Source organism: Xenopus laevis, chromosome 5L, assembly GCF_017654675.1.
Source record: "Xenopus laevis strain J_2021 chromosome 5L, Xenopus_laevis_v10.1, whole genome shotgun sequence".
NCBI classification, from domain to species: domain Eukaryota; kingdom Metazoa; phylum Chordata; class Amphibia; order Anura; family Pipidae; genus Xenopus; species Xenopus laevis.
In genome coordinates, this window is record NC_054379.1 from 153,140,795 (window position 1) to 153,212,883 (window position 72,089).

The window sequence follows — 72,089 nt, forward strand, 5'->3', positions numbered from 1 at the left end:
TTTTGGGGCTCCAATTTTTTTTAACTTGTATGGGGGGGCCCTGGCGCCAATGTTGTTTTTAAAAAATTTTCTTTCGGCCCCCAATTTTTTTAACTTGTAAGGGGGGCCCTGGCGCCAATGTTGTTTTTAAAAAATATTCTTTGGGGCCCCAATTTTTTTTAACTTGTAAGCGGGGTCCTGGCACCAATGCTTTTTAAAAAAAAAACTTTATGGGGGGCCCTGGCGCCAATGTCTTTTTTTTCAACTTATAAGGGGGCCCTGACCATCAATAGCTTTTTATAACTTGTGTGTGTGTGTGTGTGGGGGGGTTATTTGTTTAACGCTGATGTCTGTGTGGTCTTTTAACTGTGATGTGGAGTGGGCGGGATATGGGGTGGGGCTTGGGCGCTAGTGTGGGCGGGGCAGTGGAAATTTTATTGTATGGGTTCCCGTGATTTCTAATGGGCCACATAGGGCCACCATCAGAAATGATGGGCCCTGTACTGCATAATTTTCTGGGCCCTTTTGTCCACCCACCCCAGCCCCCAAGGCCCTACCCAGAATCCGCCTACCCCACAGTAAAAAGTTAAAAAAAAAAAAAAAAAGTTATAGCACAAGTTATAAAAAGCCATTGGTGCTCAGGGCCATTTTATAGGTTAAAAAAAATTGGCAGCCAGGGTCCCACATAAAAGTTTTTCACATTAGCGGTCAGGGCCCCCTACAAGTTAAAAGAATAATTGGTGGTCATGGCCCCCTATAAATTAAAAAAAGGTCCCCCTTTAAGTGAAAAAAAAATTTGGTGGTCAGAGCCCCCCTATAAGTTAAAAAAAACATTGGTGGTCTGGGCCCCCCTATAAGTTAAAAAAAAACATTGGTGGTCAGGGCCCCCCTGTGAATAAAAAAAAAAACAATGGTGGTCAGGGCCCCACTATGAGTTAAAAAAAAACACTGGCGCCAGGGCCCCTAATAAAAGTTTTAAAAAAACATTGCTGACCAGGGGTTTAATAAAAAAAACACATTGGTGTTGAGTGGAACTTACCTTAGGTTCTTCTTCAGCTTCTTCTGCTCCTCTTGGGACTTTGGCGGCGCATCACTTCGGTGCTGTTAAGTGGGGCCTTATTTGAAAAGTGCAGCACAGTCTGACCCCCCTTTAGGCCCAGTGATGGCGGCCCTGTTTGTACTTAACACGCTGGGGCGCCAACAATCACCCAGTCATGCTGCAATCACCGCTCATCACCCCAATATTTGCACCCACACAAAATCACCACAGATAAAGGCAGAGTCTAGGGGTCTGTGTGTGATTTGAACCAACTGCTGGATTGGCTAGTGGCCTTATGGCACCACTGACTTTATCACCTGCCTCACACATGACAAATCTCCTGCGTTTTTTGGAAGTCACTGATTTGATTAGATCACCCCTCATCCAAAGCCAGTTATCCACTGTCAGTTTTTTGCAACCACATTTGAATTTACACCTGCCATTGAAATGCACTGAAAAGTCAACTGGACATTGGTGTAAATAGATATTACTGGGCCCCACAGCAAGTTATTTTTCAGGCCCCCAAAATATCTATAGGACGGTTGACCTGTTTTACCTATCTTCATTGAAATTGTATATGAATTAGGGACTCATGGGGCCCCTATACCTCCTGGGCCCCCCTGCAACCACAGGGTCTGCAGGGTCTACACCCCTGGACCTGCCCTGGGCAGATTGGGGCACAGCTCAGACAGATTAAAGCCATGATTGGAGTAAAGAGGGCGTCTGTTAGACACAAACAGATGTAAAGGGATTTGGGTTGGCAGGTCTGGACTGGGAGTCAAAATAGTCCCTGGTATTCCAAGTACTGAGGCCCCAATGCCCCCCATAGGCAGTCTGTCTATGGCATCTTACAGCAGCCCCTCTGGCACTTGCCAGAATCTACAGATCGCCAGTCTGGCCCTGAGGTGTCTCTGCCTATGATTTGGGTATAACATGCATAAGGCCGTAGACTGTGGGGTTGGTATATATATTTTAATCATGTTATAATAAAGATTTTTTTCTTCCATTTTTTGAATAAAAAAAAAAGCTTTTGGAGTGTGGAATTTTTGTAAATTTCTTTGGTATCTCCTTGATACTGGGGCTTTTTTTTCCAGCTTGAAGTGCATTTTCACCATAGCACATATTATACCTCAACTTGTTTGAAATGCTTATTGATTTTGGCGTCGGCAGGCAGTAACTACAGGGCTCCATTGCAGCCTGTGCATTTAAATGAATAACATCATGTGCCTCCCTCCAGTGAGGTCTCATGAATACAGTGCTAAAGGCAGAGCTGTTTTCGCGGGGCACACACAGGTCTCTGTGCTCTATTTCAGCAACTCAAAGAAGCGCAGGGCACACACATGCAAAAACACAGCGGTTGTAGGTGACCCCACATATCTCCCAACTGTCCCGTTTTCAGAGGGACAGTCCCTGTTTTGACAGCTCAACCCGCAGTCCCTTGTTTGTACTGGAAAGTCCCGTTTTTCTCTGCACTGAACAGCCAAAAAAAGAAACAAAGTTTCTAACTTAATTGGCTTTTGGCAGAGAGCCCAGAACAGCCACAGCAGCAGATAAGATACATTTGTAACAATTTCGAGATAAGCAAATAAGTAATTGTAACAATATAAGATAACAGGTCCCTTGGGAAAAGTTAAGGTGGCCATACACGGGCAGATTAAAGCTGTTGATATCGGTCCTTTAGACCGCTTCGGCAGTTTATCTGCCCATGTGTGGGGGCTCCTGACGGGACCTCCCGATCGATATCAGGCCAAAAATCGGCCAGGTATCAATTGGTCAAGTTTGATTTTTTTAAACGAAGCCTCTAGTGATGTACGGGTCAGGGTTTTCCTGACCCCCATCCGACCCTAACCCGCCCTGCTCCAGCCCGCACCCGCGCTTCCGGGGTCCTTTTATAGACCCGCCTCGCCAATGACGTCACAAAAGGGGCGGGGCAAGCAGACGCGAGACAATAAAACTGTAAGACGGAAGCCGGCATTTGAAGGTGGCCACCCGCGAGGAGCTGTGCAAGGTTGACCCGAACCCGCCCGACCCACGGGTATCGGGTCGGCCCACACATCACTAGAAGCCTCCTATAGAAGGCTTCTATAGGAGATAGCCAGGGAGGAGAAATCGAGCGCTGCACAATGGATCGTCGCCATGTTGCCTTTTCTGAAGAGGAGCGCAAGCGGAGTTTCGGTAAGTTATTTCTTAATAAAGACTTTGCGATTTTAAAGTTAAATATGTCTTGGTGTTTTTTTTAGCAAAACTGTAATTACTGGAAAAAAAAACAGAAATATGTTCAAACTTTCGTAACCTGCCAAATTTTGTAAAATGAACATGGTTATGTGCACCAACTTTTTTGTCCTTCTTTTTATTTCCAAAATCTTGGGAGGTATGCGGAATATTTCCCAATCCTAAATATTTAAACAAAATCCAAACTGAAAAAAAAAAGTGTATTCTGGAAGCAGAGAGGACAACAACCTTGGGCCCTGAGAATCAAAGGTGACCCTTAATTGAAGAAATAGTGTTTTCTGCACCCAGGCTTTTATTCTTCACTTCCCTCCCCTTCCCATATTACTCCATTCTTACAATCCAGCCATAAACATCCAACATTTTCAGAGAGTGATTCCAAGTGAAGAGGCCGTTTTTGGGCACGATCCTCTTTACTAAATGCATATCCAAACACTTCTTAACTTATGACTCAGTAGTAAACAATATACAAAGATCAGCAATGTAACACTAGGTGTCGCTGCTCGTACTTAAAAGTTAGCGCTGTAACAAATAGAGCGATTTCATATTAGAGCATGTGATACGGAAGTTTAATGACGTAACTTCCCGGAAGCTCGGATGACGAATCGCGAGCCTGACTTGAATTCAATCGAGTCTGGCGGGATCTGGATAGGGGAATCGGCAGGGATCAAATATTTGGTTTTGTGTTTCTCCTGTGGAAGCTGAATTGTATTGAATGTGACATGAGATCGAGTGTAATTCTGAAAGCACAACGATATTAAACAAAGGCAAACACGGGGACAAGGTGGGTTCTTGTATATAAATACACAGGGGTTACGTTCTTAAATGGTCACTATTGAAAGTGTGTTTACGGCATTATAGCCCTGAATGTAAATGTTATTAAAAGCAGGATCTTGCTGTTTATAGTCTTTATCGTTGCTGCTTCTGACTCCTGTAGTAAAAGCCAACTAATTAGCAGTCCTTGGGGGGAACTGGCTTCTGCTACATTGTTTCTACAGTCAGAACCAGACATTTCAACGTTACTTTGGAATATTTGCTGTCCCTGGTCTGATCTCTGATACTGGTAAGTATTCATAAGACTGTAAGCTCTTGTGCCAACTAGGGTTGCCACCTTTTCTGGAAAAAAATACCAGCCTTCCTATATAATTATCTTTTTTCCCTATTAATAACATTAGGATCAACCTTCGTTTTTACCGGCCAGGCCATTAAAATACCGGCCAGGTGGCAACCCTAGTGCCAACGCATGTGGCATATGCTTCAGTAGATGTCCACTGTATAGAGCACTGGTAAGGCCCCATCTAGAATATGCCGTACAGTTTTGGTCTCCATCACTCAAACAGGACATTATTGTATTAGAGAGGGTACAGAGAAGGGCAACTAAGCTGGTAAAAGGTATGGAAAATCTTAGCTATGAGGAAAGACTGGCCAAATTGGGGATGTTCACTCTGGAGAAGAGGCGCTTAAGGGGTGATATGATAACTATGTATAAATATATAAGGGGATCATATAATAATCTCTCTAATGCTTTATTTACCAGTAGGTCTTTCCAGCTGACACAAGGTCACCCATTCCGATTAGAAGAAAGGAGGTTCCACCTAAATAATCGGAAGGGGTTTGTTACAGTGAGAGCTGTGAAGATGTGGAATTGTCTCCCTGAATCAGTGGTACAGGCTGATACATTAGATAGCTTTAAAGGAAAACTATACCCCCAAAATGAATACTTAAGCAACAGATAGTTTATATCACATTTAATGACATATTAAAGAATCTTACCAAACTGGAATATATATTTACATAAATATTGCCCTTTTACATCTCTTGCCTTGAACCACCATTTCGTGACTCTATCTGTGCTGCCTCAGAGATCACCTGACCAGAAATACTACAACTCTAACTGTAACAGGAAGAAGTGAGGAAGCAAAAGGCAGAACTCTGTCTGTTAATTGGCTCATGTGACCTTACATGTGGTTTGTATGTGTGCACAGTGAATCGTACGATCTCAGGGGGAGGCCCTTATTTTTTAAAATGGCAATTTTCTATTTATGATTACCCAATGGCACATACTACTAAAAAAGTATATTATTATGATAATGGTTCATTTACATGAAGCAGGGTTTTACACATGAGCTGTTTTACTCAGTATCTTTTAATAGAGACCTACATTGTTTGGGGGGTATAGTTTTCCTTTAAGAAGGGGTTGGATGGTGTTTAGCAAGTGAGGGAATACAGGGTTATGGGAGATAGCTCATAGTACAAGTTGATCCAGGGACTGGTCCCATTGCCATTTTGGAGTCAGGATGGAATTTTTTCCTCCTCTGAGGCAAATTGGAGAGACTTCAGATGTTTTTTTTTGCCTTCCTCTGGATCAACTGGCAGTTAGGCAGGTTAAATATAGAGTTAAAAGGTTAAACTTGATGGACGTGTGTCTTTTTTTCAACCTAACGTACTATGTTACTATGTCACAGTATAAGGGATAATCCTTTGTGTTTCCAGCTGAGGCGCTGACACTGAAGCAGCAGGATGGGAGTTACCGATTTGTGGTCCATTCTGGGGCCGGTGAGAAAGCACGTGCCCTTGGAGAGCCTTGCTGGGAAAACGCTGGCTGTCGATCTGAGCATCTGGGTGTGTGAAGCACAAATGGTGAAGCAGATGATTGGAGTAGTCCACAAACCCCATCTCAGGTAGGTTTGATTGCTAACCATATACCGGAATGGCCTCTGGCAAAAATATACTCCATGCCACCTTAGAGGTGAGGATCTGCCCTTATTCAGTGTTGCCCAGAGTAGTCTGGGCTTCCAGCCTGGAGGCCAGTTAGGGTGAGATTTGGAATGAGGACTAATTTGCTTGGATTTGTGTTACTTACCACTACCAGTGTGGCATAACTTTAGGGGAATACAAAACAGACGCTGATGAATTTGTGTACATGTATGGAACCTGTTATCCAGAATTTTCAAGACCTGGGGTTTTTCTGATAACAGATCTTTCCGTAATTTGGATCTTCATACCTTAAATCTATGATAAAATCATGTGAACATTAAATAAACTCAATAGGCTGGGGGTTGCCTCCAATAAGGATTAATTATATGGCAGTTGGGATCAAGTACAAGCTACTGTTTTATTATTACAGAGAAAAAGGAAATAATTTTTAAAAAATTTGATTATTTGGATAAAATGGAGTCTATGGGAGACAGCCATTTCATAATTCTGAGTTTTCTGGATATCTGGTTTCCTGATAACGGATCCCACACCTATATTAAAACTCTTTAAAAAAATTAGCCCAAAAATGTAATACATGTCAATAGTATTTCTTGCTATTTACCTCCTCCCTCGTGGCTTCCCCTTTCCATTAACTCTTCCCCCATAACAGGTTGTTACTAAACAATCCCCTCAGTACAAATGTGCTAACTTGGAAAGCAGCATTTAATTAACACTTAATGAGCAATTTACATACAATTAGGGCTGATACCCGCACACAGTGTTTAATGTGGTTACACTGAATGCATTACAGGTATGGGACCTGTTATCCAGAATGCTTGGGACCTGGGGTTTTCTGGACAATGGATCTTTTCATAATTTGGATCTCCATACCTTTAGTCTACTAGAAAATCATATAAACATTAAACAAACCCGATAGGCTGGTTTTGCTTCCAATATAGATTAATTATATCTTATTTGGGATCAAGTATAAGATACTGTTTTATTATTACGGAGCAAAGGGAAACTTTTTTAAAAAAAATTTGGATTATTTGGATAATATGGAGTCTACGGTAGATGTTCTTTCTGTAATTCAGATTTTTCTGGATAATTTGTTTCCGGATAACTGATTCCATACCTGTATCTATTGTGCCAAACAGTAGAATTGAATGTGGGGCACACACAATATAAATCACTAGTGGCTACCAGGGTTTAGATGTCCCATACTGAGATACGAAGCAGATCCAATAAATACCCTTATTAATACAGTTTCTCTTGTAGGCATCTCACACCTTGTTCCTAATGAACCAGCCAAATTGCTCACCTTTGATCATCCAATTGACTTGTGATTATCCTGTTCCTTCTTGTGTCCTTTATATATGACTGCCTGCTATTATATCAAATGATCTCCAGTTCCAAGATAAACCTGCCTAAAGTAAAGTATTTTCAGTTACAATTATACAGGATATTTGTCCCCCCCAAAAATAGTCCTTATTGTCTCCTAAACACTGGCAATATTGGAGCATAGTGCAGCCTATACTGTGAATTCCCTAGATAACTGGGGAACCAACAGTCCATCCTATATTTTCCCTATATTTGCTTCATTATTTTCGTAAGGTTTAAGTGGGAGTTCTTCATTAATTGTACAGAGAATTCCCAGACATATGATTGGCCTGCACATTCCTTATTGCAACCCACAGTATGCTAGAATGGACATTTCACAATACACATATGGGACCTCTTATGCAGAATGCTCGGGACCTGGGGTTGTCCGGATAACAGATCTTTCTGTATTTTCGATCTTCATACCTTAAGTTTACTAGAAAATCATGTAAATATTAAATAAACCCAATAGGCTGGTTTTGCCTCCAATAAGGATTAATTATATCTTAGTTGGGATCAAGTACAAGGTACTGTTTTATTATTACAGAAAAAAAAGGTAATCATTTTTTAAAATCTGGATAATTTTATTATAATGGAGTCTATGGGAAACAGCCTTTCCATAATTCGGAGCTTTCGGGATAATGGGTTTCCGGATAACGGATCCCATACCTGTACAAACTTTTAATATTACAAAATAACTTCTAGTTAGAATTACAGCATATATTCCCACGCTACCCTCGTACATTTTGCCTTCTTGTGTTTTGAAGGAATCTGTTCTTCCGCATATCATCGCTGAGTCTGTTGGGGGTGAAGCTGGTCTTTGTTTCGGAGGGTGAAGCCCCAAAGCTTAAAGCTGAAACCATGAGCAAGAGGAATGAGATGCGCTACGGGCCTTCTGCCACTGCTGCTCCACCCAAAGCAGGAAGGTCCTATTTCAAGTCTGTTTTGAAGGAGGTAATTATCCAGGATCAACTACTATGAGAAAGCTCCTTGTCTTGCACTGGCCACAGGAAGAACGGAAACCTTATGCTTCTGTGAGAAAACATTGCAGTTGTCCTTTTTCAAATGAATGGCAACCAGTTAACCAGTCTGTCTCTCAGTCTATTTTCCATAAGACTGACCAGCAGCATTGGTTGGCACCTGTTTGGGTGACTTAAAGGGGTTGTTCACCTTTAAATTAACTTAGTATGATGTAGAGAGTGATATTCTGAGACAATTTGTAACTGGTTTTCATTTTTTATTATTTGTGGTTTTTGAGTTATTTAGCTTTTTATTCAGCAGCTCTCCAGTTTTAAATTTCAACAATCTGGTTGCTAGGGTTCAAGTTATCAGAATATGGGCAGAAGAGGACCTGAATAAATAGATGAGTAATAAAAAGTCACAATAACAATAACATTTGTCACCTTTCAGAGCATTTATTTATAGAATGGGTCAATGACACCCCCATTTGAAAGCTGGAAAGAGAAGAAAAAGGTGGCTGTGGGTGTTACATGTCCTTTAAAGGAGAACTAAAGCTTAACTAAAGAAGTAGCTAGAAATGTTGTACATTATGTTTTGTGCTTCTGTACCAGCCCAAGGCAACCACAGCCCTTTAGATCTGTATCTCCAAAGATGCCCCAGTAGCTCCCCATCTTCTTTTCTGCTGATTCACTGCACATGCTCTGTGCTGCTGTCACTTACTGAGCTTAGGGACCCACTCACAATAACAATAAGTAACGGGTTTGGTTCCAGCCAATGGGGTTTTCTCCCACACTCCGATAACATACAGGCAAGTTAATTGGCTCCTGATAAAACTGACCCTAGTGTGTTTAAATATGATAGGGACCTTAGACCGTTAAGGATAATCATAACATAATAATTCCACTTACAGAGGGAAATGACATTTGCATGTACAGGTATGGGAAGCATTATCCACAAACCCGTTATCTAGAAAGCTCCAAATTATGGAAGGGCTGTTTCCCATACACTCAATATTATTTAAATAATCCACATTTTTTTAAATGATTTCCTTTTTCTCTGTAATAATAAAACAGTGCCTTGTACTTGATCCCAACTAAGATATAATTAATCCTTATTGGAAGCAGAACCAGCCTATTGGGTTTATTTAATGTTTACATGATTTTTTTTAGTAGACTTAAGGTATGAAGATCCAAATTACAGAAAGATCCATTATCCAGAAAACCGCAGGTCCCGAGCATTCTTGATAATAGGTCCCATAGCTGTACTGAACACAGAACCCACAATAATACAACATTCAAAACAGTAGATGGCGCTCTTAGAAAGAAAAAAAAACATTGTCCAGTACAACGCTATATCTTAGAACAGGGGGAAAAAATAACATGTAGAAATTTTGCAGTGTTATTCATTATTAAATTTGGCCCTTTGAAATATAAATCTCCATGATTGCCCCCTTTCCCGGCTGTGTTTCCCTTCTCTGAGTTTAGTCTGTTCCTTTGCACAGTGTCTGCTGATGCTCGAGTGTTTGGGGATCCCGTGGGTTCAAGCAGCCGGTGAAGCAGAAGCGATGTGTGCCTACCTGAATGCCCACGGCTATGTGGACGGATGCATTACAAACGACGGCGATGTTTTCCTCTATGGGGCCCAGACGGTTTACCGGAATTTCACTATGAATGTGAAGGTAAGGCTCTCGTTTTTTTCAAGAGCAACATTAAAGTGGAACTATCGCGAAAATGAAAATTTAAAGGGAATAAAAAGGCAAAAAAAATGTAATCCCATTTTTTTTTACTTTCTTTAATGAAAAAGAAACCTATCTCCTACCCTTTTTAGAAGAAACCTGATTGTATGCTGTGAAATTCCCACTTTGTTATACATTCTCTGACTTCTATGTATAGGAAACTTGAGACAGTCCCTAAATGCTCTGCAGGGAAACAATCATACTTATGAACAGCAGGGGGAGCCCCCACCTTCCCAGCCATGCAGAACTCAAGCAGCTTTGTTTGTTTCCATGTAGAGCAGTCTGCTATTGTGTAGAGATTTGTATTGAATTTTATTTTTGCTTTTACATCCCCTTTACTGTTTCCAACTCCAGCTGCAGTGACAAAGATCATGGAGCCAGATTTAAACAGATAAAATAGGATTCTCATTGAAGGATTATTTTGCTGCAGCCACTGATTCTGCAGAGTTGGAGAAAGTTTGTATTAAACAATACAAAAACTATAAAATCCACATTAGATTACATGACAACACAGGACCCAGTGCAGTCTGTATATTCTGATTATTAATCAGTCTTGCTGTATCGGCTTTTGGCAGATATTATTTGACTTGTGCTGTTTTGATAATTTATGATGATCCCTAAGCAGCCCAGACCACACTGAGCATGTGCACAGTCTTGGTCTTGCAAAGTTGTTTAACAGTTACAAGATGATGACCCCCAGTGGCCAACTTTGAAAGCATGCGGATAATAATAAAAGTTATCTCAAAGGTTAACAACCCTTATAATGAGGATAAGACAACATATTTTATTCACACGTACATTCAAGAGCAACAATGCACTATTACTTCCAATATCTCTGTATTATCATTATTCTAATCTTTTATACTGCACAAATATATTCCTCAGTGCTTGATAAAGATTATACCTAGGACCACAGCGCTATATTTTTATTTATTGATGCTATTATCATTTTTCTGACTCACATGTATTAAAGGGGTGGTTCACCTTTAAATTAACTTTTAATATTTTATAGAATGGCCGATTCTAAGCAACGTTTCAGTTGGCCTTATTTTTTCTTTTTACAGTTTTTGAATTTATTTCGTTTTTTTTCTTCTCTTTCCAACTTTCAAAAGGGGGTCACTGACCCCATCTAAAAACAAATGCTCTGTAAGAGTACAAATGTATTGTTATTGCTTCTTTGTATCACTGATGTTTTTATTCCGGCCTCTTGTTCAAATCATGGTTGCCAGGGTAATTTGGACCCTTGCAACCAAATTGCTGAAATTGCAAACCGGAGAGCTGCTGAATAAAAAGCTAAATAACTCAAAAACCACAAATAATAAAAAATTAAAACCGATTGCAAATTGACCCAGAATCTCACTCTCTACATCATACTACAAGTTAATTTATAGGTTAAGAACCCCTATAATTATATTCTATTGCATTTAATGTGATCCGCTTCTAAATCTGCCTCCATAGCTATCCTTACACATGTAAGGCCCCATATCTGCCACTAGAGGCCAATATCAGGCTGAAAAATGTAATGGCATTTAGAAAATACGCCAGTAGCTTTCAGCAATACCACTTTCAAAAACCGATTTTAAAATCCGACCGCAAAGTTTAACAGCCAAAGAAAAAATAATCTTCCTTTTTCTTTTGATTAGTTACATAATGCACCTAAAATTGTTATATTCTGCACATCATAATATTCACAATCATTAATATGTCCTGCTCCCAACTCCCATCCCATCACAATACTGCAGTTATAGGTGCCCTTTGGGATTCTGGGTAGTAACATACAGTTCTCATCTTTCTGCAATTTACAGTTTAACATCGCACAAATAGGGAGAATTCATTGATACATTGTTATACAGCATCTTGTACAAACGCCTGAATTAGCAGATGTTTAAAGGGAAATTGACCTTAAAATTAAGTTCCTGCAATTTGTATGCAACTGTTGCAACTGCAGTTGCTGGTGTCTCTGACTTTTAAAGTTATGATGAAAGACTAGAAGACGGTGATGAGGACGTTAGGACAATCCACATTCACTAACCTTGACCCCCAATTCCCTCCAAATCTTATTACAGGTATGGAACCTGTTATCCTCAATGCTGGGGATCTGGTATTTTTCTGCATAAAGGGTCTTTCCGTAATTTGGATCTCCATACATTAATTGTACTTGAAATTAATTTGAACATTAAATAAACCCAATAGGATTGTTTTGCTTCCAATAAGGATTAATTATATCTTAGTTGGGATCAAGAACAAGCTACTGTTTTATTGTTACAGAGAAAAAGGAAATTGTTTTTTAAGAATTATTAATTATTTGATTATAATGGAGTGTGTGGGAGACAGCCTTTCCGTAATTTGGAGCTTTCTGGATAACGGGTTTCTGGATAACGGATCCCATACCTGTATTGCAAAAAAAAAACCAAACATGTTTTTCCCTTTAATGTTTAGACATAAGCTATGGGAAGTTATAAGAGGGTTTGGACTACTTATGCACTGAATCCAGGATTTGGTTCGGGATTCAGCCTTTTTCCGCCGAATTTGTAAATTAGGGGCAGAAAGGGAAATCATGTGACTTTTCGTCACAAACAAGGAAGTAAAAAAGTTTTATTCCACATTTTTGGCCCCTAATTTGCATAGGATTCCGTTCTGTATTCGGCCAAATCTTTCACCAAGTCTGGGATTTGGACAAATCCCAAATAGTAGATTCAGTGCATCCCTAGCTTGGACTTTGGCTCGCAGGGTTTTAGCTCTGGAAATGCACAATCCGGATTTATAATGGAACCATGTTCTGTGCATTGCTGTCGTCACGCCATTTACTTGCTATATCACTTCTGTCAAACATTATTATTGCATAACACAACTGTATTTATTCAGTATAATTGTGTCCGTTGAGGACATTACGTCCCTCTATTTCAAATAGAAATCAAATTAATTTCTGGCTTTGGCAATATAAATATATTCATGTCCTTCAGACGACTTGCGGGCGAGCATCCTGCTGCTTTGCTTGTTCCATCCTGCCCCTCCGTCCTTAGGCCAGGAAGCCCTGAATATTTAAGGAGAACTTGCTATCTTGGCTTGATGGCTTTTATTTTTTGTTGCTTGTTTTATTCCATCCCCTCCCCTGTGGCTGCTGCATCATTACATTTTGTAGCCGACATATTTCCTTTCATCTTTTTTTTCTTAGAAAGATTAATGCTTTAGGTTTGCTTTGTCCCTTACAAGAGCATAAGGGTTGCACAGAGACTGTGTCTTGTTAGTGATACAGGTATGGGACCTGTTATCCAGAATGCTCAGGAACTGGGGGGATTCTGGATAAAGGCTCTTTCCATAGTTTGGATCTTCCTAAGTCTATCAGAAAATCATGCTAACATTAAATAAACCCAATTGGCTGGTTTTGCTTCCAATAAGGATTAATTATATCTTAGTTGGGATCAAGTACAAGCTACTGTCTTATTACAGAGAAAAAGGAAATATTTTTTAAAAATATGGATTATTTGGATAAAATGATGTCTAAAGTTATGATGACAGACTAGAAGAAGGTGATAAGGGCTTTAGGACAATCCACATCCATTAACCCTGACCCCCCCCCCCAAGGACAATCCACATCCATTAACCCTGACCCCCCCCCCCCAATTATTACAGGTATGAGACCTGTTATCCTGAATTCCTGGGACCTGTTAAGGGGTCTTTCCATAATTTAGATCTCTATACATTATACTACATTCCTCTTGAAATTAATTTAAACATTAAATAAATAAACTCCAATAAGGATTAATTATATCTTAGTTGGGATCAAGTACAAGCTACTGTTTTATTATTACTGAGAAAAAGAGATTTTTAAAAATATGGATTATTTGGATAAAATGGTGTCTATGCGAGACAACCTTTCTGTAATTTGTAGATATCTGGATAATGGGTAGAAATCCGGATAACTGATCTCATACCTGTACTGTACGGCATCATTATTTGCTAAATCCTTTTCTGGTTTTGAGCAGCAATTGCCAAATAAACACTCTACTTAGGAGCTAATTGGCAACCTCCTACGGATAGCACAGCATAGATATACCTGTCCTCCAGAAAGCTCTCAGTTACAGGCTATCTCAGATAGCTCTATTATTTAAAACTCATGTCCTTTAACTCTGTTATAGTAAGACAGTACCTTGTACTTGATCCCAACTAAGAAATAATTAATCTTTGTTGGAAGCAAAACCAGCCAATTGGGTTTATTAAATTTTTAAATTATTTTTAGTATGAAGACCCCAGGTCCTGGTAGAAAAAAAAAACGGTTACCAACGTGCCTTGTTCCATTCATCCCCAAAAGCACCGAAGTAACCATTTATTTACTGCCCAGTGTGTCAGATGAAAGGCAGATATGACTTCAATAGCATGAGGCACAGACATTATCAGGCTTTTCCCTTTAGGAAGGGAAGTTTGGGGAATCATTTATTAGTCTTTGAGCCATTCTTTTTCATTGCTTCCCACTACAATTTGCCTTGATTGCATGTTTTAGCTCTGTGCAAATTCATCATATAGTCTTGTGTGAAATTCTGTTTTCTAGGTTCAGATTTATTTATTTTTTTCTTAAAGGTAACTTTTTTTATTGATATTTAATAACATACATTTACCCAAGACCATTACAGGTCAGGAACTATATAGTAAGTGGAAGCAAACAGTAATATATGCATCAGCAACAAACAGACATTATTTAAGTACATTATGGAGCCATTGACAGAGCTTAAGGTAAAGCTTTAGTTTAGATCCACCTCACACCATGGGGTCCAACTTTTTTCGTATTTGGTCTGCGTCCCTCTAACTTTATAGGTCAATTTTATTGGGGGATAGCCTTGTGTACCAATTGATTCCATGTCTTAAAGGAAAGGGAAAGCTCCAAGACAGTTTATTGCCAACAGATAAGCCACAATAATGCAAGCTAGAACGCTATATTTATTCTGCAAAATTCTTTACCATACCTAAGTTAACCGCTCTAGATACTGTCTCTGTTTGTTTAGGATAGAAGCTGCCATATAAGCTTGGTGTGACATCACTTCCTGCCTGAGTGTCTCCCTGCTCACTTACAGCTCTGAGCTCAGATTACAGCAGGGATGGGAGGAGGGAGGGGGAGAGGAGCAAACTGAGCATGCTCAAGCCCTGCCCTGGAAATTTATACTGAAAACAGGAAGTCTGATACAGAAGCCCATGTGTTCACAATAAAAGGAAAGAAATGCTTTGTTTCTTTTGACAGAGGACTCAGAGAAGCATTACTTTGAGGGTTTACTTGTGTATTTATATAGACCTTTCTGATAAAGCTTACTTAATTTTAGCCTTTCTTTCTCCTTTAACCATTGGAAGTTGGGGCCCCATCCAGTGCATGGCTATGTTTTTCCTTGCATAGAATAGTAATGAACCGTATCTATTTGTAGTATACTTGGACATTACACTTTCGTCTAGAACACCCAGGAAGGATATAAAAGGAGAGACAATTGTTGGAAAGTCAGAGTGCTCAGTTAGTTGAGATTAGTACTCCTCTTGATCAGATCCATAAGTACCATTTGCATATTCAGCTTTTTATATTGTAGTTGCAGTTTTGCAATATTGTACATAAATTGATCATCTCTAGTAGCAGTCTGTGCGTGTTCATCTTGCTTGTATATCTTCCACGTGTCTCTTTATAAAGGCCCCCATACACGAGCAGTTGTAAGCTGCCAACAGATTAAGTTGGCAGCTTATTGGGCAGTGTATGGGGCACTCAGACGGGCTTCCCCCGATCAATATCTGCCAGAAAGTCGGCCAGATGTCGATCAGGCAGGTTTAAAAATTCAGTTGAATGGAGGACTGTGAAAAACTGCTTGGCTAGTAGTGGGTTAAATGATTCTGCTGTGTTCAGGTGAAGCAGTCAGACAAGCACAGGAACTTTGGTAGATTTATTACAACATGGCAGGTAACCCAGCCCTGCTCCACATTTGCACTCCGCTTAGACAGGAAGTGGGAAAACACAAACAGGAACATGAATCATAAGGTGATGGCAGCTGGAATGCAGGAACAGCAGGAATGCCCTTAACCAAAAGGTCCACAAAAGGTGGTTACTACTAGGGCTGCCACCTATTCGAAAAAGTTTTTACAGGCCGGTGGGGGCGGGAAGAAAAGGGCGTGCTGTGATGCAAAAAAAGGGGTGGAGTCATGCACAGTGTCACAAAAGGGTCGGAGCCACCTCGTGCAATGCGCAGAAAGCTAAAAAATTAAGTTCTAATCGAATTGAGGGTGGTCCAAGGGCTTTTTTTTTTTTTTTTTTTTTAAGGTTACTACAAATTTACCGGCCCCCGTCTTGGCAGTTGTTTTACCGTAAAATACCGGCCAGGTGGCAAACCTAGTTACTACAAGGACTGCATCTGTTCGTTGATACGGCCCTCAATCAGACCGCCTGTATTCTCTTATGGCCCACGATCGGATCAGCCCAATATCACCCACCTCAAGATAGGCATATCGGGGAGAGATGACCCCGCCTAACAAGCAGATCTCCGTATGTATGGCCAGCTGAAGGCTAAACCCCAAATCTGTGGCATCTGGGAACATACAGGGGGCGTCAGGTTGGTTGTGACAATTAAAGCTGGTTTTGGCCACTGATCTTTATTCCTAATACAAGTATATGTAGCAAGGAGGCTATTGGGAACTTTGAACATTTCTGTTTGTTCACGGGCAAGCCAAAGCTCAATTTCTATAACATCCGAGAGTTTGTTGTGTATGCACATAGTGGGTTTTACTTGCAGTAATGTTATACTATGGCAAGTCATTTTTGGGAGATTTGTCACCTGCTATAACTACGGGGAACTAATCTTACCCTCCCATCACCATTACACTGGAAATAAACCTGTGTATTCCCTCCCTGTGTCTGCCCCTTTCCTCTGCCGCAGAGCTGCACTATCCAACTGAATCCACTGCAGGAATAGAAGCCTTGCATCCAAATGTACCAGGGCATTGTTTCAGCTTGCCAATGTACGTGCGCAGGGTTCTGCCGAATAGTTACTGCTTTATCAGGTTCATGGGAACTCGCTGTAAAAGGTACTAGCTTTCCAGCTGGAACAGGTCATATAAATCTAACAAATGCTTATTTACCTCTTCTGGCTGAAATGGATTATTTCATATAAAAAATAAACAGTATTGTAGCAAAGCTGTCAGTCTCTCTGTCTCTCGATCATATGGTTTAAAGGGATACTGTTACGAATATATAAAAAAACCTTCTACTACTATTTACAATATTTTGTAAGTGTAATTTTAGGGCAACAATGTTTACTTTTGAAAATGTTAGTTATGAATTTTGGGAATGTATTTCCTGGTTTATGTTTCATTGGGGAGTGTATTTCCTGCTGCCTGTGATTTTGTTTTCTACTTCCTGTCTGAAATCCAGCTTACTGTATGGTGTCTGAAACCCTTCTTTTGCTTAACTTGAACTGGGATTTTTAGGTTCTGTTATACTTTATAATGCCTGGAAGAGTTCTTCTTAAAGGGATTCTGTCTAAGGGAAAAGTTTTTTTTCTCCTTCAAAATGCATCACAAAATACTGCAGCTTCAGCAGAATTCTGCACTGGAATCAGTTTTTCAAAAGAGCAAACCGTTTTTTTTTTGTTTTTTTTTAATACTTAATTTCAAAATCTGACATAGGGCTAGACATATTGTCAGTTTCCCAGGTGCCCCCGATCATGTGACTTGTGCTCTGATAAACTTCAGTCACTCTTTTCTGCAAGTTGTAGTTAAATCATCCCCTCTCTTTCCCCGCCCAGCAGCCTATCAATAGAGCAATGGGAAGGTAACCAGATAGCAGCTCCCTAACACAAGATAACAGCTGCCTGGTAGATATAAGAACAGCACTCAATAGTAAAAATCCAAGTCCCACTGCAACTCCTTCAGTTACAATGAGTAAGAGAAAACACAGCCTGCTAGAAAGCAGTTCCATAATGAAGTGCTGACTCTTTCTAAAAGCACATGGCCAGACACAATGACCTGAAATAGCACCTACACACCAATATTAAAGCTAAAAAAAATATATACTTGTTGGTGAAGTAACAAAATTGTATATGGTAAACTAAATTATTTGCAGTGTAAACAGTGTAATATTTAGAAACAAAAACTACAAAATAAAAATCATGACTGTATCCCTTTAACCAATTCAATTCCTTTTTTTTGTAGGACCCCCATGTGGATTGCTATGAAGTATCCAAGATTAAAGCCCACCTTGGGTTGGACAGAGAAGAACTAGTAGGCTTGGCCATCCTCCTGGGTTGTGATTATCTCCCCAAAGTGAGTGTTTGCTTTATTTATGAAGCTAGGGATATTTATATGCCACATACTTATGTAACTGTGTAACTCTAAATATATCCTTTAGCTTGTCTGCTGCCGCTTCAGAAACTCAGACTCCAAAAGCACTTGCCCCCGAATATAACCTGGTGCCCCCTGTGGACCTAAACCACAGAGAGAGCTTGCTTAAAGGGATGGTTCACTTTTAGTATGGTATAGAATGACTAATTCTAAGTCACTTTCAACTGGCCTTCATTTTTTTATAGTTTTTTTTTTTTTTTTTAAATATTTGCCGCCGCCACTGACCCCATCTAAAAACAAATGCTCTGCAGGGCTACGGGTCAGGGCACACATGCAGATTCGGGAAGATTAGTCACCCCGCGACAAATCTCCTTTTCTTCGGGCAACTAATCACCCCGAACTGCCTTCTCGCCAGCTAAAATGTAAATCGCCGGTGGGCTGGCACTCGCCATTAGTTTTCCGAAGTTGCCCTTTATTCAGAACCCCTCAGGTCTCCTAGCATGTTGAATAATAGACCCAGTACCTGTAAAATCTCTGGAACAACAACTGGTTGGCTAATGATGTTCACGCTTGCTGTCTTGTTTCTGGTCATTGTGTCAGGATGTATGAAACCAGGCATTGAACTATGACTATAATTAGAGGTTAGTATGGATGAGACATTATGTGCAACCCCATCTGTCCCCAGCTTTAGTCCAAATATGTTCTTCTCATGAAGTCATGCCTTGATATTGGATATTCTCAATATACTTTATAGGATTATTTTCCATAGCACCTGCCAATTTCCTTCAAAGATATTAACTGGCTGGGAATCATAGTTTCCCTTTTTGACATCTGTGTATAAGGGTGATTTTAGTAGTGTAAATAAAGGGATTTAAAAATTGACTGATAATAAAGTACAGGTATGGGATCCATTATCCAGAAACCCATTATCCAGAAAGTTCCAAATTACGGGCCATCTCCCATAGACTCAATTTTAATCATATAATTAAAGTTTTTAAAAAGTATTTCCTTTTTCACTGTAATAATAAAACATTGCCTTGTACTTGATCCCAACTAAGATGTAATTAATCCTTATTGGAGGAAAAATCATCCTGTTGGGTTTATTTACTTTTTAAATGATTGTTCGGTAGATTTAAGGCAGGGGTCCCCAACCTTTTTTACCCGTGAGCCACATTCAAATGTAAAAGAGCAACACAAGCATGAAAAAGTACCTTGCAGTGCCAAATACGGGCTGCGATTGGACATTTGGTAGCCCCTATGTGGACTGGCAACTTACGTGAGACTACTTGGCACTATACTTAGTTTTTGTGCAATTAAAACTTGCTTCCAAGTGCGGAATCCAAAAATAAGCACCTGCTTTGAGGCCCCTGAGAGCAACATCCAAGGGGTTGGTGAGCAACATGTTGCTTACAAGCTACTGGTTGGGGATCACCGATTTAAGGTATAGAGATCCAAATTACAGATGTACCCCTTATCTGGAATATCCCAGGTCCCAAGCATTTTGCATTACAGTTCCCTTAGCTGTATCAGGGATCCCTCCTGGCTGTGTCTTTATCAGGGGTAGAAATATAATTTAGGCGGAATCCTCGCTTACTTTTCTATTACTGGTAGTCAATATCCCAGTTTGGCTTCCATGTGTCTGTTACTGAACTATCTTCCCTATGAACAGCACCGGCATCAAGTTTCATTCTTACTGGCTGGGCCGACATAAATATGAGCCAAGTGCAACCCTAGTTATGCAGACTAATACCTGCAGTAATCGTAAAAAGGTCCGTGAATAAAAGTGACTCCTTAATGTCTGAGGCACACATTGATGCCAAGCCGGTGAGAGCACTGGGGAATATGGCTGCCGCCATGTATTAAACACATTTGAATACAGGATGCTAAAAGCCGATTGTGTTTTTCCAACTCCCCTAATTACCCTAATAAACCAATTTTCACATTTTCCTCCCTCAACATCTGCATAAACACGTTTTGTCCCAATCTGACCTTTTTACATCCGGGCTTGCATTAGCGCAGGCTCCAGGTAAAGCCATAAACAATGGCTGCCGTGCAACAGAGCACCCAGTGCATGGAGGATTAACAGTGCAGAACCAGCCATTGCCATGCATCTGGAAGCATTTTATTTCCGATAAGTCTGCCTCTCATACCTGTGCGAAACAGACAGCACCTTCATAACGATGCGCTTCCAAGTGCTAATTACCCAGGAGGAGCTTCCCACTCGCAATGAAATCACTCAGCTCTGACGGCTCCTTTCTTGCAGCTTTAACATTTGGTTAGGACTTAGAAAAGGATCTGGGAAGTCAACCTGGTGTTTTATTTGATTTCATTTTAGCTCTGTCACTAGATCCCTAACTGCCGCAGGCACATGGAGTAGATTTTGGCACAAAAATGCATATTCCAGCATTTTCATACTGCAATCTGACTTATTCCATTGTCTTCACCGAAATGAAGCAATTGGCCCTTTGTGGCTGTAGCCTATGTCTGGTGGAGGCCATTTGCACCTAACTTAATAAGGTCTGGTTCACCTTTAAGTTAACTATTAGTATGTTACAGAATGGCCAATACTAAGCAACTTTATTTTGTATAGTTTTTATTTACCTTCTTCTGACTCTGTCCAGGTTTTCAAATGGGGGGTCACTGACCCCATCTAAAAACAATGCTCTGTAAGGCTACAAATTAGTGATGTACGGGCCGAGTTTTTCTTGACCAGCACCCAACCTGACCCGAGCCCTCCTGACCTGCGTCCTCCTAGGTTACTATTCTAGTGAGCACCAGCCGCCATTTTTTTCCTGTCCTTGGGTAGAGTAGTAGAACAGTTCTTTTGATCTATTGTCCTCATATGCAGCACAGACCATTATTCTATAATGACTTACAAGGGATTCTCTGTAAACATTTTAACTGCAGTTATTTATTTAGTTTGGGGGGGGGGAAAGATATGAATCTTTCTGCCGCCTGGACTTTTACATTCTGACCCTGTCCCCCTATGGAAACTGTGGCAGAACCTCCCTCTGCTTTTCTTATAACATTTAAATGAGAACTAAAACCTAACTAAAGAAGTAGGTAGAAATGTTGTACATTATGTTTTGGGCTTCTGTACCACAGCCCTTTAGCAGTAAAGATCTGTGTCTCCAAAGATGCCCCAGTAGCTCCCCATCTTCTTTTCTGCTGATTCACTGCACATGCTCTGTGCTGCCGTCACTTACTGAGCTTAGGGACCCACTCACAATATACAGTACACATGGAATAGAAATGTCACAATATAAGGCTGATTAGTAATTAATACAGATAATTACTACATGGCAGCACAGAAACCAGTGCAATTAGCATCAGAATTTAATAATCAGCAAACCTGTAGCATCATCTTATATTACAGGGAAGCTCATTTTCTGCTGGATAATTAGTGACGAGCCCTAAGCTTAGCTTCTCAACAGCCAATCAGAGCCCACTGAGCATGTGAGTGTCACAGACACTTTCCAAGATGGTGACCCCCTGTGACAAGTTTGAAGTCCTGGATCATTGCTGCTATTGACAAGCTGAAACTTTAGACTGGTGCAATAAGTTCAGTATATAAAATAAGGCATGTTTAGCTATATTCATTTTTAGAGTTTAGTTCTCCTTTAAACTGCTATCTGCAGCCCACACTGCATTCTGAAAGCTGCAGTTCAACTGCATCAGAAGGGCACTCATGCCTGTGGCTGATTTTCTCCTACTGAGTGAGAAGTCACATGTATGACACTCTTTCCTTTTCTGAGTCACCTTGAGGGCGTCATTTTATAGCCTGATGTCTAGTGATTGGGGCATCTTGTTTAGGCTCCGAATTGTTTGTCCCTGCCCCAGGGGAGCTCCGCCTCAGACGGCAGCGCCCCCCTGGTTGCCAGGGCGGACAAAAATGCCGCTCCTGGTAACTAAAGGTGGCCATACACGGCCCGATAAAAGCTGCCGACAGACCGAGTCGGCAACTTATTGGCCCGTGTATGGGGCCCCCCGATGGGCTTCCCCGATCAAGATCTGCCCGAAAGTCGACCAGATCTCAATCGGATAGGACAAAAAATCCCGTCGGATCGCGGCCGCATCTGTTCGTTGATGCGGTCTCGCAGTCCGACCGCCTGTTCCCATTCGTTAGGATCCGATCGTTGGGCCTTAGGGCCCGCGATCGGATCAGCCCAATATTGCCCACCTAAAGGTGGGCATATTGGAGAGATATCCGCTCATTTGGCGGAAATTCGGCTCATCTAGTGCAGAGAGCACAATTTCGCATACAAAAACACGATGGGCCCCGCTGGCCCCCAGTCGCAGCCACAAGCAGGAAAAAAAGATAGGCACTGGGGGCCAGAGCAGGGGTTGAGGCTGGGAGGGGGCTGAGGTGTCTTCACCGCTGGGGCAAGGGGCCTAGGGTTTTATGGGGACCCAGAAGCAGCAACCCCAGTTGGCCCCGGCCCCCCAGTCCGACCCTGCTTTGGACAATAAACCAGAAAATCTGAATGTTTCCTAATGAAAGATCTAGTTTATAGCTCATTGGCTTTTTCCTCTCATTGCTTTCACTTTAATCCATTATAAGTTACAAGACGTATATAGAGGCAAATCATACAGTACCTTCTTGTGTATTATAATCTACAGTGCATTCCATTATCCCACTAGCCATAGATCCATCGTTCTAAAATAATCCAGTTTTTGCCTTTGACAGCTGTCATTTATAATAGTCCGTATCTTGTGCTATTTCTATGAGGCCCCGGCCAGCCCGCAGGAGTTCAGTAATATAGGAGTATGTTGCCTTGGCACAGCCGGTATAAAACACTTCAGTTCTAAACAGACTCATCTATCAAATTGGTTTCTTTCCCAGTCAGCAGTTCAGGCCAGAAATATCGCCAGTTTGCTCTCGTCCCTCTCAAATCATGTCCTCATTAATTTAATGGCCGGTGTCAGCTACTCGTCCTGTGTTCAGCCACGTGGCACAAAATCCACCCCCTAGAAATGTGCAGACACCTCTCTTCCTATAATTATAACTGCTCTTTCTAACGGTGCAATCTTTACACACCAATAAAGCCCAAATGTGTGCACATTCCACTGGCTTCTTGATGCAATGATCCAGATCAGTCCTGTTTAAAAGGGGTAGTTCCCCTTTACGTTAACTTTTAGTTTGTTATAAAATAGCCAATCTAAGCAACTTTTGGTCTTAATTTTTTTTCTATAGTTTTTGCATTATTTGTCTCTTTTCAGCTTTCAAATGGGGGTCACTGACCCCATATAAAAGCAAATGCTCTGTAAGGCTACAAATGTGTTGTTATTGCTACTTTTTATTACTCATCTTTCTATTCAGGCCTCTCCTATTCATATTCATATTCATATTATAGGCTCTTTTTCAAATCAGTGCATGGTTGCTAGGGTAATTTGGACTCTAGCAATCAGATTGCTGAAACTGCTGCTGAATAAAAAACCAAATAACTCAAAAACCACAAATAATAAAAAATGAAAACCAATGGTGAACAATTCTATTAACTGTTCTATGGACCTGACTGAAAGCCTGTTTTAGAACCAAGTTATATTTAAACGGTGATGTCATTAAAGCATAACTAAACCCTAAACATTAATAGGGCTAAAAATGCCATGTTTTACATACTGCATTATTGCTCTAGCCTAAAGTTTCAGCTTGTCAATAGCAGCAATGATCCAGGACTTCAAACTTGTCACAGGGGGTCACCATCTTGGAAAGTGTCTGTGACACTCACATGCTCAGTGGGCTCTGATTGGCTATTGAGAAGCTAAGCTTAGGGCTCGTCACTAATTATCCAGCAGAAAATGAGCTTCCCTGGCTGTAATATAAGCTGATGCTACAGGTTTGCTGATTATTAAATTCTGATGCTAATTGCACTGGTTTCTGTGTTGCCATGTAGTAATTATCTGTATTAATTACTAATCAGCCTTATATTGTGACATTTCTATTCTATGTGTACTGTATATTGTGAGTGGGTCCCTAAGCTCAGTAAGTGACAGCAGCACAGAGCATGTGCAGTGAATCAGCAGAAAAGAAGATGGGGAGCTACTGGGGCATCTTTGGAGACACAGATCTTTACTGCTAAAGGGCTGTGGTTGTCTTGGGCTGGTACAGAAGCACAAAACATAATGTTCAACATTTCTACCTACTTCTTTAGTTTAAGTTTCCTTGTCCTTTAAACAAAGTCTGTGGGCCTAAAGGGTATGTCAAGGGAGCCATTTAAAAGGTTCTAATGTAGGCTTTCATGACAGATGACCAAGGGGTTGGTGAGCAACATGTTGTTCACGAGCCACTGGTTGGGGATCACTGGTCTAAATGAAACCTGCATATTTGTTCCAGTTGTTCCAGAGGAAGGTAAAACTTTCCAATTGGCCTCAGAGGTGTATTTGTTGAAATTGAGTTGCTTTGAACACACACACACACACACACACGCCAATTTATGGCCAACATTAGAATCTATGTGTAAAAGAAACGGATCCACACACACACCGATTAGTGCAGTTGGGGATTATCCCCTTTTATTCAGCCACCAAACATCAACGTTTCGGGGGGGAACACCCACCCTTCATCAGGATACAATTATTTGTGCAGTCACCCATTTAAACCCAACTTCCCACGCCTTCTTTTCCCATCATGCAATTTGCCATAAAAATGAACCCTTATGTGGGATACAGGAAATTCGACCTATATGTTACATACAATAAAGCAATCAATTTGGTACGACAGTCCACAAAATGATCTTTTTCTTTCTCAAAGTGCCCATGTGCAATAATTATTATAAAATATGGTATCAAAACATTATTTTAAACAACTTTTTCTAAAAGTGGTTTTTTAGAAAAAGTTGTTTAAAATAATGTTTTGATACCATATTTTATAATAATTATTGCACATGGGCACTTTGAGAAAGAAAAAGATCATTTTGTGGACTGTCGTACCAAATTGATTGCTTTATTGTATGTAACATATAGGTCGAATTTCCTGTATCCCACATAAGGGTTCATTTTTATGGCAAATTGCATGATGGGAAAAGAAGGCGTGGGAAGTTGGGTTTAAATGGGTGACTGCACAAATAATTGTATCCTGATGAAGGGTGGGTGTTCCCCCCCGAAACGTTGATGTTTGGTGGCTGAATAAAAGGGGATAATCCCCAACTGCACTAATCGGTGTGTGTGTGGATCCGTTTCTTTTACACATTGGTTGCTAAGGGACCCGGCCGGGTCAACGGAAGGAACGCACCACCAGCTTGCAGGATTGGTGAACTACAGGTGTGCGGTAGGATAATTACATTGCAACATTAGAATCTGACATAGGCCTTAAAATGGTGTTGTGGTACTATGGCGATAAATAGTAATGGTTCATAATGGCATTGGGCCAGGATTCAGTTTGTTATGAGTATTCACAAATCTTTTTTGTTTATAGGGGGTGCCTGGAGTCCGAAAAGTACAGGCCTTGAAGCTGATCGAGATGCTGAAGGGAGAGAGTTTGCTGCAAAGGTAAAACAACTTTTAAGTAGAATAATTATGTATTATTTGCATTGGGTGCCAACAAACCCCTGCATAAAGTTACTAAGGGGGCTGCTGCTTCTGGGATTAATGATTTGAATAATCACACATACAATAAATTGGCTTATTACACTAGGGAAGGCTCTGGTCATCATCAATGCAACAGCATCAGAGCATTAGGGAATTGTTCCCTTTACTTGTTTAGCAGGGTGAGCAATAGTCAGACCCAACTCCCATTTCACTGTCTGGTCCCATGGGAGCCCCTTTCACTGGGCAGGGGCACAACATACACCAATGATGAGAGCCTCATAGGCCATTTGGGGAAAACAGAGGGGCTGCACAGTGCACCCCATATCTGGGCAAATATTGGATTACAATTCAGCCTATTTTGACCTGAGACAATAGCTGGGCTAAAACATTTGTCTTCTTCACTGGTATTTCCTTGGACTTATTCAGATAGTAAATCAGCCAAGTGGTAAATCCGTTCAATTGAGGACCATATCACCTATGTCCGTAGCCTAATGTACTATCCAGGCCCCTGTTGATTCACTATACATTGCTATTTTCCCTTAGGTTCTATCTGTGGGAGAAGGACTGTAATGTTCGGGGCACCACGAAAGCCCCTAAGAAGAAAACTCACTGTTCTGTTTGCTGCCACCCAGGTACCCAGCTCCTTCTGTCCTTCTTCTCTTCCTGGCATCTCATGTTGCTTTGTGGCACATTTACAGGGCGTTCTGCTGTCCAATAATTCACTCTACAATATAAAATTTCATTCCTGAACCAGCAAGTGTATTTTTTATTTAGTTGTAATATTGGTGTGTAGGTGCATCTCAGGTCATTTTGCCTGGTCATGTGCTTTCAGAAAGAGCCAGCACTTTAGGATGACAGCCCTTATATGGCACCCCAAGAACAATTTTCAAGCAACACCTTTTACTTCTGAATGTTGTTCACGGGTTGAAAGGGTTGGGGATCCCTGGTGTAGAAAATGCAGGTGGAGAGAAGTCATGGCTGTGTGTCACGTGTCCTTAGCCAAAGAGAGAGAGTGATCCACAAAGATTGTAACCAAGGTACATTTTGCAAGGTGGGGGTAGATTAGTGACCAGTAATTGGATGAGCCCTGCAAGCGCCTTCCCACCCAATAGTCTGGTCATATAGTGCATTCCACCTATATCCCCATAGAACAGAACAGGACCCAGAATAGAATCTACAGCACTGACAGTTGGGTACTTCAGAATGTAGATTCTACAATGTATGGCAGGCAAGCTGTTAAAGGAAAATTCAACCCTATCGTTAAAAAATCCTTACCCCCCTACCCTAAATACACCCCCTCCTTCCTCCCCCCAGCCTAAAGGTGGCCTTAGATACACGGATCCTATCGTACGAATCGAGGATTCGTACGATTTTCGGATCGTGTGTGGCGTGTCCCGACATCTTTCGTCCGGCGGAGATCGGTCGATCGGTCAGGTTTGATTTTGACCCGACCGATCCAGCCGGAACCCAGGGCACATCGTAATCGGATCGTTCGGCCATATGGCCAAACAATCAGATTACACCCGATATAGCCATGCTTGTTAATGGCATATCTGGGAAAGATCAGCTCGTTTGTCGATGTTGCCAAACGAGCGGATCTTTGCATCTATGGCCACCTTAGGTGTTACCCCAGGCAAATGCCCCTAACGTTTTACTTACCCCTCGGTGCAGATTCAGGCATCGGAGTTCACGGGCGCCATCTTCTTCTCTTCGGAAATCTACTGAATGAGACCAGCGTGGTGGTGCATGCGCAGTTGGAGCAATTTTCTGTTTCCCGACAACTGCACATGCGCCAAAACTCACGAAAATTACAGAAGCGCCCGTCTCATTCCGAAGATTACAGAAGTGGCTGAAATGGCGCCCGTGAACTCCGATGCCTGAATCTACACGGAGGGGTAAGTAAAACGTTAGGGGCATTTGCCCAGGTTAACACTTAAGATGGCCATAGATGGAAAGATCCGATCGTACGAATCATCGTACGATCGGATTTTCCCATCTCCCGACCCGCCACTAACCATTCAGATCAAAGTCTTACCAGTCAGATTAGTTAAAGAAGAGATCAGCAATGTTCTGCCCCTGACAGCAATCGTACGATATCTATGTCCAACCAAAGCTAGTGACAGTCTCCCACTGAAAATCGTACGATCGGCAATACACGCAGAGATATTATCGGCAGCCGACAGAAATTTTCTAACCTGTCCGATCGACCAAACGACCGATCTCCGCCGGACGAAAAATGTCGGGACTCTCCGCACACGTTCCGAAAATCGTACGAATCCTCGATTCGTACGATCAGATCTTTGCGTCTATGGCCAACTTCAGGCTGGGGGGGGTCTATGTAGGGTAGGGGGGTAGGGTTTTTTTAATGTTAGGGTTGAATTCTCCTTTAAAGCATGGAGTGATGTGGGGAGAAAAGACTATTTCAGTGGTCGATAAAAAAGGATAGAAGGGATAATCAAAAGCTGCTGTTCCACTTGTTGCAGAACTACAACAGTTAGAATTCCCTGACAGCAGAGCAGTGCTTCCACTACTGCTTGAGTGCCAATGCTTCTCTATGCCTGCCCCTACTATGTAACAGTATAATAGATGAAACATAGTGTGTGAAGTCCATGTGTTGCTTACCCAGGTATATATTTGTTATAGGTTCAGCCAAAGATCACGAGCGCAACGGCTGTAAGATGTGCGAGAGCGACCGGTTCTGTGAACCACATGACTACGATTATCGTTGCCCCTGTGACTGGCATAAGGATCAGCGAGAGAAGGTAGAAAATTCAGCGGAGTTCAATATCAGGAGGTATGCTGGGTGTAACTGTGCCGAAGTCTATTCCATTGGACTAAACAGCCAACACACAAGGGGGCTTATGGGAAATGCTGGGGCTCAGTGATCGCTGATAATGTTTGTTCTTCATAGGAAAGCACAGCGCCTTGAAGGTTTCCCATTCCACCCGGTAAAGGACACTTCTTTAATAACCTTAATTAATGATACAGGGGACCATTGCACTGAACATGACCAGCTTGGCTTGTTGTGATTCCTTCCAGGTCATTGATGAATTTCTCATAAATAAGAATAAGCTTGTGAAAGTGCTTAAATGGAGGAGACCCGGCCTTCTGTGTTTTCAGGTAAAGCCGAGTTTATTGCACTTTTTGCAGTATGATCCTGATCCTGAAGACGTTTTGTGTTACTTAGTTGAAATGACCTGTCTCCGCTAGTATTTCATTGCTCACCAGCAACCGGTCAAGCAACGCAAATATACATGTATATGGGTATAATATACAAGAGCCATGTATATCCTGTAAAGGATATCCTTATAAATGGTGCTTAGTGATGTCATCAGTTATAATTGGTGTACAATGATGTCATTTGTGTCACATGACTCTGATACTTGCGTATTATAACTTGCATAAAGCACAAAGATATTAGAAGTCATCTTGGAATCTCATGACCTGTATAAAAGCACTCAACCGTATAGTGTCATGGAAGTCCTCTGTGACGTATAAGATCCTTGTGTTTGACAATTATTCACTATTTATGCTCTTAACTGCACTAGAGCAGTAAAGCCTATGGCACCTGCGATATTTAAACCTCCACTGTTGTTTAGAGGAAACCGCGTTGGCAACCCTTGGCGACATGTCACCCCTTATAATGTTATTAACTGGAAATCATCCAACTGACAACATGGAGGGGAGACAGACAGACCTTTGTGCAGAAACTTTTTATTGAAGTTCATCTGTCACTTCCATTAAAGGGCACCTATAGAGACAGATGGGCCAAACAACAGTATTTATTCAGAAATAGACCCCACTGAGGACTGTACCCTCAGCAGGGCTGTCATCAGAAATCACGGGCCCCCGTGCAGCAAAATTTTCTGGGCCCCCTGGTCCCCGCCCCCCCAGATCCTGACCCCAAGCCCCACCTCACACCACACTAAAAAGTTCACATAGACACCAGCGCTAAAAACGGTAAACCCCCTCACTCACAAGTTATAAAAAGTCATTTGTGGTCAGGTCCTCCTTAAAAAATTGGCGGCCAGGGTCCCCCATAAAAGTTTTTAAAAAAACATTGGCAGTCAGGGCCCCCCTACAAGTTTAAAAAAAAATTATTGGTTGTCAGGGCCCCCCCTATACATTAAAAAAAAAAAATCTCTAGGCCCCCCCATAAGTTTTTATAAAAACATTGGTGGTCAGGGGCCCCATAGAATAATTTTAAAAACATTGGTGGCCAGGGGTTCAAGAAAAAACACATTGGTGTTCAGTGGAACTTACCTTAGCTTCTTCTTCAGCTTCTAGGTTTCCTTTGAGATCCTTTCGTAGCTTCAGGCCTTATCGTGGCTTCAGGACTTCAAATTCTTGTCTTTTCGTGGTTTCTGGTCTTAGCCCTGTTTAGGGGGGCCTGGATAATTCAAAAAGTGCAACACAGCCGGGCCCGTTATAGCCATACCCGTGTGCCCTCCTGGTGGTGGCCCTGACCCTCAGTGCCGAGAACCGGCTTCCAATTTGGGCAGCCATGCTGAGTAAGAGATGTTCATATTGAGCAACTTGGAAACATTTCTCATTGTGCATGTGTGTGCCCCAGCATGATCGCTCAGCACTCAGCAAAATATATCAATTTGTTTTTTTTGTGTGTTCTAACCGTGTTGTGGCCCTGCCATTTGCCGGTACAGAATTTTGCGGCTGAGCGAATGGATTGGCCCAGGCATTATTCATGTGAGAAACTGCTGGTGTTGTTGACGTACTACGACATGAATGAGAGGAAGGCTGGCCGAGAGCACAAGTCTCAGCTACAGGCTATACGGTAATTAGCAGGGATTTCAATCATTTTCTATCTCTCTGTACCTATGCAGAATAAACACAAGAGTTTTGACTGCCGCTGCCATCCAACATCAGCAGTCAGAACATCCAGTGCACCTTAGGCCTTTGCATTGCACGGAATGGATTTGGACAGGTAATTATCTCTGTATATTTCCTTTCACAGCATTGTAAAGACAAGAATCAGGAATGGAAGTCCTTGCTTTGAAATTGAATGGGTGAAACCAGGTATGGTCTCTAATCTTTATGCCACGGTAGATGGGCAAATGAGTTGCGGTTTAAACCCAGTTAATGCAGGGGATAACCAACCCAAATCTCTCTCTCTCATATTGCTGTGGAGCAAAATCACAAAAGAGCTTTTTGGGTAAGATATTTTAATTGTAGTTAAGCAGATGCTGGAAAACCTAAGATTAGATAGAGATTTCTGAAACTGTGCCCTAAAATGTTGTGTCCCTCCCCCCCCATCCGTTTTCCTTTCTGTACCCCTATAAAACGCTGAACAAATAAAGAATATTCAAAAGATTATAGATTTCTGCGGCATGCTGGGAGTTGTGTTTTTTGAATCTCAACTTTTCGTTTATTCCGTGCTGCTCCTTTGGTACACTGGCACATTTCCACCTTCAAAAACAAAAGAATCCAATTGCACGCCAGCATTCTTGGTACAGGTATAAGATCAGGAAACCTGTTATCCAGAAAGCTCCAAATTATGGAAAGTCCGTCTCCCATAGGCTCCATTTTCATCAAATAATTAAATTTTTTAAAAATGATTTCCTTTTCTCTGTAATAATAAAACAGTCGCTTGTACTTGATCCCAACTAAAATATAATTAAATCCAGTAGGATGGTTGTGTCTCCAATAAGGATTATTTAGGGGGTTATTTACTAAAATCTGAATTTATCACATATTTTATTATTAAAAAAATCACGACCAAACGCCCATGCCCGATTTTAGCTTATGTATTAATTAAAAAAACTTGATTTAATCGGATAGCTGATAAACTCGATATAATCGAGCAAAAATACAAATCGCTCCAATTTTACGGGCATTTTCCTGAATTGCATACATTTTTAGACTTCCCGTATTGCTCGAATTTTTCCAGTTTTTGCCGGAAAACCCTGAGAGCCAGATTTTCGTGCTAAGCCCAGCACAGACCACGAAAACTTCAAATAGAGAGAGCCCATTGACTTATATAGGACCTTGACAGGACTGAAATGGCGGATTTTTGGATTCAGCCTCTTTACAGTATCGGGATAAAAAATCCTGAAAAAAGGTTGAGATTTTACAACTTGACTTAATAAATAACCCCCTAAATGTTTAAATTATGTTTTAATTGACTTAAGGTATGCAGATCCAAGTTACAGAAAGATCCCTTATCCTGGAAAACGCCAGGTCTCGAGCATTCTGAATAACAGGTCCCCCATGGTAAATGTGAAGTCTTTATGTTTCAGACGGTTATGTTTTTGCCGATGATCATCCTGCCGAGTCTCCTTTGCTGACGATAGAGGAAGAATCTCTCTTCCGAGCCGCCTACCCCCTCGTAGTAGCCCTGTTTCATAAGGAGAAGCAAGAGGCCGAGGAGAATAAACTGAAATGTAAGTCTGTGGGGCTCATCTTTGTGCAGTGCACATTCGCACAGTGAACATATTGAGATATACATGGTTCTGTTTATAAAACTGGATAAGACTGGTGTATTTAATGTGCAAACAGAATTGCACATATTTATCCACACTTATGCACACACGCTGCATTTTCAGTGGCGGAGAAAATATTTGCTGAACAGTTTTCGCAAATTGCAATTATAAATTACTGTCTACGCTACGACCTCGAACAGCCACAAATACCCATCTCATTTGCGAGCCGTTTGTGTGAAAAAGACGGACACAGCAGTGCAATATTTCAGCGTTCAGGAAAAACAATCAAACGATCAAAGCAATACAACCATTTGCGAATAAATATACGCTGCACGAACTTAATAATTACCCCCAGTGTCTGTTATATAGACTAGAATGAGCTCAAATTGGGGCATGTGAATATGTCTGTTGAATGAGTAAGTGAATATATTAGTGATAGGGATGCACCAAATCCACTACTTTGGATTCCCGAATCCTTTGCCAATACCAATCCAAATCCTAATTTGCATATGCAAATTAGGAATGGGAACAATTTTTTGTGTGCCAAAAAGTGACCCAATTTTCCTCCCCCCCCCTAATTTGCATATGCAAATTTGAATTTGGTTCAGCCAGGCAGCAGGATTCGGCCGAATCCAAATCCTGATGAAAAAGGCCAAATCCCGAACCGAATCCTGGATTCGATGCATCCCTAATTAGTGATGCACCGAATAAAGGATTTGGCCTTTTTCAGTAGGTTTCGGATTCGGCCAAATCCTTGTGCGTGGCCGAACCAAATCCAACTCGTAATTTGCATATGCAAATTAGGGGCAGGGCAGGAAATCACATGACTTTTCAGCACAAAACAAGGAAGTTTACATTTTTTTTCCACTTTTTCCTTTCCCATCCCCTAATCTGCATACTCGGTTCGCTATTCGGGCGAATCTTTCACAAAGGATTCAGGGATTCGCCCTAATACAAAATAGTGGATTTGGTGCATCCCTAGAAAATACCATTGATTCTGTGGATTTGTGACATCATTTGCCAAACCATTTCCCTCTGCCAACTTCCATCTCGTCTGTTGCTGATCAATGGAGAACGCCTCTGCATTGGGGTCTTTTAGACACTCGCCTGTATAAAACTTGTGTGTGTTCTGTTCTCTCAGGCAATCCCTACTTGTGCTGCATTTCTGTGACACATGTTCATTATATAAAAGTCAAAATAAAACTCACAGCTTATTGCTGCTCTGTGATGGAGTTTTTGCAGCGTAATATCCCAGGATCAAGATGAAATATAGGTTAACGCTACGGGCTATGATAAAAAACAAACCAATAACGGAACACACAATATATCGCACAATATTGTTAAAGGGCGAACACCTTTAAGTTAGCTTTTAGTATGTTATAGAATGGCAATTTTAGGCAACCTTTCAATTGGCCTTTATTTATGGGTGTTTAATTATTTGCCTTCTTCTGACTCATTCCAGCTGTCAAATGGATTCGCTGACCCTATCTGAAAAAACAAATGCTCTGTAAGGCTACGTTTTATTACTCATCTTTCCATTCAGGCCTCTCCTATTAATACTCCAGTCTCTTGTCATATTAATGCGAGGTTGCTAGGGTAATATGGGCACTAGCAACCACATTGCTGAAATTACAAACTGGAGAACTGCTGAATAAAAAGATAAATAACTGAAAACCAATTGCAAATAGTCTCAGGATATAACTCAACATCATACTAAGAGTTAATTTAAAGGTGAACAACCCCTTTAGCACCACCCAATCGAACACCAGGGTGTTAAAACACTGTTCAGTGTGTGCCCAGCACTAAAACACTTTGTTTTATTTTGTAGAAAGTAGTACAGCATTTTAGAACACACACAAAAAAATCTGTGCATAGACTTGCTATGCTTCTGGACACACAAACACTGAGCTATGATGTAACACCCTGTTTGTACTGAGTGTTAATAATATTGCATTAGGTTCTGTTATTTGTTTGTTTTTTTCCATAGCTGGTGGCACTGATCTATATTTTCTCTTGATCCAGTGAAAGAACTGCAAAAAAGATTGTCAAAGGAAAACATTGATGGTTTACTTTCCCTTTAATTTTCCAACTGTTCTTTGGTTTTGGAATTTTAATGTATAACTTGTATAATGTCCCATGATGCTAACGCTGCTGCCTTTGCCAACTAACCGATTATGAAGAAATCTTGCTGTTCTTCAACTTCCCTGCCCTGCCCTACAGTGGAGCTGTTAAACGAATGCTGAAAGTCTGAACAACGTTGTAGTGTGCTGCCTTGGGGAAGGGGTCACCCTAAACATAAAGTGCTCGAAACAGCAAATCTATCTCATTAGCAAGACGTAATGTGCAATCAGGCTGTTGGCTGCCATAACAAGCAACTGCAGCTGTTCTATTATTCATATAAGAAGGATATTAAATGAACTTCTCTCTTACAGGCAAGAAAAGCAAGCCCAAATCCAAAGCTGTCGATGAGCTAGATGATGTGGCGTCTCTGTTGTCCGAACTGAGCCTGAAACCTGTTACGGAAAAGCAGACTTCACTGGAGTTGAAGGAAGATGGAGGAGACTCGGGCAATGTACACGAGAAGCCAGCAAGAAATTGCAACTTTCTAGGCTTCTTCAGCGATGTGGATTCTGCAGCGGTGAAAGGAACTGTATTGGACACAAAACCAGATTGTGAGGTGTACCCATCACCCACTACAGACAGTGATCCTTCCCATGCCTTGTGTTCTTCTCCGGCACCAAGCAATCCCCAACATCTCACCGCTGCTTCTCCCAACATTTCTGCCTTGATTTCAGATCTCCAGCTCAGCAGTATCGATTGGGACTCGACATCTTTTAGCCAGTCTCCCCAAGCACACACTAAAGACAGCAGAGAGGTAGAAGATCCGGTAGAGTTTAGTTACAAACCAACCACCAGCAACTTGGGAACTTCAGAAAAGAAATCTGACGAGGTGGGCAATAAAATTGCCCGGCCTGGAACCCTTATTGAGCAAAATAAGGCACAGTTGACTTCAAAGCAATACGAAGTGGAAGACTTTCACAAGTTACCTTTAAAAGAGAGAGTCCTTCTAAAGAATGCTGTTCAGTGTGGTGTCCCTTATCCAGCAACAAAGCAATCTAAGCCTGTTCCGTCTGTTCATGTAAAGCCTGTTCCACTCGTTCATGTAAAGCCTGTTCACTTAAAACATGTTCCGCCTGTTCATGTAAAGCCTGTTCATGTAAAACCTGCTCAGTCGGTTGAAACAAAGCCTGTTCTGTCTGTTGACTTAAAGCCTGTTCCGTCTGTTGACGTAAAGCCTGTTCCGTCTGTTGACGTAAAGCCTGTTCCGTCTGTTGACGTAAAGCCTGTTCCGTCTGTTGACGTAAAGCCTGTTCCGTCTGTTGACGTAAAGCCTGTTCCGTCTGTTGACGTTAAGCCCGTTCCGTCTGTTGAAGTAAAGCCCGTTCTGTCTGTTGACGCAAAGCATGTTCCATCTGTTCACGTAAAGCCTGTTCCACGTGTTCATGTAAAGCCTGTTCCGTCTGTTCATGTAAAGCCTGTCCCGCTTAGTCTCCATAACCAAGGGCTTACTGATAACAACTCCATAACAACCTCATTGGATTTACATTTTAAGGAACAAGTCCACCCAAAGCTTCTAATTAAAGTATCTAGAGATCCAAGTCAACAAGAGAACAGACCACCACCAGTTCCAGCCTTGAAGCCGATGGTCTGCTCCAGCGCTAAGCCTCAGATTCAGGGAGGTACTGGGACAAAAACATACAATTTTGTAAAGAATGTAAAGGCAGTGTCGCTTGTCCCTGTGAATGTTGGTAAAAAAGTGGGGCCCCTGGCAGCTTATAAATCCTTGGGGAAGAAGAGTGTCTGTCAGAAAGGGACCTTATTTGATCAGGAAGATCAACCTGAGATGCAGGCAACATGCCCAAGCACCTATGTTCATCCTTTATCCAAGGGGGTTAAAGGGGATAAATTGCATAGGCCGCCGTATGGGGGCAATGAAGTGAAACAGAACAAAGAGAATTCGCCTTCAAGCAATAATCTCATTTGTGTTTTCCTTAGCCCTGACTCTAAGGTAGTCACCAAAAGAGCAAGTGACTGTTCCACAGAAGAGAGCGATGGAGACGACTCTATTATATCTGTAGACAGCCCCTTGCCACTGGCTGAACGTTTAAAGCTAAGATTATTACAGCAATGCTAAAGCAACCGAGTCCCATTGATGTCATGGACACGTTCATGTACTAAATAGCAATTCAAAGGAATTATTGATTTACACAATAACAAACAAACAAATAAATAGAAATAAGTGTTTTTTATTTTTAAAAATGTAAAATAATAATGTATGAAATTGCAGGTAAAATGACCCTTAAATAAATGAGGGTTATACAGAATTCTAGGCACATGTAACCTCCATATTCAAACCTAAAGCAGCCAATCAGCAGTTAGTTTTAACATGTCTAGTGCTGGTAGATTCGTGAAAGCAGATATCCGATTGGCTGCTGCGTTTATTGGACTAGAATAAACCCGTCACTATATAAACATGAATATAAATATATATCATGAGTTGGAGCTGTCATTGATTGAACAACCTGCGGGCTTTCTATATACGCTAGCCTTAATGCTGAGAACAATATGGCAGCTCATTTATACATGCAAATATGCAGGAATGTTCGGTTTGTACAATAAGCCTGTTTTGTTTGTTTAAGCAGGCAAAAATGCTAATTAAGTTGCCCGTTGTATGTGTTGTTTTTTTATTATTTTAGTATTTTTGTTGTATCTGTCCATAATGTATTCTTTTATCTGTACTCTGTGCCTTTGGTTGTCGTATTTATCTCTGCCTAAAGCAATGGCTGTTCCTATAATGACTCAATCGGCTTAATTTTTTTATATCCTTCTCGGATCCAAGATAAAAGCGTATAGATTGAAGGAACTCCTAGTCTAGCCATAAAGTTCCCCTGACTTGTTACGAATACCAACACACGGACTGAATAATGTTCTGGCTAAAGTCGTTCTTTGGCTTGTGGTTTGTGTCTACGGTGATTTTTCTAAGTGTTTATATTTACATTTTTTAAAGTAATAAAAATCTCAATGTTGGGAAACAGGCCTGACGTGCATTTTTATTTACTTGATTCCACCATCTAAAGTGGAGACATGACTCTTTCGGTTCTAAAGAGGTTCCAAGGGAGCGGTATAACAGAAGATAAGGAAGCAGAGCTGACCGGCACTCAAACGGATCCACAGGACCAGAGATATTCAGTTAAAAAATATTTTTATTAGTAGAAAAATTAAAAATATATCTGCATCTCCATCCACCCTACGCGTTTCGCACCTTTTAGGGTGCTTAGTCATGGGCTCTTAGTCATACTTACCCAGTCTGACCTGCACCCAACCCTAACCTGCAATTGTTGGCCTAGTTTCTAACCCAAACCCACCCAACCAACCAGTGGTCAACCCACGGCTCATCACATGTTTTAGTTCATCCAGACTAGTGACCTGTTCTAGTGACTGGGCAGCTGTGCCAATGAAAAAGCTGCAAGGTTGCTAAATGAGTGTTTCTTTGAACTATTTGGCTACACAGCTGGTGCGGAAAGTTGCATGTGACCTTATGGACACCTGCCTGGAGAAGACTTCACAGATAAAAGATCATGGGACATTATTTTGCAATCATTCAAATCCATATGGGGTTGAGTCCACAATTATATATGGACTATGGTGGTCATATTTGTTAATATTGTGCAGCTCAAGCTTTACTCCCAGATCCATGGGCATCAAGAAGTACGGCAGATGCCTGCTGTGAAGTTGCTTAGTAAGCAGTGAAATCTTATTTTAAAGCAACTAAGCAGCTTTCTGTATCCTGGGACAATCGATACAGATATGATTATGAAAGAACGTGATTTTTTTGTTTTTGTTGGGTAATGGAAACTGGAGGAGTTTGGTCCAGGAAAGACTTTTCTGGGCTATTCATTTGGATTGGTGGTAGGGGGGAAGAAAGGCCGCAAGGACAAAACAAGACTTTGCAATCTGGCCTTTGATTTGGTGCTTTGGTGGAAAATTGCCAAAGGACAGAGGGATGGACTCTGCGGGCTGTTTAGATATGAATGGGTTTGTGGGATTTTTTTTTTTTTTTCTGATTTGCTTTGTTTCATGATCTATGAATTGTTTATAATATGTTGAATATTTAATGTAAAGTGAGTTTATGATTAAAAAAAAAAATCCTATCTGGTGGCACATTAATACAACACAAATGAAACACGGAGGGACTGTTAAATGCCTTATCCCTGAAATGCTGAAATATCCGCTTGAGTTTCAGTAGGAGAGTGTGTTTTCTGGTTCTAGCATGATTCGTGACAACAAACAATGCTGTAGTGTTGTATGGTGGGGTGCCAGGATATATACTCAGGATTAGAGCTCCTCTCTCTCAAGACATAGCATGATCAATAAACCATTAACTGAAAGTCTGGTTTACATTTACGGCAATTCTGCCTTGGGAGGTCTGTGGTTCATTCAGCTGTGAGAGTGGAAAATATCAGTTTAGCAAGCACAGGCAAACATAGTTGCATAGATAATTTGGGCTGAAAAAAAAAAGAATGGTTTGTCAAGTTCAACCCTTCTGTGTGATCTTATAGTATCTCTGATCCGCATTAGGAAATAAACTTGCCAGCTTGTGTAAAAATCTCTTCGAAGACAATTACACAAGGTGCATGTTAACTTTCCTGTTATTTGTTACTTATAAGGCGCCAGTTGCAGTCCTCATCTGGCAGATATCTGTTGGTCCTACGGCTAACAATCAGATCATACAGAAGAGCCTACAAATATCTGCCAGATGAGGACCGCAACTGGCAAAGCTGACGGCAACCCGATTTGGCCATGCATGTTGGTGGCTAAATCAGACTGACGCAAAAAAAAAAGAGAGGGAGGGAGGGAGGTGCTCCAGAACATCAATGTACATATAAACGGAAAATTGCTCACCAAGTAGATCAAGTGGTCCAGTTGCATCAGCCCTAGATCCTCAGCTTAAGGGAACAACAAACCAGTATATGCAGAAAGAAAAGCAGGGCTGTGTGGCACGCAAGAAAATCCACAGGGCCAAAAAGTATAAAGTAAAAAATGAAATTTATTAAAGTTTTTTTTGTTATTGCTTTGTTTCATGATCTATGAATTGTTTATAATATGTTGAATAATTAATCTAAAGTGAGTTTATTAATAAAAAAAAAATCCTACCTGGTGGCACACCACTACAATACATATGAAACATGAAGGACTGTAGGCCGTATCACTGAAATGCTAAAATATCCGCTTGGGTTTCAGTAGGAGAGTGTGTTTTCTGGTTCTAGCATGACTATTTCTATTTCATTTGTGGCAATAAACAATGCTGTAGTGTTGTATGGGTGCCAAGATACACACTCAGAATTAGAGCTCCTCTCTCTCTCTCAAAGTATTTTTTGTTATTAATAAACTCACTTTACATTAAATATTCAACATATAAACAATTCACAAATCATGAAACAAAGAAAATCACAAAAAAACTTTGACTAGTAAATTTAGTTTTTTACTTTATACTTTTTGGCCCTGTGGAATCTCTTGAGTGCCAGACAGCCCTGCTTTTCTTTCTGCAGATGCCGGTTTGCTGTTCCCTGAAGCTGAGGGTCTGTTGCACCTGGACCACTTTATCTACTTGGTGAGCAATTTACGTTTATATGTACATTGATGTTCTGGAGCACCTCCCTCTCTTTTCTTGCTTTAAGGTGGCCATAGATGCACAGATAATATCACACTAAACCAATTTTAGTACTATATTGGTGCGTGTGTGGTGGGAAAAGAGCCGTCCGATATCGGCAGAAGACTTGGATATCCGTCGGCTCGTCTATCAGACTGGACAGATAATCTTTATCGGGTGCCTTTGAAGGCACCCAAACATCGCCCATTGTTAGTGCTGAATGGTCAGATATAGGTAGAATTCTGTTGTTAATACCTGTATATCTGACGAATCAGCTCTACACGTGTGTATTGAAGTGATTGATCTTTCTTGGAAAGATCTTTTCCAAGAAAGAACGTAATTGTTACGTCTATGGCCACTTAGATGGCCATACACGGCCGATAAAAGCTGCCGACAGACCGAAAGTCGGCCAGATCTCGATCGGATGGGACAAAAAATCCCGTCGGATTGCGGCCGCATCTATTCGTTGCTGCGGTCCCGCGATCCAACCGCCCATTAGGCATCATTAGGATCCGATCGTTGGGCCCTAGGGCCCACGATTGGATCAAACCGATATTGCCCACCTCAAGGTGGGCATATCGGAGGGAGATCCGCTCGTTTGGCGACATCGCCAAACGAGCGGATCTCTCCATGTATGGCCACCTTTAGTCTGATTTGACATGCATGGCCAAATAGGGTTGTCAGCAGCTTTGCCAGTTGCGGTCCTCATCTGGCAGATATCTGTAGGCTCTTCTGTATGATCTGATTGTTGGCCTTAGGGCCTACAGATATCTGCCAAATGAGGACTGCAACTGGCGCCTTATAAGTAACAAATAACAGGAAGGTTAATGTGCACCTTGTGAAATTGTCTTCTAAAGGCCCCCATACACGGGCCGATAAAAGCTGCCGACAGACCAAGTCGGCAGCTTATCGGCCTGTGTGTAGAGCCTCCCGATGGGCTTTCTCGATCGATATCTGGCCAAAAGTCGGCCAGATGCCGATCGAGCAGGTTAGAAAATCACTTCGGATTGTGGCATCTTTCATTGATGTGGTCCTTTGATCCGACCACCCATTTGGCCTCCGTTCTGATCTGATCATTGGGCCTTAGGGCCCACGATTGGATCAGCCCGATATCACCCACATCAATGTGGGCATATCTGGGATGAGCGGATCTCTACGTCTATGGCCACCTTAAGACATTTTTTTTTACTTAATCATGGGCTGAATCAGACCTATTAACAATGCTTGGCTTGCCCGCATATGCTTCTAACCTACCATTCCCAATCCAACATCTCGTGCTATTATTTTTTACATGTGCATAGAGGCACAAGTATGTAATAAGGTGAAAGCTGACAGAAGGAGAAAGAATCAGAGTGAGCTGATATCGCAGTGAAGGTGGGGCTGAGGACAGAGTTAAGCCCATGACCAACTGGAAGAGTGTTTTGCACCAGCCTATGCCCGCCCAATCCATAGGTTTTGCACCTGACTGTGAAACACAAGTTGGAGTCCTGCACAGGTCCAATTGGAACGTCCCTTGCCTGACGTGCTGGCCACCCAACACATCCCCCTACCCAGAACAGCTACCCGTCCCGCACCCTATAGAGTTAACTAAATATCCAGCTGGAGAACCTGCGAAACCTGATGTCACTCTGCAAAACAGCGGAGGGCGGGTGGGGTACAGTCCCACATCTTATTTGGGTAGCTACGTACTGCCCACAAGGTCTGATCAAAATCCGACCATTTGCAGTTATTCTTTGAGTACCCAACCTGGTGCATGACTTCATCGGGATCCAGCCTGTATGTTTTTTGGGTGTGGAAGGAAACCGGAGTTCCTAGAGGAAACCCACACAGATGGCATACAAACTGCTTGCCTAATTCAGAACCCCGGTGCTGTGAGGCAGAAATACCACCCACTGAGTCCTTATAGAATCGGATTGGGGTCTACAGACAGCTGACAAGGCCTATCGAGATATTTGGTGGGCCAGTCCGACCTATGTTTTTGGAGTACCTGGAGGAAACCCATACAGACATTGGGAGTACATACAATCTCTTTGCACAGATCAGGACCTCCGTGCAGCAATTCTAACCACTGAGCCACCATGCATAAATATTCTGTTAATCAGGCCCTGGATGTTTTTCTGCCTTATTACATGCAGATACAAATCTCCCTGTGGATGTTTCTCCTTGTCACTTTGTCACTGAGCTGCTAGACTGGTGGTCTCCAGATGAGGGGCCTTGGGCCTGAGCTGATAAGTGTATGCACAGTTCCTGGCAAGTGTTTGCTTCCTGGGGAGGAAAGTGCTAAATTAACTCCTGACTTTTACAGTTGTGTTACTAGCACTTGGGCTTGAACAGGTCTGTGGGGGTTGCTAATGGGGAATGCCTTTTATCTGGGATGTGCTACAGCTGGGAACAGCACTTCTGCAGACATGAAAAGGCTCCCTATCCCTAGCTGAATAAATATAGGGGCAGATTTAGAGTAACGGTCGTACTGGGTGATCTTGGGTGCTTTGGTGAGTGTCATGGCAGGGCATAGGTGGGAACCAAAATTTCACTGAGTGTCATTGTCTGAAGACAGAAAGGATTTCTGCTCTTAAAGGAAAACTATACCCCCAAAATTAATACTTAAGCAACATATTATATCATATTAAGTCGCATATTAAAGAATGTTATCAAACTGGAATATATATTTAAGTAAATGTTGCCCTTTTACATCTCTTGCCTTGAGCCACCATTTTGTGACTCTATCTGTGCTGCCTCAGAGATCACCTGACCAGAAATACTACAGCTCTAACTGTAACAAGAAGAAACGTTGAAGCAAAAGACACAACTCTGTCTGTTAATTGGCTCATGTGACCTAAGAAGTTTAGTTTGTTTGTTTTTTTTGTGTGCACAGTGAGTCATACAATCCTAGGGGCGGCCCTTATTGTTTAAAATAGCAATTTTCTATTTATGATTACCCAATGGCACATACTACTAGAAAAGTATATTATTATGAAAATGGTTCATTTACATGCAATATCTTTTTATAGAGACCTACATTGTTTGGGGGGTATAGTTTTCCTTTAAGGGTGATGGCACATGCTAAGATTCCAGGGAGATTAGTTCAGGGTCGGACTGGACATGGGGGGGCACACCGGGTAACTATACTCCGGGCCCCCCGTGCGCATGCGCGAACGTCTCGGCGCATGCCAGCGCGCATGCGCGAACGGGTCGCCGTACGCCAGCGCGCATGCGCGAACGTCTCTGCGCACGCTGGTGTGTATGCAAACGCCGGTGCGCATGCGCGAACACCAAAGCGCATGTGATACCGGCGCACCGATTAAATTTTATTTGGGTGCCAGAACATTGGGGGCGGAGGCCCATGAAGGCCGGGGCCCACCGGGTATTTTCGCGGTTTCCCACCGGCCCAGTCCGACGCTGGATTAGTTGCCCAGCGACAAATCTCTTCTTCAGGCGACTAATCTCTCTGAAATGCCATCCCGCCGGCAAGAATGTGAATCACCGGCGGGATTGCACTCTGATCGCTTCATTTTCCAATGTAGCCGAAGTTGCCTCACGAGTAAACTTCAGGCGACTACGGAAAACCAAATGGATCAGATTGCCATTCCGCCGGTGATTCACAATCTTGCCGACGGGATGGCATTTTCAGGGAGATTAGTTACCTGAAGAAGAGGAGATTTGTCGCTGGGTCCTGGAATCGATGGGCGACTAATCTCCCTGGAATCTTAGCGTGTGCCACCAGCCTAGGGGCAGAGACGCGCGGAGATTTGGGGAGATTTAGTCGCCCAACGACAAATCGGCTCGTTTCCCGAGGCAATTTCGTGAGGCAACTTCGGGTGACTTTGGAAAATGAAGCGATATGAGTGCCATCCCGCCGTCGATTTAGATTCTAACCGGGGGGAAGGCAGTTTGGGGAGATTAGTCGTCCAAAGAAGAGGCAATTTGACGCCGGGCGACTAAATCTCGCCGAATCTCTGCCTTAACCCACAGCTTTGGAAGCCTCTCTGGGGGGGAAGAACAAAGATATGGGTATGTATTTATCAAAGCGGTAGGCTTGTAAGTTTGCAGTCCCTTGTAGAGAGAACGCCATGGAACAGAAAGAACATTTGGAGTATAGTGGATTTGGATGGTGTCACTCTGGGCTTGTAAAGACACCTAATTGCTTCAAATGCTGAACCAATATAATCCATTTTCACTCCCCCGGGTGCAGAACTTTGCTTCTTTATATATAATTACGGAATATTTTATCATGTTAAAAAGCCTCAGCAAGATATGCTAATGTTAAAGAGCTTCACGGCCATTAACACGCTGTCGTTACGCATTCCTTTACTCTAATTGATTCTGGGGAATATGCATCATTGAACTGCAAAAAGTAAAAGAAAATATGGATTTATTCTGATGCACAAGAGTCAGAGACAAGATGTCCATTGTAACTGGCTCCTTCCTGCACTCCCTGGGGGACAATAAACATAGGGGTATAAAATCCTAACAGAACACTTTATAAAGATTTGTATTTCCTTTAGATCTGTCACAACAGGGACCTTCCCACAGTAACAAATCTGTGTGCAACAGCCCCTAGTTCGAAGGAAGTGTCAGTTTAGCATTAAGTTGTCCATATACTGTAAGATCTGCTCTTTGGCCTCCTAAGTGGTCGGTCAGATCAGGACAGTCCCCCAGTCTAAAGCTGGACATACACAGGCAGATTGAAGCTGACAATTCGGCCCGTTCAAGTGAGTTGTGGTCTTATCTCTCCATGAAGGAAGTCCTCTGACGGGCTTGCCTGGTCAATATCTGACCATATGTGGGTGAAATCTGACTGATATTTGTTCATGAGATCCTCACCACAACGTCATGCGTTTCCATCACTGTGACCTGGTTGTTTGGCCTACGGGCTATTGGATCATCCTAATATTACCTCAAGGTGGGCATATCGGGGGAAAGAGACACTCATTCGGCAACCTCTCTAAATAAGCAGATTTTTCAATGTATGGCCAGCTTTAAGGCCCATGGTCCTAGTGCCGGACTGCAACATTGGGGCCCACTGAGGCTGCAACAGGCCCTCCTCCAAACATCCACCCCCCCGAGCACATACCACATCTCAACACATCGCATACATTATCCTTAATTTGGGCGGTTGTTTGGGGGAGCAGGCCTGGGCCAGTGGGGCCGTTAAGGGGCTGGGGGCCACCTGCTGTTTTCCCGGTGTCCATCCAGCCTAGTCTGACCCTGCATGGCCCACCAAATACTGGTCTTTTAGTTATAGGAGTGGGAAGGGCTGTGATTGGCTGCAGAGCTGAGATTATTGCACAAAAAAACGTCAACAGATAATTACAGGAAAGTGCTCCCTTCCACTGGTGCAAATTTTGGGTTGACAATGTCACTGGAGCATGGTCATAACATTGCATGGTGGGGTGATGATGTCACTGGGTGGGACTAAGATATGACGATCAGCGATTGGTCAATCAAGAGGAAAAAAACGGGCAGTTTTGACTGGGCAGCCATTCTGAATCCCAGGCTGTCTGGGTCAAAAGAAGACCAATCCTACCACCATCTACTGGAAGCAAACTGACACAATCCAAGCGTTGCAGGCCTCAGTCTCAAACAGACACCGTTAGATAACGAGGTCTGTAGAATAATTACATTCTTGGTTGCACAGGGACATCGAAAATATTGTTTTAAATAACGTGAATAGTCCATCATTTTTAGGAAACATTCATGTTACATCTGCATAAGAAACAAATATCTATAGATCCATAAATCTTGCGGCGGAACTTATTGTGCTGATTCTCTCCAGGGGTCTCAATGAAAACATTAATCTGCATCTGAATTCAGCATCTAGCATTAATGGCTGCTGTGCGTTCCTTTGCTTCTGGGACCCTCGCTTATGCCAGTAATGATGTTTCATTAAATGCAAGATTAAAGGGTGCCCGCTGCAACATTACTTACAATGGCAAGTAGCTGCAATGCTCTTTGGCATTCTAATTGTCATATTATTTCTCATTTTTACTAGCGGAACCAGGAGGGGTGGCAGGTTTTAATGATGGAGTAGTCCAGGCGCAGAAGATATAGATTTTAATATATTTTCAGGCACAATAACATTAGTACAGATAAAATTGATGTGATCTGTTCATCAAAGGAATTTATTAGCATATTCTTATGGAGCGGCAATGTATTCAAGTGATAAAATAATAATGCGGGTGATTCATATAGAACATTTGAATGAAGGGACAAAAAGCAGCCATCTTTGGGCTCACTAAGGGTGGTGGTTCTCACTAAGCAAGTGGTTTGTTCTCTCTCCTCCTGTACTGGGTGATCTTGGGTGCTTTGGTGAGTGTCATCGCAGGACATAGGTGGGGACCAAAATCTCACTGAGTGTCATTGTCTGAAGACAGAAAGGATTTCTGCTCTTAAGGGTGGTGGCACACGCTAAGATTCCAGGGAGATTAGTCACCCAGCAACAAATCTCCTCTTCTTCAGGCGACTAATCTCCCCAAAATGCCTTCCCGTCGGCAAGAATATGAATCGCCGGCGGAATGGCACTCGGATCGCTTCGTTTTGTGATGTCGGCCGGAGTTGCCTCCTGAGTAAACTTCAGGCAACCATGGAAAACCAAATGGATCTGAGTGTCACTCCGCCGGTGATTCACATTCTTACGGGCGGGAAGGCATTTTCGGGGAGATTAGTTGTCTGAAGAAGAGGAGGTTTGTCGCTGGGCGACTAATCTCCCTGGAATCTTAGCGTGTCACCAGCCTAGGGGCAGAGACATGCAGAGATATGGGGAGATTTAGTTGCCTGGCGACAAATCGCCTAGTTTCTCAAGGCAATTTTTTGAGGCAACTTCGGAAAATGAAGCTCTATGACTGTCATCCTGCCATCGATTTAGATTCTAGCCAGCGGGAAGGCAGTTCGGGGAGATTAGTCGCCCAAAGAAGAGGCGTTTTGTCGTCGGGCGACTAAATCTCCCCGAATCTCCACATGTGTCTCTGCCCTAACCCACAGCTTTGGAAGAACATAGATATGGGTATGTATTTATCAAAGCTGTAGGCTTGTAAACATGCAGTCCCTTGTAGAGAGAAAGCCGTGGAACAGAAAGAAAATTTTAGTATAGTGGATTTGGATGGTGTCACTCTTGGCTTGTAAAGACAAAAGCAGCCATCTTTGGGCTCACTAAGGGTACTTAAAAGCAAGTGGTTTGTGCACTCTCCTCCCGCACGTTTGGCCAAATGGAACACCTGCAGGTGGGGATATCCTTTATATTGCTTGCACTAACGTCCCTTTAGCGAAAGTGATTTTACAAACAACTCAACTAATGGAAAAAGCTCAAGTTGCCCACTGCACTTGTGTCAATGAGCCCTATTGATCTGAAGCTGTTCTACAGGCAGGCAGCTGTATGTTTAAAGGAGAACTAAAGCTTAACTAAAGAAGTAGTCAAGATATGTTGTACATTGTTTTGGAACAATCACAGCCCTTTAGCAGTAAAGATCTGTGTCTCCAAAGATGCCCCAGTAGCTCCCCATCTTCTTTTCTTATGATTCACTGCACATGCTCTGTGCTGCTGTCACTTACTGAGCTTAGGGACCCACTCACAATATACAGTACACATAGAATAGAAATGTCACAATATAAGGCTGATTAGTAATTAATACAGATAATTACTACATGGCAGCACAGAAACCAGTGCAATTAGCATCAGAATTTAATAATCAGCCCTGTAGCATCATCTTATATTACAGACTAACCTCATTTTCTGCTGGATAATTAGTGACGAGCCCTAAGTGTCACAGACACTTTCCAAGATGGTGACCCCCTGTGACAAGTTTGAAGTCCTGGATCATTGCTGCTATTGACAAGCTGAAACTTTAGGCTGGTGCAATAAGTTCACTATATAAAATATGTCCTTTTTTAACCGTATTTACTTTTAGGGTTTAGTTCTCCTTTAACTCAACAGACCCTTGGCTTCTTCTGCACCAGTGCCCTCCAGCAGATAAAATAGCAACAGATAAATCTCCCCTCTGCAACCGACTCCAGGACTGGATTTTGGGAGGCGTTGACCCAAGTCCGCAGTGCCGGCCGCTTCTTGTGCGCCCACCCACCGGGCCTGCATGGTCCTAGTGCCGGCAACTCCCAGACTCTCCCTGCACGAGCGCAATCGATTACACTCTCAAGAATCTGAGCACTGGGGAGCTTTGCGTCCCCAGTGCTCCTTAGGGAAGCGGCAGAGCGGCATGCTGCCCCTAAAGTTTTGCCACCCTAGGCCCGAGTCTTTGTGGCCTCACCACAAATCCTGGTCCTACTTGACTCTATTTTATCCAAATAATTAAAATTAAAAAAAAAATATTTTTCTCCGTGACAATATAAATAATTAAGATATAATTAATCCTTATTGGAAGCAAAACCAGCCTATTGGGTTTATTCAATGTTTAAATGATTTTACAGTAGACTTAAGGTATGAAGATCCAAATTATGGAAAGATCTATTATGCGGAATACCCCACGCAATCCCAAGCATTCTGGATAACTGGTCTCATACCTGTAGTTGTGAATGGAAAGTGCTTGCCTGATGTTAAGAGAGTGGTGACAGGAGGAGAGGGGCTGCTGTTGGTAATACTTCTTGGCTAATGCTGCAGGACATGATCATTTGGGATATTCTAGGGTCTCACTGGCTATAGTTCCCCACCAGCCGGTAACACTGATGCCAGAGATGATGTCAAGGGGTGACACTCACTACCCCAGTAATGGCCCAGCTTTCTCACACCTTGTAGCCTAGATGGTTCACCTCTGCAAAAAAATAAGTCTGCATGGTAATTGGATAAAGAATCAGTGGAATTGTGGTTTAGCGAGTCCTTGGTTAAAATTAGCTTGTGGTTAATATTTTTGGCTCCTCTCTAGTTACTGAATAAAACCCTTGAGAGTGGCACGGAGGTGAAATGTTATAATAGCCGACTCTGCTAATATTCATACCCCGGTCCCTACAGAGATTTAACACCACAGGGTGCATATACAGGTCTGTTGTATAAAAAGGTGTAAAACTCACACACCCTAATGTAAGTGCTGCCATTTAATTAACAGACAAATATATATATATACTGTATGATATATGAGACAGACAGACAGATAGATAGTAGGCAGATTAATTACATATAAGATAGATAGATAGATAGATAGATAGATAGATAGATAGATAGATAGATAGATAGATAGATAGATAGATAGATAGATAGATGAATAGATGGATGGATAGATAGATAGATAGATAGATAGATAGATAGATAGATAGATAGATAGATAGATAGATAGATAGATAGATAGATGATAGATAGATAGATAGATAGATAGATAGATAGATAGATAGATAGATAGATAGATAGATAGATAGATGAATAGATGGATGGATGGATAGATAGATAGATAGATAGATAGATAGATAGATAGATAGATAATTAGATAGATCGATAGACAGACAGACAGATAGATAATTAGATAGATATATAATAGGCAGATAGATGATAGATAATTAGATATATGATAGATGACGGACGGACGGACAGACAGACAGACAGACAGACAGACAGACAGACAGACAGACAGATAGATAGATAATAGGTAGATAGATGATTAGACAGAAGATAGATAATTAGTTAGATGATAGTTAATGCAGAAACTGAAACAGACAAATAGAAACAGATTATCAGACTAATTGACAAATAAGTAGCTGATGGAAACACAGACAGATACACAGAAATCAGTAGGTTAATATATCTATAGTGATAGAAAGAAAGATCAAGAAACACAAAGACAGAAAAGTTGCCTGTGATTGAGATAGATTATCAGATAGACAAACTCATAGAAGAATAGGAGATCATATTGTGGACATTAGAGTATTGGCAGGATTAGAGTGAACACATACTTTAAATATACGGTACACCTAAAACTCAGTTAAATAAGGTTAAAAAAATAAAATAAAAGTTGAAAGGTTGAACTTGATGGACGAGTGTCTTTGTTCAACCTAACTTACTATGTTACTATGTTAGTATCTGGCATGGAAATAAGTTGAATGTTTCCTTGCTAAATATGTAACAAATTGGTTAAAAAAAATGAATGCGTTTATAATTACGAGAACACCCTCTCACTCACTTAAAAAGTCAATTCAGTACATGTAAACAATTAAGTTAATAGTATTTTTATTTTACAATTCAGTATGAACATGACCATATTATTATAAATAATCAGAATATGAAGGGTAAGTATCAAATATACACAAACAGTGGGGTATTTACAGCAGTTGCACATAAGCATGGCAGGGGTACACAGACTTCTAGAAAAGCAGAGTCTTTAAGTCATTTTTACCTCTTCACATTGAAGAGTATTTAGAGGCTGCTTATTAGAGAGACTAACTAAATCCAGCCTGGTGTTTCAGTCGAGATATCTCCATGTTACAGAAGATCCCCAAACATTTGTCCATCAGCAGAAAACGGACTTGTCCTGAGTTAAACCCATTGCACCCCTAGTCCTCAGCTCCTGCAGAATCGATAGCCAACCTCACGCTCTCTTGGAGCACTGGAGAAGGTTTGTGAGTTCACTGATGTAGTTGATGGTGCACTTCAAGGTTTGGATCTTGGTGAGCGGCTGCCTCCCTTGGCTGTACATTGGTGGTAAATTGTTGCGGAGGGTATGAAGAGCCTCAGCGATTGCCCTCATGCGTAGCTTCTCCCTCTCACTGGCTTTTCTCCTACGATGAGTCGTCATGGAAGTTTTATGCCCATGATCCTTCTTGGTGAGAGCTCCGTTGTCTCCATGGCAAAGTGTTGGATACTGTAGCAAGCTGTAGCTGAATGGCATCTCCTCCAGACCTTGTCCAGTGTGTGGGCTGGAGGAATAAGTAGACTCATAGGAGGCTGCAGGGGACACACTCTGAGGCGATGGGGTCTGGCTAAGTGAGTAGCTCTCATTATGACTTTTCCAGTCCCAAGTGTTGGCCATGCAAGTAGAATTCGGTTCAGAGTCAGAGCTCAAGGCATAGTCCTCTTCCATTTTTACCAGGGGATGGTGCAGAGTCTCCATCAGTAGTAAGACTTTCCTAAATGATTCCAACTAGGAGTTTCCTGCACAAGTCCAATACAGTAGCTTGGCTCCAGACAATAGGCTGCCTCTGAGTTGATGGCTGGCAAAGTTCCATGTGAGTTGATGCCGGTGGGGGGGAGACCCTTTTATACAGACCTGCTAAACCTGGAGTGGGCGTTTTAATGGAGGAGTTCAAAGGAGACAGCAAGGTGTGAACATGGAAAATGGACTGGCCAAGTGTGACTTGACTTTTCATTGAGAATTATCAGCCTTCAGCTAAATTGGCTTTCAGTAAACAGACCTGGGAGAAGAAAGAGGGAGGGGGAGAGTGTTATAGGATGCCAATTAACAAGCTAAACCAGGCAAAGATCTAATTCGGAATTAATCCCCAATCAAAATATTTTTTTTTTGATAAATGCCAAAGAAAAAAAATCTGTCTCTAATTAAAATGGTGTTTATATTGCTTTTGAAAAGTATTGCTTTCTTCTATTGTTTCTGCCTTTGGGTAAATGATTTGTTTTCCATTAAAAAATCCCAATTTTTTTAGCAATAACCAGAAACTACTAGAAAGTTGTGCTTGGGACTGAAGAAAATGAAAATGTACCTTTGTACTAGAATGCAAAAAAAAAATGTATTCACTTCTTCTCTACAATTGTGGTTTCCCATCTCTTTTGAATATTGGTACTTTTTTCCTTTTTTTGTCTTTTGGAAGATCATCTTTCCTCCAGTTTCCCATTAGTTTACCAATCTTTTCACAAAAGACACAGCTACATTTTTTCACAAAGTTTTTAGCTAATAACAAGAAAATTTAACTTGGACCAAACCAAAATCAAAATATACATTTGTACATTTGAAAATGTGTACAATTTCTAATTAGAAGGGGTTTTCTATTTATTTTGAACATTTACACTTTTTCCTATTTTTGACTTGGGGTAAATAATTTTTTTTAATTCTTTTAAATTGAATTTTTTCCCATTTTCCCATGATATTTTCACAATTTCTTTTAGTGTATAGCTAACAACAGACATCTACTTGAAAGTTCTGCTTGGAACTGAAACAAAATCAAATTTAAAGCCAAAAAATGTTTTGGTTTGTTTTACAGGCAAATTTATCGAAATGAAAATGCTCAAATGATTCAGTTTTTCTTTTCAAATTTGATAAATCTTGAATGTGTGCTTATGTATGAAAAAAAATGAAGCTGGATTGCTTATAAATGGGAAAAACGAGAAAACGAATGCTGCAAAATCGCATTCTACCTTTCGTATTCAACGAGGTTAGCAAACTTCGAATAATTTCAAAAACTCTAATAGAAAAAGAATTGACTTTTGAAAATACAACTCACACTAACTGATGGATTCTACATTCCAATTTTTTTTATTCATTTGAGATTTTATTTGCAATGAATAAATTTAGAAATTCGAATTGCTTTAAGGGGCAGATTTATCAAAGGTTGAGGTGAATTTTTTAATTTGAAAAATTTGAAATTCAAGCTATTTTTTGTGTACTTCAACTAGGGAATAGTCCAATTTTGATTCAAATTTGAAAAAAAAAAACGAAAATTCGAACATCAAAATTTATCATCGCCAATTAAAACCTGCAGAATTGCTGTTTTAGCCTATGTGGGACCTCCTAGAACCTAAGTCCACCAAATGGAGTCAATTGGTGGACTAAGAAAAATCAAAGTCTTTTGTGGGAAAAACTTTGATTCGAATTTGATTGAATGCGCGATTACTTCGGTTCGAATCCGGCCGAATACGGAAATGGACCTAGTCGGCAAAAAAAACTTTGACTTAATTTCAGTTGGTCTTTTTGAATTCAAATTTCGAAGTTTTTCAAATTTGAGATTTGACCCTTGATAAATCTGCCCCTATATAAGTCAAATTTGAAGACTGATAAAAAAAGGAATAAGAGAGGATTTATAGTAATTAGACCCTTTATATATTACATTCCACTGCATTTACAAGAAGTGAGACGTTGCAGTAAAAAATAAAATGCACATTTTTCCTCTAAATCTTTGATTTCACAAATGATTTGTTAGAACCAATTCCTAATTTAAGGAACTGAGGAAGTCTGATACTTTAGATTTGAACCTATAAGGACAGATCATATTGTCAGAGATGAATTAAAGTTGTACCGTATCCAGTTGTGAAATAAATGATATAAGAAGATTTTCATTAGAATTGCTCCAGCTCGGGCCATTCATGTTAAATATTCCCCATCTCTACATACTGCTGTTACTCTGTGGGGCCCTCTGACATGAGGAACACCTAACGGCAGTCTAAAGACATTTTAGGGGTTTTACGCATTTGCACTTTTGCAACTTTCAGGGTAAGGGCACACCTGGCAATTCGGGGAGATTTAGTCGCCTAGCGAAAAGGTGCAGGCGACTTTTTATTATAGCCGGCGCAAGACAGAGGGAAGCCGTTCGGGGAGATTAGTCGCCCCCCAAAGAAGAGACGATTAGTCGCTAGGCGACTAAATCTCCCTGAATCGCTAGCTGTGCCCTTACCCTCAAGGTGGCCATAGATGTACTGATAATATCGTACAAAACTAATTTTTGTATGATATTCGGTGTGTGTATGGTGGGAGATGAGCCAACCGATATTCACAGAAGACTCGGATACCGTTCGGCTTGTTGATTGCGCCAGCTGGAAAATTTTGATCGGGCGTCTTTGAGGACACCCAAACATTGGCCAGTGTTAGTGCTGTCTATTGTTTCTACCTGTATATCTGATGATTCAGCTCTACACGTGTGTATTGAAACAAACAATCTTTCCTAAAAAAATCTATTCCTGAAAAGATCGTAATTGTAATGTTTATGGCCACCTTTAGATGTTGGTTCTCCTCAGTTTGACTCAGCATGCAGGTTGCCAAAACGTGGCAGATATCCAAATGTTACAGATTTAAAGGAGGGTGTTAGAGCTCAGCCAGGGTCGGACTGGGCCCCTCCCCCCTACTGTGATGCGAAGGAACGCTCAGCGCGTGTCCCTAGATAGCACCATGCACATGTGCAAACAACATTGCTCGGCGCACATTTTTTTTCAAAATTGAATGTTGGGAAAGGGGTTCTGGCCTGTCGGGGCCCCATGAGGGTCGGGGCCCACCGGGTTTTTTCCAGGCCAGTCCAACACTGAGCTCAGCGCTGCCTCTGAACACCAACACCCTAGAACAGACAGCTCAAAGCAGTCAAATAAATTCTGACAAACTGAAACTTATCTGCACTGATAAATGTGACTTTCCCAACTGTCAAAAAAATTTTCCTGCGCCATTGCCCATATATACATGAGATACCATTCCCTAGGCTTAAAACGGGCAAATATTTGAGATCGTATTAACGTCACAATGGGATTGTCTGTATATTTGCTCAGTAAACACAGCGCGAGCGTCAAAAGATGAAGCCAAAGACAGATTATTTTAAGAAGTAATATTTACATTGTCTCGGGCGGCAGAACCGTTTCTGGACTACGGAGCCGAACGTTCGCATACTTGTCATTCTTATCACCAAAAACGGTCATTTAAAAAAAAAAGAAGTTTGGTGGAACCTGCATTGGGGATTAATGATTTGGGATGCTGGGATTTATAGTTCAGCAACTGCTTAAAGGGATCCTGTCATCGGAAAACATGTTTTTTTCAAAACGCATCAGTTAATAGTGCTACTCCAGAAGAATTCTGCACTGAAATCCATTTCTCAAAAGAGCAAACAGATTTTTTTATATTCAATTTTGAAATCTGACATGGGGCTAGAAATTTTGTCAATTTCCCAGCTGCCCCATGTCATGTGACTTGTGCCTGCACTTTAGGAGAGAAATGCTTTCTGGCAAGCTGCTGTTTTTCCTTCTCAATGTAACTGAATGTGTCTCAGTGGGACATGGGTTTTTACTATTGAGTGTTGTTCTTAGATCTACCAGGCAGCTGTTATCTTGTGTTAGGGAGCGGTTATCTGGTTACCTTCCCATTGTTCTTTTGTTTGGCTGCTGGGGGGGGGGGGGGAGAAAGAGAGTGTGATATAACTCCAGCTTGCAGTACAGCAGTAAAGAGTGATTGAAGTTTATCAGAGCACAAGTCACATGACTTGGGGCTGCTGGGAAATTGACAATATGTCTAGCCCCATGTCAGATTTCAAAATTGAATATAAAAAAAATCTTTTCTTTTGAGAAATGGATTTCAGTGCAGAATTCTGCTGGAGCAGCACTATTAATTGATTCATTTTGAATAAAATGTTTTTTCTCCATGACAGTATCCCTTTAAGTGTTAAAGGACAGACGTCCCTTATCCGTGGATTTATATAAACGCGTGTCATAGGAATAAGAAGTTGCTGATGATAATGGCACTAACATTAGAACCCCCTAACCCCAATCCTGTCATTTGCATGTGACTGGTATTTTCATAGAAATCTGTAAAGTCCTGTGCCCAGCAGTCAATGACGTCTAACACAGGTAGAGCACAGATAAGCTTTGTTTCATTAGGATTCAGTAGAGAGAAGATAAGGAAACAGATTGCTCACCAAATGGGCAGAAACTCTTACATCAGGCTCAGGCAGATAATCATCTCATTTGCACATACTGTACTTGTTGCTATTAAAGAAGTATTATGTTAGAGGGGTTGTTCACCTTTGAGTTAACCTTTAGTATGATCTAGAGAGAGAGAGTGATATTCTGAGACAATTTGCAATTGGTTTTCATTTTTTTATTATTTGTGGTTTTTGAGTTATTTAGCTTTTTTATTCAGCAGCTCTCCAGTTGGCAGTTTCAGCATTGCAGCTGCTAGGGTCAACATTCCCCTAGCAACCATGCACTGATTTGAATAAGAGACTGGAATATGCATAGGAGAGGCCTGGATAGAAAGATGAAAAAGTAGCAATAACTATAGATTTGTAGAATTGAGCTGGCCATAGATGTAAAGATTTTTAAAAGATCTTTTCGTTATCGTGAGACCACGATTATCTCGAAATGGTTGTTTAAAGGTACGATTTGTCCGTCAACCAAAAATACCATTTTAGGCGATATTACCAGGAAAACTGAGGGTAGCTGCCTGCTTGGCCCTGCAAACATAGATAGATTGCACTGGGACCGATAACATATTTTTTGATGGCCAATCAATTTTCTGACAGATGTCGGATGAAAAATCGTAAAATGTCTTATTGTTCGAATACCACTAACCGCACGATAATTTGACGGATTGGTCGGATTGCACCGAAATCAATCGTTCACCAAACGAAAGATCTTTGCGTCTATGGGGACTTTAAGGGTCAGGGCACGTTCCCTCGTCCTTTTTTTTCCGACGCTTTCCAGTTTTCAAATGGAGGTCGCTGACCCCACCTAAAAACAAGTGCTCTGTTAGGGTCAGGGCACACGCTCAGATTCAGGGAGATTAGTCGCCCGGTGACAAATCTCCTCTTCTTCGGGGCGGCTAATCTCCCCGAACTGCCTCCGGAAAGCTAGAATGTAAATCACCGGCGGGTTGGCACTCTGAACGATTCGTTTTCCGAAGTCGCCCAAAGTTGCCTCACGAGTAGTGACTTTCGGAAAACGAAGAGCTCCGAGTGCCATCCCGTCGTCGATTTACATTCTAGCAGTTGGGGGAGATTAGTCGCTCCAAAGAAGAAAAGATTTGTCACCGGGCGACTAATCTCCCCAAATCAGCGTGTGCCCTGACCCTAACAGAGCACTTGATTTAGGTGGGGTCAGTGACCTCTATTTGAAAACGGGAAAGCTTCAGAAAAAAAGGACAGGAGGGAACGGGTCTGGGTCAGGAGGGCCCAAAAGAGCAGGGGCCCACAGGGTTTCTTCCCAGTGTCCCACCAGCCGAATCCAACTCTGGGACTCAAGTGTAAGTAGCACATTTCAGGCTGAATTTGCTCAGGTGAACTAGCTGTCCTCCCCACCGAGCGGATTTAGCAATCTCTTGCTAACGTAGAGGTGAAGTTTATGTTGACTGCCCTTTGATGTCCCAAAGTACCAAAGAAGTGCTGCGCCTAATCACACAAACACACACACACAATCAGTGATTTAGAGCCGGGGCAGTTAATTATGGAAATGAAGGGGGAGGTCCTTGGCTTTGATTTCCCCTAATGATCCCTTTGATGCAGCGTGGGTCTGCCAGAGGAGGAAGACGGGAATATCTCAAAATTAAAGGGGGAATTTTAATCCAACTGCTAATATAAATAAACCTGCAGAAGACTTTGCCCTAATAGAGGAGGTTACAGGAAATATGTGTTTACTTTGCAGGCTCTGAGACATAGGCTTTCACTCTCTATAGAAATGACTGACTGGACAGAGAAGACTATGGATATTGATTCTGGCATCCAATCTCTGCTGTCTCATACTGACTTTCTCTTATAATGTGATTTTCTTTGTGTAATGCATCTGGGTGAGTGGGAGACAGACAGGAGCAGGACACAAGACTGGCACATAATAAATTGGCTGACAACCTTTATGCATATTACAGCGGTTACCACACTGGGGAATAGTAAGTGACTGATCTAACTGTATGTTACAATAGATTTACAATAAGAGGCCAGGAGCTTGCCCTGATAAAATGATAAACTCCTTGCAGCTTTTAGCCATGTGTGTCATTGCTCTTCCAGTATAAAACTTACAGGCTCATTTACTTACATTAGTGTAATTGTGGTCCCCGCAAGTTAAAGGAGAACTAAAGCTTAACTAAAGAAGTAGCTAGAAATGATGTACATTATGTGTTGTGCTTCTCTACCAGCCCAAGGCAACCACAACCCTTTAGGAGTAAAGATCTGTGTCTCCAAAGATGCCCCAGTAGCTCCCCATCTTCTTTTCTGCTGATTCACTGCACATGCTCTGTGCTGCTGTCACTTACTGAGCTTAGGGACCCACTCACAATATACAGTACACATAGAATAGAAATGTCACAATATAAGGCTGATTAGTAATTAATACAGATAATTACTACATGGCAGCACAGAAACCAGTGCAATTAGCATTAGAATTTAATTATCAGCCTTGTAGCATCAGCTTATATTACAGGGGAAGCTCATTTTCTGCTGGATAATTAGTGACGACCCCTAAGCTGAGCTTCTCAACAGCCAATCAGAGCCCACTGAGCATGTGAGTGTCACAGACACTTTCCAAGATGGTGACCCCCTGTGACAAGTTTGAAGTCCTGGATCATTGCTGCTATTGACAAGCTGAAACTTTGGTCCAATAAAGTAATTATATAAAATATGGCTGTTTAGGGTTTAGTTCTCGTTTAAATTTTTAATTTTTTAAAAGGTATTTGCATGAAAATTAGCTCCGTATAGTTGCACTTGGTGCCGCTCTGTCCCAGAAAGCTGAGGGGTGCCAGACACGTATCTTCTCTGCTGCCTACCCCTAGTCTGGTCCCCTCTATCCACTCTCCGCACTCCTTCGTTCTGTTCCCTCATAGTGAAAGAGACTGCATCAGTTTGCACTCTCCCACGCTTGTTCGCGTGCCTATTCACATGTGTGCTCCTTAGCGCACGCTTCAAGTTGTGGGAGACAAGGCTACTTGCCAGGTTGCCTAGGGTGTCTGGCCGACCTGGCCCGGTGCTGCTCATTCCAAATCAAGCGCTACTATACCTATTGGTGCACGGGGAACCCTGAAGTTACACCACCTCCTGACCATCAATCGCTGCAGTTGCACCAAAAGTGCACGTCACTCGCATGTTAAACACCGGACTTCCGCACAATTGTGTTCGATTTGAGATGCGCACACAGTTATGTTCATTTTGGCAAATTGGACACTATTGCACTAGGCAACGTTCAACTGCATAAAGCACATCGCTCCCTTACAACCACAATGTTGCTGGACTTCTGGGGAAAAAACAAAGTATTGTGGGAATAAAAACATAGTAATTGCACTTTGCACTTGCAAACGTAAATGAACCCTCTTGCTTCATGTACCGTGTTGTAAATAGGGTTGCCACCTTTTCTGGAAAAAAATACCATCCTTCCTATATATTTCTCTTTTTTCCCTATTAATAACATTGGGATCAGCCATCATTTTTACCGGCCAGGGCGGTAAAATACCGGCCAGGTGTCAACCCTAGTTGTAAACCTTTAGCCTTTGAACTAGTAAATCCAGTGTTGTCTTTAGTCGTGAATGAGATTTTGGGGTCCCTGTTCTTTATATAAAGAAGGACTGTTGAACCTATAGGCCATATAGCCCATAGGCCTTTGACCTGGACACAGTGTTTATATTAGCATTTTGTCCTAGTGATGCCACCTTCCCCTAATATATATGTTATCCCTCACACTTCCTACAATCAGGGTCGCACTGGGCCAGTGGAACACTGTGAAAAACTCAGTGGCCCCAGCTCTGGTGCGGTCCCGACCCAGGTCCTCTCCCGGCTCCCCTCCAGAGATCTTTTGTGCTCGCTTTCTACCCCCCAATCGCCACCACAAGTAGGATTTAGTAGGTACAGGTCACGAGCTGGGGGTGGTTGCAGTGCATTTGGTGGAGGCTGTCGGTTCCCGAAAGAGTTAGTGTCTGGGCTGGGGGACCCTGATGTAGCAGCCCCGGACACCCCAGTCTGACACTGCCTACAATCAACTGTTACAGAAACACAAAAAATGTTAATTAATCAATGTACATTCTCAGACTCATTCTGTGCAATGGCAGTTTCGAATCAAAGATTTACTAAGCCACCAGACCCAAGTCCCATTACGGTGGTTTCAACTAGACTGACACCTCCTTTCTTTGCTGCTGTGTTGGGTCTAGGGTTGCCATCTTTTCTGGAAAAAAATAAATTTTTTCCCTATTAATAACTTTGGGATCAACCATAATTTTAACCGGCCAGGTGGCAACCCTAGTTGGGTCCAGAGCATTCACCCCGTTTGTTCCCCCTAAACACAGAGTATAATATTGGGAGTCCAGTTGCACAGGAAAGAGCAGATAGGTTGCCTGATCCATGTATGTACTGCGCTACAGTCATGTTTCTTACAGGCATTTGAACTAGTGTCTATTGAAATGCAGGTTGAATACATTCATATGCCATTTACAACTTTAAGCAATTTTTGTGAGTTCAACATACATTTCTCTAAACACTCCTAAGATATGATATATGGTCCATTTATGGATACCGAGACCACTATCATATGGTGCTTTTTATTGGTGGCTTCACTAAGAGCACACTGATAACAATTATAATACAAGTATGGGATCCGCTATTTGTAAACCCGCTATACAGAAAGCTCCAAATTACAGGAAGACCATCTCCCATAGACCAACTAAGATATAATTAATCCTTATAGCCTATTGGTTTTTTTAATGTTTACATGCAGGGGGAGCTCCCCCACCTTACTTCCCTGACCTCAGCAGCTTTGTTTGTTTCTCTATAAAACAGCAGGCGACTGTGTAGAGATTTGTATCCGCAGACCAAGTGCAGTCTGCATATTCTGATTATCAGTCTTGCTGTATCAGCTTTTATGGCAGATATTATTTGACTGTGCTGTTTTGATCATTTATGGCGATCCCTAAGCTTAACCTCCCAACTGAAGCCCAGACCACACTGAGCATGTGCACAGTCTTGGTCTTGCAAAGATGTTTAACAAAGTTACAAGATGACAGCCCTCCGTGGCCAACATTGAAAACATAAATCATTTGTTTGATTAGGCTTGTGGTGCAGTAAGTTCATGTTTATATTTAGTATACAAAATACAGCATTTCTAGCATTATTCTATTTTAGACTCAAGTTCCCCGTTAAGGGGGAAAGATCCCTTATCCAGAAAACCCCAGGTCCCGAGCATTCTGGATGACAGGTCACATATCTGTTCACATACATGTATAAAACATATTTTATTTTAAGCAACCAACTTGACCACTCCTGAGTTGGAAGACTAATGGTCCATGTATGGGTTCAAAATCATGGTAAAACCCAATGGAGCCAGAGCCAGACTCGGTCATCACTTGATGAGTCTACATATGATCTGATCTTTGGACTGGGAGATAAATGAATGGACTATAGTGATTGGACACATGGACGACTGCAGTAAGTATTCAAGGAAATGTGGAAAACTGGCTGTACATGAAATTATATATGTGTTAAAGGCTTATTGGCCCGTGTATGGAGCCAAAAAAATGGCAAAATCCCATACGGTTAGGGGCACTTTGGATCATGCATGCATGTAGTCTTCACATGATGGGTCTGCATATGATCTGTTTTTTAAGTTAGCCATAAATGGGCAGATTTAAGATGACAATTTGGTTCTTGCAGACCGAATTGGCATCTTATCTGCCCGTGTGTGGGGCCCTCTGATGGGCCTGCCTAACCAATATCCGGCCAATATCAATGTTACTATTTGCACCTCAAGTTGGGCATATGACTTTGCTAAACAAGTGGATCTTTCAATATATGGGCAGCTTAAACTGCCATACAAAAAAAAATTTTGGCCAACAACCTATACCTATGTCCTATGGATATTGTCCAGTTAGTTAATTTATGTTCTATGGATATCGGTCCGTTTATCAGTCAGGGAGGTTTTGAAATGTAATCTGCCAATGCTCCATGTCTGCCAGTGTATTGTGTAGCAGCAGATGAGGGGTGGCAGCTCCTTTACACTTTCTTTTCTTCCAATGATTTGTGCTGTTGGCCTGAATGAACAGAACCAAACGGCAGACATACTGTGTGTGGCCCTCGTACAGCATCTACCCATTCCCCAACACACATTAGTGTTCTGTTACCATTTCCAAGGCCCAGATTAGAAATCTCCCTTTTCTTTCCAACAAAATCTTCCTTCTGTAAATTTCATGGGCTGCAACAAAGGATTTAGGCTGCAAGTTTGTGTCTTTGCAATAAAAGGAGGCAATGAAAGGACTTGACACGTAAGTATGAAGTAGTCGCTTTTCACTTGCAAATTGTCCCAAATTAAGATAAATGCCCACTGTGTTTTAACACAACGTCTTGTCACTTTCTGCATTCTAGCACTGAGCTGCGTGAAATCACCAGGCTCCCTGTGTGGCGGAATTCCGAATGTATTTGTGCCGGCCATGAAAACAGTTATACAAACGAATGCAGATTACAGAATCGGATCATTATCTCTAGGGAATATTTCAGCTGTAACACCCTTGCTTTGCCTCTATACTGGTCTGGAAAGTGCTGTCCAACCTTAATATAGTATATATAGTGGGTCAAGTATCCCTCGAACTCAATGATTTGGGGCTGATTGTATGTAAAAGACAGTTTCATATAAAAATGTGAACAGAGTGAATGAGCATTCCTGAGTCCATAAAATCCCCATTGGGGAGGGTCACATATGACCCACAGATCTATTTCTCCGTAGGAAAGATGTCTTGTAATTACAAGAATATCTAAGGGAGCAATTAAATATTTATTCCAAATGTCACCCCAGGTTAGAGTCCTGTGTGCATCTGGTTGGTCGGGCAGACCCATGCCTGACTAGGGTTGCCACCTGTCCGGATTTTACCTGGCCAGCCCAGTTTCCAAATTAGGAAATACGGACAGGACATTTAAGTGAATGACATGGCGATCAACCAATCACTGATCACCATGTCATAAGTCCCGTCCCCTATGTCACCCACCCTGCCTGATACATCACTACCCCGGCCCTGACATCACTGCCCCACCCCTGACATCACCCAGCCCGTCCCCTGCCTCTTTTCCCAACAAACTAAAGGTGACAACCATATGCCTGACCCATACCCACTAACCTGAAACCCAACCCACGCCCTTCACCCCTCTATGACCCCTTCCTAGACTCGTTGCTCGTCCCAACCTGCAATGGGATAACCTTCTGACCTGGAGACCAACGAGACCAGAAGTGACATCACGGATGTTGATAATCTGGGTAAATGGAAAAATTAGCTGATAAAAGCTGCCCTTTTGTTGGGTTACGGGTACCCACAGACCACCAGCATGGTCAGAGACTCATGGACTTTCTGCCTGAAATCTGACTTTGTGGTAGTGATAGTGGTAGTGCAGGTTGACAAAACCCCCCAATTCTCACCTGACCCAAACTGGATCTGCCCGGCACTTCTATTTATAGGCTTGCACCCGATTGCCCCAATCTCAGATGTCACGAAAAGGGGAGGGAAGAAGAAGCCGGCACAGGAAGGTCACTCGACTAAAACCCGCCGTGACCAACAAAGTCAGTGCGAAAGTTGGCCCAAACTCACCTGACCCGCGGGTTTTGCGTTGGTTTGCACATCACTATTTTGCGTATATTCCACGTGGTACCTGAACCAATGCAGGTCTCTATCGTAGGATAGTAAATAGGCATTCTCCTCAAATCTCTCCCTAATTATCCTCTAGACTGAGTCCTCCTTATTGGTACTCCAGGCACTCCCAGGGGTGGTAGCCCCTCAATTGGAAACCCTTGACCTAGAGGCTTACATTTTTACTAGAAGAGAAATATTTTAAATGTTAGATATTTTAAGGCATATTTGAGGACCATGTCAGACTAAATGGACATTTAAAAATGGAGATATCACTCGACTTCTTTGACCTTTCTACTCAGCCGCTGATCTTGATGTGGATCTTCTCCCCCACCCCCAAGGTAGAATTTAAATATCCGCAATGCACCGGTCTCTGAATATAGAGGAGCAATCAGCTGCGGCTTTAAATTCCCCTTAGCTCTTATCATAAAAGTTGTGGGCAGGAACTCATTTCACCGGCTTGCTATTATTTATGAAACAAAATGACACATTGTGCAGAAACCTTTTGCATATTTATAAAGGACCTCGCGGACGGTAACCTTGTTCTTTTAAACAGGCAGCTGCAAATTTCCCATGAATATAAATTGCCTGAAAATGCACTCAAATATATCGAGATAACTCTGCGTTAAAATGAGGATAGCCCAAGCTACAAGAGGTACCAATCAGACAAACAATACACAGGTATAGGATCCATTATCTGGAAAATGGGAAAGCTGTCTCCCATAGACTCCTTTATAATCAAATAATCCACATTTGAAGAAACGATTTCCTTTTTCTCTGTAATAATAAAACAGTAGCTTGTACTTGATCCCAACTAAGATATAATGAATCCTTATTGGAAGCAAAACCAGCCTATTGGGTTTATTTCATGTTTACATGATTTTCTAGTAGACAAGGCATGAAGATCTTAATTACAGAAAGATCCGTTATCAGGAAAACCTCAGGTCCCGAGCATTCTGGATAACAGGTCCCATACCTGTATACAAGATAAATAACATATGGCACAAATGTGCCATATGTGGTTTATTTGAGCCATAAACAGGCTCCGTTTTGGGCTTATCCCAGACCTCTATCAAGGCTTGATAACAAGGCCTGTTTGTGGCACACATAAAGCATTTTTTGCTATAATTTATGAAATACAGGTATAGAACCTATTATCCAGAATGACTGGCACCTGGGGTTTCCAGGTAAGGGATCTTTCCATAATTTGGATCTCAATGCCTTGTCTACTAGAAAATCATGTAAACATTAAATAAACCCAATAGGCTGGTTTTGCTTCCAATAAGGATTAAGTATATCTTAGTTTGGATCAAGTACAAGCTACAGTGAATTAATAATGTTCTAATAATTAATAATAATGTGAATTATTTAATAAAAATGGAGTCTATGGGAGATGGCCTTCCTGTAAGTTGGATCTTTTTGGATAATAGGTTTCCGGATAATGGATCCCATACCTGTATAATCTGGTCATTCACGTTTATGGTCATTTGTATGGCATCTGCCTGTTCGACCCATGGGCTGATCAGTTTTATATACTGGGCAGGGTTGGCCGGTGCATGACCACCCTTAACACTGCAGGGATCTAAGTATAAACAGGATCAATTTTAGGGCACTGTTTTGGAATAATACTAGGAGTGGCTGAGGAGCCCAGGAGTATAGAGCAAGAGCCAATGAAAAAAAGTCTATAGGGCACAGGTTAAATAGTGGATAACAGATAACAACATTATGTTCTACAGAGCTTATCTGCTGTGTAACCTGAGCCTTTTCTCCTTTGAATGGCTGCCCCCATTGCTACACAGCAGCTTATTTATATAAACAATAGTAGTGTTTCTGAATCAAACACAACAGTTTTAACAGTGCAGGGCAACACTGCATGATATTTTCATTACTTTAAAACACTTTAATTTTTTGATGTTACTGTTCCTTTAACTATGCTAAAAAAATCTTTTAAACATTCACTAAACTCAATAGAATTGTTTTGCATCCGATTGAGATGAATTATATCTCAGTTGGAATCAAGTACAAAATACTGTTTTATTACTATAGAGAAAAAGGGAATCATCTTTAAAAATTTGAATTGTTTGATTATAATGGAGTCTATGGGAGACAGACTTTGTAATTCGGAGCTTTCTGTATAACTGGTTTCTGGATAATGGATCCTATACCTGTACCACAAAAATCTGAAATCCCTTGGTTTAAAAGATGCCTGTACTTTTCCCAATCAGTAAGGAAACCTGGAGGCTTCTGGGAAATATAGTTTGCCCAATTACAACGTCGTCGCTCAGCTTTCATTGTTATACAGTACATTATGCTGACGGGAAATCATTAGGAGGTTCATGGACTGTTGGAAAGCCCTTCTGTCCTGCCATGGGTCTACAGGAATGAGAAATCGGTACATGGAGTTCTGTCTGGAGAAACATTTCTAATTCCAAACGCTGATGCTGCAAGAACCGCTCCGCCAGGGCCCTGAGCAAAAGGTCAAGTCAGTGTCAATAAAATGTGGGAATGTGCAATAAATAGATTCCGATTGTCTGGGAAAGGCAGAATTACTGACTCGCCTCAATATTTACATTTTAAGTGCTGCGCTGATTGAAGGGTGAAAAGGGAAATATTGTGAGAAGAACAGCAGGGAAACTGACACTCAATATTTTATCTAAGATATTAAAGGGAAACTAGCAGCCTAAATTGAACAGATACTGTAGATGATAGGTCTGTTATTAAAGTGATTCCGCTGTCACATAATCACACGTTCAGCTTCATTTTCTTAGAGACCAAGGTTATTGGGGTGAGAGTTTCAGTTCTACAAAATTTGAAGTGCACTAGGTTGGTCAGTTCTCCTTTAAATAAATGGTGGGGCCCTACATAACTAAAAACAATGCTGGGAATCTGTTTTGAAAAAAGGCAGACAATGCATGGGTAGGGCAGCAATTTGGGGGGTATAGGGGGTACTCCAGTCATGGCTCCTGAGGCAGAGTGGGGTGTAAGAGGTGTAAAGATGCAATGTGACGATTGTAAAGGGGTGGGGCTTACACGGGAGAGGGCTGCATTTGGGTGGATCTAGGGTTGTCGCCTGTCTAGACAGTCCAGTTTTTACTCGGGCTGTCTAATTCAAAATTGTCTGCTTTTCAGCATCAAGTGTCCTTGGGTGACACGAAACGCGTCAGGCTGTTTCATTTTTTACATAATATAAAATAAAAACTTTTTGTATTATTTAAACTTTGGGCTCCTGGATTCTACTTTATGGTGTTCCGGATTAGTGCCTACCTATAACCAATTTTCCGTGATGTCCTGCTCCTTGCTGAAGGTCTGGGGCACAAGTACCCACCATGGAAAGCGGTAAGCTTATCCTATAAACCAAAGATTCAAGCTTCTTGTAGTTTGGAAATATATATGCTTTTCAGAATTGTCTAATTTCAGAACCCATGATGGGACTCACCACCGACTAATGCACAATGCAGCCAATCCGAATCTGCCAGATTATAACCCTATATAAGCAGAGAAGATCACAGGCAGGGTTTTGGCACAAGGAAATGTGTCTGGGCAGGTCAGGAGTGTAGTTATGTATGTGCAGGGCATTTCTTTTCTCATTGGGGCCCCATTCTAAATGATGGTAAGGCACACCACCTAGGGGGGGCTCAGGTGACACGTGGGCTAATAATTGGGGCCCACTGGGGTGGAAGACCCTCGGGCCACATGATGACTTATAACTGCCTTGTGCAGGGGTCAGGGGTAAAGCTGTACTGGATCCCACCGCCGTGAATAAGTTCAAGACCAAAAAACAGCTATGAGGGGATGTCACAATGGTTTGCTGAACCAATCCTGTTCCATTCCACTAGCAAAAAACTGCTTAATTACCCAATCATATTGCCCCATGTGTCGGCTTTTGCACAAGACCACCCAGTAGAATATAGACGGGTTCCCAAAGCAAAATCATTTTAGGGCCCAATTAACTTTGGCAATATTGATTTTTTTTCATGGAACTGCTTATCAGCAAGCACTCATCAGGCTCCACATACCTCCTGGGCCCAGTTTTCTCTATAGTTACACCCCTGAGACCTATGGCAGTCCCAGCTGTCCCTCCCTGACGGTGGCCCTAAATCAATCATATTTAATGTTGGAATTTTAAATTCCCCGCTGATTGTTACAGTGATTCCATAAACATTGATTTTCCTTCCAGGAAGCTGTTATGAATGACTTTACCTGAATCCGTCCTGCGATTCATGGCACCTGCATGGAGTAAAAGCAGTGGATACAACAAATACAAAGGGTGGACACAAAACCGTTACTGAGTGAGACAATAAACTGTCAGCGACCGCTTCGCCGCACTTCGCCACACTTCGCCAGGGCAGTGCAAATTCACAAAGATCTGAAGATGCGCACAGGTTACCGAACGGTTGCGAAGTTGCACTAGCGATAATATGATAAGCAGTCCCAAGTTACGCTAGCAATGGCTAGTTAGCATTCGTGTGCAGTTAAAGTACAATGGACGTAAATGCTGCAGCAACTACATTACATTACACAAGCCCAGGGAACCTTAATAAGATTATAGAGTTGTTATATTGCCCTAAACGTGAGCCCAGTGTATAGTTTAGGTGCCAAATGTAAGGGGGAAGGAGGGTACCCCAAAAAAAAATTACGATCTTTTTCAGCCTATCACCCAGTAAAAAGTAAAAAACGCCAGCGTTTTTTGGAACTATTTTTGAAGAAACTCCTATCTACTCTATTGCACTTCGCCTGGTCTGAGCTGGCTAAGTCAAGTCTGACGCAAGAGGTAACGTTCAGTAAAATCCGCAAGTTAGTGAATTAGCGTAGTTACGTCCCTTCGCCAGAGCGCAAGTTCGGCTGGCGTAAGGGTGCGAAGTAGTGCTAGAGTATGTCTACTTCACTAGCGAATTTACGCCATGGGCTGTTAGTAAATCGGCGAAGTAGCAAAATGACGTCACGCTGGCAAATTTTTGCTAGCGTTAGCCACTTCGCCCTTTAGTAAATTTGCCCCTATGTCTGTCCAAGAAATCATCCAAGCCATTCTTAAAGGCATTAACTGAATCAGCATCACAACATCACCCGGCAGTGCATTCCACAACCTCACTGTCCTGACTGTGAAGAACCCCCTACGTTGCTTCAAATGAAAGTTCTTTTCTTCTAGTCTAAAGGGGAGGCCTCTGGTACAATGATCCACTTTATGGGTAAAAAGGTCCCCTGCTATTTGTCTATAATGTCCTCTAATGTACTTGTAAAGTGTAATCATGTCCCCTCGCAAGCGCCTTTTTTCCAGAGAAAAAACTCCAAACTTGACAGTCTCCCCTCATTATTTAAATCTTCCCTCCCTCTAACCAGTTAAGTTGCACTTAGTCTCTGCACTCTCTCCAGCTCATTTATATCCCTCTTAAGGACTGGAGCCCAAAACTGCACTGCATGAAAATGAAATGTATCTCCAATATACTTTAATTAAAAAATGTGTACTGTTTTTATAAGTAACCTGACTGTATGCAGTGAAATTCTCCCTTCATTTACTGCTGTGGATAGAAGTCCCTAACTGCTGAGCAGGGAAACAATCATACTTATGAACAGCAGGGGGAGCCCCCGCCTTACTTCCCAGCCATGCAGAACTCAAGCAGCAGTTTATGATGATCCCTAAGCAGCCCAGACCACACTGAGCATGTGCACAGTCTTAGTCTTGCAAAGATGTTTAACAAAGTTACAAGATGGTGACCCCCTGTAGCCAACTTTGAAAGCATAAATTATTTGTTTGATTAGGCTTGTGGTGCAGTAAGTTCATGTTTATATTTAGTATACAAAATACAGCATTTCTAGCCTTATTCTATTTTAGACTTTACATGCCCTTTAAGCTGGCCATAGATGCAAATATCTGATGCATGTTCATTTGCACAAAGTACAAAGTGATTGAAAAGAAGGGGCCTGCGTTTATTTCTGCTTTCCCTTTCACTAAGGGAACACAGGACTGAATGTTTAAGAACCCTTAGTGCTATTGCACTTGAATCTGGGCAAATATAAAACAGTAATTATATTATATAATTAGGTTCTTACATAAGAACAGAAAAATAATGTGGTTAAAGAGTATCTGCGTGTAAGGCCTGCCAGTGTACCAGACAATCTCCCACCATATTGGAAAGTCCCATGAGCCCATTCTTATTTACATCATAAACCTATATAACCTCTATACCACCTGTCACTGTCTTGTTCTAATTTAAGCCATAAACAGACAGCCTGTATGTCTATAAACTCATGATGATATCCACTAGTTGGAAATTTGTTGCAGGAGGAAAATGCAGCTGTGAGTAGAAGTTGTCATTACAGGAACCCTTTGTCCAATGTCGGACAGGGACACCAGGGGCCCACCCAAAAACCTTAGACCAGGGACCCACTCTCAGTGCTATTATTCTTCCTCTCCTCACTCAACTCTATTCTCCTAGTCTCTTTTCTTTACACACTATAATCTACTATTCCATCTATTTAGCCTCTTTGTTTTCATACAAATAAGGAATGGCCATGAAATAGGCCAAATATTTAGAAGCAGGAGGGCCCACCGACACCTGGGCCCACCGGGACTTTTCCTGGTATCCCTGTGGGCCAGTCCGACACTGCCTTTGTCACATTTCTGCACCACTTTAATTGGGATACAATTGCCGAAGGTGGGGAATCTCCCTTTGCAGAAGGTGCTTGAATATTATAGGAAGAATGAATCTTATGGGGAGTTTATTGTCTCACTCAGTAACATGACATTAAGCCATATATATATTTTTTTACCTTCTTAATATTTTCTAACAAAACATGGGTGCCAATATGAATCTAACACTTTTAGGTTTGAGGTCCACATGTCCATAGTAGGGATGCACCGAATCCAAGATTCAGTTTGGGATTCGGCCAGGATCGGCCTTTTTAAGCAGGATTTGGATACGGCCGGATCCTTCTCAAATCCAAACCCTAATTTGCATATGCAAATTAGGGACAGGGAGGGAAATCATGCGACTTTTTGTCACAAAACAAGGAAGTAAAAAATGTTTTCCCCTTCCCACCCCTAATTTGCATATGCAAATTAGCATTTTGATTCAGTTTGGTATTCGGACAAATCTTTGGACAGGATTCAGGGGTTCGGTTGAATCCAAAATTGTGGATTCGGTGCATAGGCACTAAGCTATAGATAAGAAAGCAGAGCTGTCCGGCACTCAAACGGATCCACAGGACCAGAGATATTCAGTTAAAAGATATTTTTATTAGTAGAAAAATGAAAAATATATTTGCATCTCCATCCACCCTATGCGTTTTACACCTTTTGGGGTGCTTAGTCATGGGCTCAAAGCTATAACATTAATCTTTTAGATTACTTGTTTTAGGAATATATGTTATACAAGAACCCCATAAAACCCGTGAAATCTATCCGTATAACTGGTGCCTGGTGATGCCAATTCCTTATAATCTATCCTTCTCATATGTTTCATTAAAACACGCACTGCACAAAAATAACGTGTCTGTATTTAAACTATGCGGATATTTAAAGTCACCTGTGGAAAAGTATTTCTATGGTCAGGATTGTACCAGTGCTTTCCGTCTTCTCACTAGAGGTGTCAGGAGAGGAAGCGAATGTGGGGAAAGGATATCCTGGTGCATATGTTGTAACCTTCAAAGGGACCGGCCTTGTTTTTTTTTGGTGAGACAGTAATAGCCTACAAATCCCGTCACACCTAGGATGCCAAATGAAGGGAAGAAGAAGCTGGGTGCCAAGGAAAATAAATGAAGAATGTGTTTGGGACTCAGTCAAGTTCTTGTTCTCCCTTGTGCTTGGGAATTTATAAAATGCACGCTTAATATATTATTGCCTTGTAATGGTAGGTAGCATTTGTACTTGGCCCCCACCTTCCCTTGGTCGGACAATTACTTATAATTATATTACAAGAGAACTAACACCTGTAGAACATTTTAATATTTATATTCATTGATATCTTCTCACTGATCCTCATCTGTTGTCAAGCCAGCTCCGGTTCCCTGAAGCTAAAGTGCTGTTAGAAGGGACTGAGAGTTGCAGTTCCACAAAAAAAAAAACTGATCTGATAATATCTGTGTTTAAGTCAGTAAAGGAGGGTACATTCTTGTTTGGGTAGGATCCCAATGGATGGCTGTTCAATAGACGCCTTACATAAGGCAGTTGGCTTATTTTTGGGGCCTCCTCAAACCTTAAAGGGGTGGTTTACCTTTATGTTAACTGTTAGCATATTGTAGAATAGCCAGTTCTAAGCAACTTTTCAGTTGGTCTTCATTATTTTATTTTTTTTTATAATTTTTGAATTATTTGCCTTCTGACTCTTACCCGCTTTCCAATGGGTATTGTTAGTTCCACTTTTTATTTCTCCTTACTTTTTTAATATTTATCTTTATATTCAGGCCTCTCCTTTTTCATATTCCAGTCTCCTATTCAAATCAATGCATGGTTGCTAGGGTAATTTGGTCCCTAGCAACCAGATTGCTGAAATTGCAAACTGGAGAGCTGCTGAGTAAAAAGCTAAATAACTCAGAAACTACAAATAATAAAAATTGAAATTCAATTACAAATTGTCTCAGAATATCCCTCTCTACAGCAGTGATCCCCAACCAGTAGCTCGCGAGCAACATGTTGCTGACTAACCCCTTGGATGTTCTTAGAGGCCTCAAAGCAGGGGCTTATTTTTGAATTCCAGGCTTGGAGGCAAGTTTTGGTTTCATAAAAACCAGGTGCACTGCCAAACAGAGTCTCAATGTAGATTGACAATCCACATAGGGGCTACCAAATGGCCAATCACAGCTCTTATTTGGCACCCCAAGAACATTTTTTATGCTTGTGTTACTAGTCATATATAATATAGGAAATGGATCGCTCACAGCTGGGAAGGCT

At 41.7% G+C, this 72,089-nt stretch overlaps 2 protein-coding genes across 3 annotated transcripts; one reads left to right on the plus strand and one right to left on the minus strand.

Moving 5' to 3' along the window:
- The first annotated feature begins 3,801 nt into the window (after positions 1-3,801).
- LOC108717192 (flap endonuclease GEN homolog 1) lies at positions 3,802-37,377 on the plus strand. Of its 2 annotated transcripts, none has more exons than XM_041563566.1 (14): positions 3,802-4,031; positions 5,741-5,928; positions 8,092-8,278; positions 9,786-9,962; positions 18,192-18,302; positions 25,735-25,808; positions 26,391-26,479; positions 28,491-28,641; positions 28,759-28,795; positions 28,887-28,967; positions 30,509-30,639; positions 30,820-30,881; positions 32,102-32,245; positions 34,717-37,377. In XM_041563566.1, exons 2-14 carry the CDS (start codon positions 5,768-5,770, stop codon positions 36,477-36,479), a joined length of 3,168 nt encoding a protein of 1,055 aa, XP_041419500.1. In that variant the 5' UTR covers positions 3,802-4,031; positions 5,741-5,767; the 3' UTR covers positions 36,480-37,377. The 2 variants fall into 2 exon arrangements, with proteins under 2 accessions (XP_041419500.1, XP_041419501.1); XM_041563567.1 differs by lacking the exon at positions 3,802-4,031 and adding an exon at positions 4,851-4,911.
- Positions 37,378-50,140: 12,763 nt separating this feature from the next.
- Positions 50,141-51,140, minus strand: msgn1.L (mesogenin 1 L homeolog). Its single transcript, NM_001090344.1, is given in 1 exon segment — positions 50,141-51,140. A coding segment is annotated over 1 exon segment (522 nt). The 5' UTR covers positions 51,038-51,140; the 3' UTR covers positions 50,141-50,515.
- Positions 51,141-72,089: the final 20,949 nt, after the last annotated feature.

Bases quoted from the DNA above. Each gene is read 5' to 3' on its own strand.
- LOC108717192 (XM_041563566.1), top strand. From the start codon at position 5,768: ATGGGAGTTACCGATTTGTGGTCCATTCTGGGGCCGGTGAGAAAGCAC. The intron at 9,963-18,191 runs GTAAGGCTCTCG...TTTTTTTTGTAG, and splicing joins ATTTCACTATGAATGTGAAG to GACCCCCATGTGGATTGCTA. The intron at 28,968-30,508 runs GTAAAGCCGAGT...TTGCCGGTACAG, and splicing joins CCGGCCTTCTGTGTTTTCAG to AATTTTGCGGCTGAGCGAAT.